General features: G+C 35.8%; 1 protein-coding gene across 1 annotated transcript; it reads right to left on the bottom strand.

Annotated features, from left to right (window-relative positions):
• Window positions 1-3,274: 3,274 nt before the first annotated feature.
• cngb1a (cyclic nucleotide gated channel subunit beta 1a) lies at window positions 3,275-52,398 on the bottom strand. Its single transcript, XM_053500762.1, is given in 36 exon segments — window positions 3,275-3,648; window positions 4,670-4,850; window positions 7,082-7,228; window positions 7,315-7,433; window positions 7,930-8,013; window positions 8,504-8,601; window positions 9,739-9,898; window positions 9,985-10,126; window positions 10,222-10,344; window positions 15,073-15,137; window positions 15,304-15,390; window positions 16,338-16,388; window positions 17,083-17,291; window positions 18,050-18,268; window positions 19,676-19,830; window positions 21,105-21,200; window positions 21,291-21,308; window positions 21,449-21,575; window positions 22,281-22,313; window positions 23,309-23,625; window positions 24,087-24,101; window positions 27,289-27,330; window positions 28,505-28,654; window positions 30,077-30,452; window positions 37,089-37,113; window positions 38,202-38,268; window positions 38,602-38,619; window positions 38,719-38,761; window positions 38,906-39,030; window positions 39,130-39,211; window positions 39,320-39,350; window positions 39,809-39,847; window positions 42,508-42,607; window positions 51,943-51,957; window positions 52,146-52,168; window positions 52,308-52,398. Coding segments are annotated over 29 exon segments (3,540 nt in total). The 5' UTR covers window positions 39,027-39,030; window positions 39,130-39,211; window positions 39,320-39,350; window positions 39,809-39,847; window positions 42,508-42,607; window positions 51,943-51,957; window positions 52,146-52,168; window positions 52,308-52,398; the 3' UTR covers window positions 3,275-3,396.
• Between the last annotated feature and the right edge of the window lie 19,691 nt (window positions 52,399-72,089).

The following is a 72,089-nucleotide window of genomic DNA, read 5'->3' on the forward strand; positions in this document are numbered from 1 at the left end:
GATAGATAGATAGATAGACTTTATTGATTCTGTCCGGGAAATTATTGTGTTACAGCAGCAGCAGGTTACAAAACAGTAGTAAGGGGGACATAATGTAATTGTAACTTACTGTATATAAATTATTACAGTACTGATGCTATATATAAAAACAACATGTAGTGGGTGGGACGGATTTTCCATGATTGACAGGAGTTTGTTCAGCGATCTGTTGTCCCTCACTGTCTCCGGACTGTCAAGTTTGTGTCCGGTTACATGTTCAGCTTTGTGGATGATTTTATTTACCCCTGCATCCCTGGTACTGATGCTGATCCTGCAGCAGACCACAGCACTATAAAGGGCACTGGCCACAACAGACTGATAAAACATTTTTAGCATTTCCCTGCTGCATAAATTAAAGGATCTGAGCTTCCTTAGGAAATAAAGTCTGCTGAACCCCTTCTCATTTTAGACACCTTTATGACTTGACGTCAGTGCAAGCGCTCTGAAGGTTGAGGCCAGCAGAGATGGCCTTCTTAGGTACTGGTACACCACTTCTTTGTGCTGTAAGAGGAGCAGTCTACAGCAGCTTATTATTATTATTATTATTATTATTATTATTAATGGTGAATGCTCCATTCTACTTAACGTAGAAGTGGGAATAAAGAACTTGAAATTACTTTCAAGCGACAAAAAAGTTCAGCTGATTTTATGCAACTTCCATTCAAATTCTGGCTGAGAATCTTTAACATGTGATAAGTGTTATGTATTTAAGTGAATTGACAGTGTTATAAAGTTTACAAACATAGCATCTGTATACTTATTGATCCTAAACAACCACCTACTGTATACAGTATATACAGCGCTTTTTTTTTTTTTAAGTAGTGCTAATTTGTTTTTCCTGTTGATGCTATAAACAGCCATGATGGTTTCTATCTTGCTGGACTCAGGGTTGAGGATCCCACCAAAAGTTTACAAGTAGTACTTCCTAGTTTTGTTTGGTTTAGGAATTTTCCTAGTCGAAACTCAGAAATTCTGAGTCATAAGTATGCAGCATTAGCCGTTAAAATAAAAGGCTCAGTAAAGACAGCTTGTTATCTCATCATTTATGCTGAAATGTTATTAACATAGTAGTTTCATGCGCAAGGGCTAAAGGGGCTCACAGAGAACAATCTGTAGATTGTGACAATGTTAAATAGGGAGCAAAAGCCACAAATCATCTGTAAGAGTATCTGACGAATCTGTACTATACAGAAATTCTGAAATCTTTTAATTTACTTTAGCATATATGATTTATCTGGACCAGGCGGCAAGTCATGGCTGTATCATGGCTGATTCTGCACTCTGTCCTCAATTATGCTGGGATATGCATATTCATTGTGCAGTAATGCATATGGGACAAATAAAGGCTGAACTTAAAGTTTTCTAATTTTCTTGTGGAGATTGTTACAGCAATCCTAGCCCGAGGTTAGGGCTCAGCATAATAGTTTTGTCGTCATGGCACCAATAACAGCCGGCAGCATGCTCACAGCATGCTCAGAATATACAGCGTCACCTTAAGCAATGCTTATGAATTTTCCATGCCACAGCATGATGAAAAATCCCAACGTTTCAGAATGAATCGCCAGTCAGCTTCAATCTTTTAGTCCACTTGGATCAGCTGGTGAAATTCTTTGTGTTTTCTTCCCGCTTAAGGGCTTATGTGAGGCACCACAGCAGTCCCCATGGGATCACAAGTAATCCTCTCCCCTGCTGGGTCTTAGTGCTTATCACTTACTAGTATAATCAACATCCGTGCACGAGTGTACTGTTTACTATAACACTGTGACCACATGTGCGTGTAAAACATATTTTATTTTGTGTTTGTAAGCGCGTGTGTACAGCGTGCATGTATTGTTTTAAAAATGTTTTTTTTCTTTCCCTCTCTGTATCAGCCTAAATTTCACTTTACCTTTGAAGAGAATCGCGACAGAGAGAATTGTTGGTGTAAGGAAAGGACCACGATGTCAAATTACGTGCGCGCACACACACGCACACACACACACACACACACACACACTCTCGCCTTTACAAAACCCCTCATACCCCCCATCCTCTCGGCTTCGCACACACATACAGACGCACGCTCTCTGCCTTACACAGAAACTCTGCTCTGTCGCGATTCTTTTCAAAGATTAAGTGGCAGTTCATTTTTTATTTTTTTTACTTTACTGCAGTGATTTCGTTATTATGCACTCACGCGAGTGTGAGTAGCGATGTTCCTTGCTAATTTTTCCCAATAAAACAGTCTCTCCGTTAATGTGTGTGTGATGTTGGGATGTCTGGATTTATTTTTACTTTTTAAAAGGTTAATTGCAGGTTAATTTGTTTTATTTTTACTTTATATTTTGTAATAATTATTTTTATGTATTTATTTTTTGGGGCGGAAAAACGAATAATTTGAGTTTCTATTATTTCTTACAGGATAATTAAATTTGGTTTACAAGTGTTTTGGAATACGAGCCCACTTCCGGAACGAATTATGCTCATAATCTGCGGTTCCTCTGTAGTTACAACAACAACCTGTAATTCTAACAAATTAATTTTTAAGACCTTTGTTTAAATGTTGAAAGTTGGGGCTGTTCAGGTTTTTAAGTTGAAACAGTGTGATTACATGTGCACTAGCTTGGAACGCATTTTGGAATCTTTCTGACACTTATGTTGTGTAAGTTGCTTTAAAGTTAAAGTTGCTTTGGTTTAAGCGTTGGTTGCATTTGACTGCTCTTAAACAGTGGCATTTTTTCCCACTAGGCTTGAATGTAATTTCTAAATGGGAATGTACTGTACATTGCTTGTACTGTAGGTTATAAGCAGGTTTAATAACATTTTCCTAACAACTCCAAACGATTGATCGTGAACAGAAATTAGATCCAGACATTTGAATTTTAAGTTTCAGATCCCCTGATTTATGATAGAACTAAGAATGGTGCCTAGCTAACAAACACTATCCTTTCTGTAACCTTTCCGTCTTTGCTAAACTGACATACCTACCATAAATACACTAATAAAATGACACCAATGCAGAAACCATGACATCTGTGTTACTTTGCTGCACATAAAGGTAGGACTTTAATGGTAGACAGCATGAACATGGCAGTTTAAAAGTAGGCAGCACTCCTAAAATCAGAGCAGAGTGTTTTATAGATATCAGATTGTGAAACACACTCACATACACACTTGCACCTCCTTCCTTTAAACTTATCTAATTTTAAATTCAGCCATGACTTTAAAATAAAAAAGCATCACTAAATATAATAAAATAGCAAAAACCACTTTGGTTTGTCTTCAGTTAAAATAATTCTCCATAATAGTAAAAGCATGATTGTTGCATGTTTTTTTCCCCAGCCTTGTTTGATAACTCCTCATCCTTTCTTACAACTTCTATTCTTCTTTCTGCCCCTCCTGCTTGCTTTCCCCAGCTGATCCATCATCTTCCTCCGCCATTTCAACGCTGAGAATCTCCTCTCCATGATGGCGTGGAGTCATGCGGATGATCACTGTGCTGTCAGTAGTCTGTGCCACCATGTCATCCTCGTCTTGTGTAACTGTGCGCTGGATGGGTGAGCGATGGTGAACGGGTGAGGGAGGGGGTACAGGTATGGCTGCGGTGGACGCTGATGTGCTGCCGGAAGGCTGGGAGATGGAGACATGACGAGACAAATTTAAAGTTATAAGAAACATTACTTATCACTTAAGATTTCAAATGAAAAGTAGTAAATATAAAGTAAAACTCTAGAAGTGGCAAACATTGTCTGGAATGCTCCTGTACACATATATACTAGAGCCAGGCATATCTACACTACTACACTAGTGTACACTTACGTCTACTGTACACTTACATGTTTATGTTTAAATTCTGGACCATTGCACAAAGACACTTTAATAAAGCACCTTAATAAGACACTTTTTATGCATATTTGCACACCATATTTCTTCCACCAATTTTCGAAAAAAATTTAAATGCTCTATTGTACAGTATATTTCTATTTCTATTTTTATATCTATTTTAAGTACAGTATACTTCGATTTTTATCCTAGTTAAATTGAATTTTTCGAGCTTTATATTTAGGATTGTTTAAAAAATTGTGATGTTGGGGGCTTGGGGCAATATTTTCCATACTAGCCAAATTTACCCTATTGGTCAGGAGATTTGGTCGAAATTATTGCTAATTTTTTAAAGTTGTTTGAATTTTATTTAAGCAACTTACAATTTTTTTTAAACAATATTGGCCGAATCTACCAACCAAGAGGATAAAATTGCCGTTATCACCAATTAATTATGGTTTTATAACCATAGGAAACACATTAATACTACTAATATTCTTACAAAACTGGCTGTTACAGGAATAAATTCTATTACAAGAACCTATGAAAATAGCCAAAAATACCCCAATTCTCCTAAATAGCAATTATGGAGAGGTTGGAAGAAAATGAGCAGATTGGTCTAAACTGACAAGAAGGGTACCGTAACCTAAAAAACTACTCTGTACAAATAAATTGAGCAGAAAACCATCTCTTCTTCTATGTGACAAAACTTGAGGTAGATGGACTACAACAAGAGTTTCACCCCAAAATTCAGGAACTGAAATCTGATGTAACAATGGACACATGTTGCCCTTTTAAATATTTATATAAAGAAAAAAAAGGTATGCACCTCTAGTGTGGCTCCAGTATCTTTGTAGGTCTCTTTCAATTTGGCAAATGTTTCTCCTTTGCCCACCACCAGGGCGGCCTTAAATAGTTTGGGAGTCTCTGGACGTCTTGGAATCACCTGACCAGAATCCTTACCCAGGCCCTTCTCTTCTGGAGGCTTCTTATCCTTCGTTAGCATCTTCCTGAGTAACATAAGCACACAAATGAGCTCGGTGAAATAAGACATGATGATCAGTTTATGAGAACACATGGCAATACAGAGGATACTTTACTGTATATACTTCAAAACAACTAATGCATGTAGGAAAAGACTTGGCATGTTAATGATTTGAGCATTAAGGCTTGTTAGAGCAGTAAATATTGCTGTGGGCCTTCCGGATATCCATAGACCTGAGGTTCACATTTGAATGAATAAATAGCTATAAAGTAAAATGACATTAGTGAACAGACACTAATCCATGGGTGAGCAGTAAAGAGGTATTATGAGACCCACCTCTGCCTAATCATAATTAAACCTTTATTAACATCATCATCATAAACTGTACACCATTTTGGTTCAGGACACCTTTTTAACTCGTACAAGCAGATCTATGCTGTAAGTGAGTCACACAGACTAGACATAATTGGAGTACTGTGAGTGGAAATAAGAATCCAGTCAGCTTTTGGAACAAAGAAAAGTCTGATGGCATTTGGCCTCTGTATACCACCACATTACATTTAAAATGAAACAAGTTAAGACTTTTAGCTTTAATTCAAGGGGCTTGACAAAAGTGTGCCATTAACCATTAAGGAATTACAGCCGTTTTCATACACACACAAACACACACACAAACTCTCAACATGAGGCATCAATACAAGAGAAGAAGGCCATCATTGAGTTGGGAAAAAGGACCATTAATAAGAAAGCAAAAACATTTGGAATGGCCAATAAAACAGTTTGGATGTAGAAATTAACTGGCAAGTTCAGCAACAGCAAATGGCCTGGAAGACTACGGAAGACAACTAGAATGGTTGACCATAGAATCCTGTCCATGGTGAAGAAGAACCCTTTCACAACATCTAGCCAAGTCAAATACACTCTTGAGTTGGGCATGTCTATAGTCAAGAGACAGCTTTATAAATGTAAATACAGAGGCTTCACAACCATGTGTAGCTAAAGGGAAACTTACAGTTGATTAGTCATATGGAGTAATAAGGGAACAGGCCACACCTGGCCATGCAACTGCTTGTCAGCCATTTATAATCCAAAGAAAAATGGGTGTGTATGTGTATTTAAACAGCTGTAATTCCTGACGTGTTAATTCTATACTTTTTTCAAACCTCTTGAATGAAAGCTGAAAGTCTTGACTTTGCTCACTCACATCTTGAGTGCTTTACTTTAAATTCAGTGGCGGGTGTAAAAATCCCCCCCCCCACACACAGTCTGAAGGCCAGATATAAACCCCCAATCTTTAATGTGGGGGTGACAGTGCTAAGCCTCATAATCCTAAACAGATATGTTAGAAAAACTTTAAGGACCTAGAAACCATTAGTTACCAGCTGCTATTGGGAAAATGTCCTCAGTTCCCCAAAGGTACTTTAAAAGTGTTTACGGTTTAAAAAGCAATAAAGAAGTCATTCCATTTATATTTCTTTGGATGCCGTATAATTTGTTAGTACTGTTTAGAGAGCATCAGATCTACACCGATCAGCCATAACATTGTCACCACTGAAAGGTGAAGTGAGTAACATTTATCACCAACTATATTCTGTACACCAGCAAACTGGTGAAAGAATCATGTGTACCCAAGTCTCACCCGAGTCTTTGTAAATGAAAGGCTAGCCTTTGGTCCACAATCAAGTGGTGAAGGTGTAATAACTTCCACTGCTTGATTGTATACCTTAAACATAATATAGCTGAAGATGAATTTTATGCTTGCATTTATAAATAAAAGTCAAAAGACCTATCCATCCATTATCTATACTGGTTATCATTTACTGTATCTGTCTCAAGCCCTGAATTCCAGGGAACTTGGAGCACAACTCAGGGTACACACTGAATGGGGTGCCAACCCATTGCAGGGCACAAGTACACATACACTCATATATCACATGCAAGTTTTAAATGCCAGTCTATCTACAAAGCATGCCTTTGGACTTTGGAAATCACAGTACCCAGAGGAAACACCCCAAACATGAAGAGAATGTGCAAACTCCAGTCCAACAGGCTCAAGGAGACATTTGAACCCCTAACCTTGGAGATGTGAAGCAATAATGCTAACCAATAATCCATCATTCCGCATGTCAAATGACATTATGTATCTAAATTTGAAGTGCAAGTTATAATACATGCCCAAACCAAAAGTGTCCTTATACTAAGTTGACTTTAATTTACAGTATGTGTGTATAAGAATAAGAGCCCTTGTCCTCTCACTTGGCTTTCTTGCGCAGTATTTTCTGCGACTCTGGGTAATGCACCATGATCTCAGAGAGGTCTTTTTTATCCAGGATGAAGAGATTAGCGAAGCCGTGCGCCACCACATTAGCTGTTCGCCTGTTCCCTCCACCTACAGCCAGCAAGCTGATGGAGAAATGCATTTATCTGGTTATACACAAAAGTAATAGCCAGAAATGATGGTAACTCAAAATACAATTTAGTACACTCACCTGATTTCCCCAAACACAGATCCGGCCCTCAAAGTCACAAACACTGTTTTACCATCAGGGCCTCCAACCACTTGTACCTCTCCAGCTTTGATGATGTACATCTCTCTGCCAATCTCACCCTGAAACAGAGAGAGCAGATTTACTTACTTTAGCTTGTATATAATAAAAAAATACACTTGGCCATTTTGTTTCCAACATGTCACTTGCTTGATATTAATTTCTAACTGTTGTAATATCACATTCACAATCATGTGGTTACAGTAAATATATGCCAGAATTACAGCCATACTAGTATTTGCTATAGTATTGTAATCTTGTAATGCATGGAAGCATGGAATTTGGAAACACCAAATCTGTCAAAATCTGCATGTCTTTGGACTGTAGAATGAAATTGGAGCACCCGCAGGAAATACATCAAGCATGGGAAAATTATTTATAGTAGTTTCCTCGAAAAACTATGTCTAGTTTAAAAAAGTGTATCAACAGTATGCAAACATGTAATGTTTGTCACGGAGCTGATACCACTGTCAATTGATCAACACCTTCTGGCCAATCAGATTTGACAATTCAACAATGCTGCTGAATAAAATTTAAAAAATGTGCATCATCTCTAACCTTCTTACAGACATAGTCTCCTGGGAGGTAGACCACAGACTTTAGTCTCTTCAACATGTCAAATATCATCTGTCTGTCACAACCCTGAGAATGAAAGCCAGGCACATAGGGCGATAAGATGGCAAGAATTCATTGCATAACAGTGCAGAAAAACGAACATCACAGCTTGGTACATACAGTAGCTTAAATATAGTCAAGCACATGTAATATTTCTTACCATAAACCAAATATAACACTGTTACACCTGTTTCTAGACTTTTAACTAAATTTAAGTCTGCAAAATAGTCTTATTTTATATTTTTGGCACTAATTTTATGCATTTATTTCTATAGTAGTAAAATACCCTATTAAAAGAAGAAGAACATTCAAAGCTTGAAAATAGTGATCTTGTATTTGCTGTAATATAAACTTTCAAATGAAAATACAATATACATTTGCCTACATTCATGATATTTTTTCAGTGAGTGCTTAATAACTTTTTATTACAATCTTTGTGTCTATCATTTACAGAAAATAAACTGTATATCTATTCCATGGTCTACTGTAGGTGAGTGTCTGTTTTCAAGTTACTCACTTGGAATAGGGCCACTTTGCTGACAATGGAGTAGTTCACATCCACTGCGATGTCTAGACGCATCTTATCAGGCAGCTGTATGAGCAGCTCCTGTTCATCTATTTGTAAGGACAAATTCCCAACTTTGACTATAGAAAAACGCAACTTCTCCAAGTTTCCACTTACACCAAATTTAATTAGCAAAGACATGCTCGATGGTTGAATATTAGTGTAGTTTGACAGTGGTGTTATGGTTGTAGCAAGTGTGTGTCTAATTCTTAAACTGTGTTGTATTGTTAATTACTCTCAATTATATTACAGCGCTATTTGGCCCGGGTTTGGCCCGAGCTTGGGACCGGCACTGCATCCAGTGGCTGGGGGGTTTGGGCACTGGCTGGGAATCGAATATGTGACACTATGTGCAATTTGAAAATGCAATTCAGCCTAGAGTGCATATCTTGGACTGTGGGAGGAAACAAGAAACCCACAAACACATAGAACATGCACACACAGACTGGAAGCAAGATTCGAGGTTCATTTGTAAATATAAACTATTTAGGAATTTTCTGAAACTAGTTAAGTACATATTGCATTGTCCAACTAAATGCACTTTTGAGATGAGTGTGTGATTTGCGCATTTTCTAGCTAGTAGCTGCGTTAGTAACATTCTATCTCTAGTACAATGTGTACCAAGATTATGAATACTGTAAAGTAGCAAAATAATTATCATGAATTGATTACATTTTCTTTTAATTAATGAGTGTGCTGTAATGATACATTCATGTTGCATTTGTATACGCTGAATAAATGTCAAGTAAATTTCAATTTCATTTCAAACATTTGAGTAAAAAATTATCCACACTCTTTCTGCAGAGTTGATTTTAGTTAACTATTAAAATAATATTGCTGATTTTCGATAGACTTTGTCTATTTGTCAACAAGCTTTTGTATTACTTTTGTTTGCAGATATCTAAACACTTCTGTTTGCGCTCTTCTGTGAGTTAATTTGGCAGCAGGTGTCCCTCAGATAAAAATAAATTAATCACTGCACGCTGCTCTTCTTTGGGGCAAATCACAAGTAAGGGATCCATTGTTGCATGCACTGCAGTTAGAAAAGAACTGATGTAACATGTCAGACCTGTGCAGCAGTAACCTGCGAGATGGTAGCGCTACAGTAATAACACCAACGGAATGTTTTATATAACTAGAGTGCGGATAACTCTTGACTCACCCTCATATATTCAATTTGCTCTTACCCAGCATGCCTTGCGATTGCCACGTATAGTCATACCAGGTCTTGACTCTGTTCTGAACCTCACGTGGGATCTTATAAACGGTCATGTACTTTACCGTGCTGTCCACACACGACCTGTAGTATGCCGGACCTGCAGTAGCTGCTCCTACAACATCTCTCATCTAAAAAAAAAAAATAAAACACACTATTTCAGACAATTTATGTCTGAAATCCCTCTGTAGCATTGCAACTCTTTTCTTTTACCCACCTGACCGATCATAATCGAAAAAGCAAACACTCCCACAAAGTAATTGACCAGCTGAAAGACGATTTCGAAGACCGTCGTGGGATCTGGGAGACCTCCGATTGTGATCAGAGTTTTTACAGCAAAGTAGTAGCAGCGGATATAACTACATCATAAAAACACACACATACAGTATGTTTTTGTGTATTTGGGTATCTAGATACCCCCAACAGACTTTGAAGTGTATGGTGGAGGGGTCACCTGTTGCCTCTGCCATCATATACCCATTTAGTGGAGCCAAGGCCTTCGTAATCAGAACCCCAGTAGAACAGACAGGCGTTGCAGTGCAGCGAGTAGAGCAAGTATGCGCTGGTCCGGATCACTCTGAGAGCAAGACATGAGTGGAAGAGAACACTATTTGTAGTTGTACATGAACATATTTGAGTGAATTGCCGATAATTAAATATGCAGTTGGTTCCAAAACTCAGACAACAACTGCTTTTATTCTGCATCTGAATATTTGAAAAATGGAAATGGTCCAAAGAGGATCATGGTTCAAAGGTTTTGCACAATTCCCCTCTGCTGTTCACTTTGGACCATATCCATTATAATTTGATTTGGGTACATGCTTCAGTAGAAGAGATTAGGCATGAGGAAAATATGACTGAATGTGCAAATCAGTTTACATGATCATTATCACAAATGTGTTGACGTTTCCTACAATCAGCCCAGACATTAACACAACCACTGCATAAATTAAATAACATTGATTATCAATTATATACCAGTAAACTGGTGACAGGATCATTGGAACTAAAGGCTCCTTTATGCCTGTGGGTTCCAAAGGCTGGTCTGTCCAGCCTGATTTATCCTATGGAAAATTTTTAAAGCTTGATACTATACTACAGTATACAATACTATGAAGATGTTTCTTTTTTTGTCTATTAAAACCATTAAAACTCAAGCAGCACCAATACGTGCCAGAAAGTGTGCCAGCATACTGTAGGTCAATAATAATAGAAAAAAAAGTGCTTACTGTATATAAACTATACTAAACTATATAAAAACTTGTATATTTGTACTTTTGGATATGTCAGGTAGAACAAAAGTTATACATTTTTTTTATTATAAAAGAAATAGAAACCATCGAAAACTACCATAAAAACATGTGATTGTGTGTATTTGTGCAATTTGTGTCCCAGTTTTTAATTTTTTGCTCAGTCATGTCTGGGTAGTCGGTTGAAATGACCATAAATTCAGTTAATCTTATTGCCTCTTTTGTGATGATCAAAAGGATGTCACTCTATACTGCATGATCCTAAGTCCTATATAGGTTTATTAGGTTTTTTAAAAAAATGGCTAAAATTAGACAAAAATTAGTTGGTGTAATTTACAGATGTTTGTAATGGGTAACCCCTTCTACATTTCAAATGATGGTGATGTGTGTATGTGTGTGTGTGTGTGTGTGTGTGTGTGCGTTTATTTTTCTTTTACCCTGAATTGTAATCACATTTTTTTTTTTTTTGCTACACTTGGACATAATCCGCACATGTAAGTACAACTCATAAATGACATAACTGATTTAACTGTATTTGCCATTATATTATCGTTTTTTACAAGCTGTTTATCCACATTTGTGTTTTGATTGCAGAAATCATGAACCACATTATCAGCTTTGTTGATATTGAAGAAGTGGAGGTTGTGCCTGCAATCTGGTTGAAGAAAGGTGTGTGTTTATGGCACACTCACACTCTTGTGAAACAGCAGACCGATCTTCAGTCAGAGGCTGAGCCTGACACCATAAAGCCACCATAATGTAAATTAAAGTAAGATTGTGTGTATATTATGTAATTCTTTAACACAGATGTGTTTGACAGGCCCTTGTATGACTGTGCTGCTGATTAACAAGTTATGATGCACATTTCTTTGAATGGAAAAAGGAAATATTTCGCTGAATAGTATTTTCTATCTATTTTCAATTTCTTGCCTTCTCTAAAGACGTAACATAAAGGCGCCTACTGGATGATTATAGCACTGATGATGAGACTACCACACCACTATCCAAATGGATTTGTTCAGCTTCTAATAATTTACAACTGAGTCCGAGACAAATACTGTACAAAACCCCCTGCCTTTAATGCACCAAAAGTCCGCGGGTGTGGCACAGATTGCAGAAACCTCTAGACCATCTTTGTTGGAGATAGGTCCTGCCTCTGAGTGGCATGAAAAAACTTCTGGGTCATCATTACACCAAACGATTGACATGCCTGAACCAACTCTGCCACGTCACCAGATGTCCCAGCGGGCATGGCAAGCAAGAAGTTCCGCCAGAGCATCACAAGACATCACAGATCACCACATTAAATTTACATGGCAACAGGACACAACTTTGCTATCTCCCGAGCAGGCAGCACAGTTTCCATGGCATCATGAAACCCCCAGACCTCAGAGAAAAAGCCTCTCAAGATATGACCCATTCATAACATGTAAGATTTGTTCTTCCTGTGTTGAATGTTTCCGCGCTTCTCCATGACATAATAACTCAACAAGAAATTCTTATGGAGCAGCAGAGGGACATTATAAAAGATGCTGCAAGATCTCAAAGGGAGATTTGTTCACCACGGTGCGAGATAACTCCATAGCACATTGTGTGGGAGCAGACGTGCATGGGAGCAGGCCTAGCAGAGAAATTTGGTAAGGTAAACAACCTGCAGCAGAAGAACACAGGACGATGTTCCATCATGAAGGAAAACAGAAGATTCTTGTATTAATTAGTGATTAAACAAATAGCAAAGACAAGCCCACGCACGAGGCCTTAAAACAACCACTGCTGTAGAAACAATGTGAAAGATGTGTGCATGCCTAAAATAGGTTGTGGCTTAGACCAACTTAAGGTCTCTCATTAGTAGAATGAATACTTAGAGGTGTTCAAAGGCACATGGATAAATATTTTCTTTGCTGAATCAATAGCTCAACCTTTATACGTTTGAATGCATAAATGTAAAGGAACCTATTCCTTGCAACAAAAACATAGTATACTGTATGTAATTTGAACTTTATGTTTTGACTGATGACGTTCACATTGAAAACCTACAACAGATTTTTTCTATGCACTCAGTACTTGGTTTGGGCCCCTTTTTCAGCCTCAATGTGGTGTGGTATGGAAGCCTGCTGAGGTATTATGGAAGACCAGGATGCTTCAATAGTGGCCATCAGCTCTTCTGCATTGTTCGGTCTCATGTCTCTCATCTTTCTCTTGGCAATGCCCCATAAAGTCTCTATGGGGTTCAGGTCAGGCGAGTTTGCTGGCCAGTCAAGTCAGCATCCTCATAAAGCTCGGAGGGAAGCATGAAAAGCTCCAAAATCCCCTGGTAGACAGCTGCATTGACCCTGAACTTAATTAAGCACAGTGGACCAACATCAGCAGATGACATGTCTCCTCAAATCAACACAGACTGTAGAAACTTCACACTAGACTTCAAGCATCTTGCAGTGTGTACATCTCCATTCTTCCCCCAGACTCTGGGTCCTTTGTTTCCAAATGAAATGCAAAAGTTGCTCTCATCAGAAAAGAGGACTTTGGACCACTGAGCAACAGACCAGTTCTTTTTTCTTTAGCCCAGGTACAGTAAGAAGTTTTTGACGTTGTTTGTTGTTCAGGAGCGACTTACGAGGAATACGACATTTCAAGCCCGTGTAAACTCCTTGTGAAAGACTCCAACACTTTTGAATGGCTTTTTCCTGACAATCCAGACTGCAGTCATCCCTGCTGCTTGTGCACCTTTTTCTTCCACACTTTTCCCTTTTAAAGAACTTTCTATAAATGTGCTTTGATATACTGTAGCACTTTGGGAACATCCAACTTCTTTTGCGATTATTGTCAATGATGGTTTTGTGCACAATTGTCAGGTCAGCAGTCTTACCCATGATTATGCTTCCCACTGAACCAGACTGAGAGACCATTTAAAGGCACAGGAACCCTTTACAGGTGTTATGGTTTAATTAGCTGATTAGAGTGGGACACTTTAAGCCTAGAATATTGAACCTTTTTACAATATTCTAATTTTCTGAGATTGTGGATTTGGGCTTTTCATGAGCTATAATCCATAATCATCTCAATTATGACAAATCACAGCTTGAACTATGTTGCTTGCATGTAATAAGTCTATCACATATACGTTTCAACTTTTAATTTGCATTACTGAAGTCAATGAACTTTTGCACCATATTCTAATTTTTCTATGCTATGTTTAGTTGTCTGAAGGACAAAAGGAGAGAAATGCTATGCAAAATTTTAAAAGCTTGATACTATGTGGCTGAGCTTCTTGTTTTTAATTTTTTTTTTTGTCTATTAACTGAAACTTTAGAGACATAAAGACAAAAGCAAATTTGTGTGTAATCATTCATTTTCAAGGTCACACAGCAGTCTTGTGAATATCGTAGATACTATTGTGTGTGTGTGTGTGTGTATAAATACAGTACATACAGATTTTGCTTATCCAGAATTCCTACTTGTCTTGTTTTGCGACTGAATTTTTTTTTTTACCACATCCCACAGAAATACCAATGTAGCACAAACTGCTGAAAAAAAATTTAATGCTGGCCCTGATAGAAAGTTATCAGAAGACCCACTGCGGCACATCCTGTCATGTATGTGGCTTAGCAGACAAAAAGTCCAAGATTGTTTATCCAGCTTTTAAATTTCCCAGATAACATCTGACCAAGCATCCATAGGATGCACTGGACAAACAAGTCACACACTAAACACAGAGGCACTCTTGGGTGTTGGGTGTTGAGACACACAAAACCCAAAGGGTCTGCTCGGAACGTCCCGAACATAAATGTTTTCTCCCCTTGAAACATGGCTTTCAGTAGTGTTGCAAAATTAGCCCAATATACTGTATTAGCTAATTATCTTGATCAATAGCAATAAAAAAAGATGATACCGGTTGTGCTTGTGTGTGTGTGTGTGTGTGTTAGATTTACAAACACATTATTATTACACTTAGAGAAGATTAAATATGTACTTTTTTTAATGGAATGTTAAGGAGGAATGAAATGCATTTAAACTGATTACTGTATATTATCAAATGTTGTGTACGCTAGGCTTACCTGTAAATGTAGGCTTTTTTCATCACTGCTTCCAGACGATCATTAAATTCAAAGAATGCCATGTACTAACAGAAAGAATGAGAGGTAATAATAATAATAATAATAGTATTAATAATTATTATTTTGTCTGTACTGCAAATGGAGAAGTATATTTCTTAAACAAATGTCTGTAATTAAATGTGTATTTAAGAGGCTACACATTTAGCCTCTTAGATACACATTTAGTTTTACCTTTAAAAGACGTGGGAATCGCAGGACAGATTTAACACCTGTGAAATAGTAAAGAACGTCCAGGGGCAATAGACTGATCATGTCCATCTGAAACATCGAGATATCAGTCAAGTGCTGGAAAAGCAAATGTAGTTATGTGGAAATCCCATGTATAATCTACTAATATGTTAAATTCGGCAATGTAATATGTAAATCATTTGGCAATTTATATATATATATATATATATATATATATATATATATATATATATATATGTACTTGACTACCTAAAGTTTGCCCGTTTACTTTTAGCACTGAAGCTACTGTACATTTTTTCGCATTTTCCATTTATATACATCTATATAATTATATGCTTCCTTCAATTAAACTGTTAAGCATTTTAATCTTATTTGAAAATAGTGTCATTCAAAATCATTTAAAATATTTTTAGACAAATGCGTCATTCCAGACCACTGTGCAAGCAAAGTGTGTTTATCTGCAGGCTATAAATGATTACATTTTTGCTGACATTTAAGGACTGAAAAGGTGTTGCACTTAAAAAAATTGCTGTGCAATGCTGCGTATAAGTGTAATTTATTTAGTCTGTATTAAAGAAGGCTGAATGATGTCTATAATAAAGCAGGGTACTTATACAGCTGATGAAGGGCTTTTATTCAAAACAACCTGTTTATCTAGAAACTATGTGTGCTTTGCTTAACATTTACTACACAAGGTCATAAGAGCATGTGGTGACACAGACTTCAAGTACTTGTTTATTACATTATCCTGATAATTCTAGTACAATTTAAAGAGGCTAATCTCAGACACCAAATATGTTTTGGTCAGTCCACTGTAATTATTGTAAGAGGTAATTTTGTACAGCTAATTTATTATTATTGTAAAAATCATTTCTTTAAAGGCTATTCATTCCTTTTTTCCTTTATTCGGTTGGCTGCACACAGACTGTATGAGATTTGAACCCCCAGTGTTGGAGGTGGAAGGTGAAGGTGCTAACCACTAAGCAACAATACCATGTACTCAGCACAGTACTCACCTTAAAACGTTCTGTTTTCATATAATGTTCTCTCATATCCTTTTTATCACACTGAAACACAAACATTAAGAGACATATATTGCCAAACACTATACCCATCTGTTTAAAAATGATAGTGAACTATTATACTGTAAAATATTTTACATGTTCCTTTTTTGCATGTATTGCCTGCATATATACCGATCAGCCATAACATCGACACCACCACCAGGTGAACTTAATAGCACTGATTATCAATTATATACCAGTAAACTGCTGACAGGATTATGGGCACCCACACACCTCTATACCTGTGGGGACCAAATGCAAGCCTGTCTGGTCTGATCCCACAGAAAAGCCAATGTATATTGCTGAAAAAAGTCAATGGTGGCCAAAACAGAAACATATCAGGACAACCAGTGCACCACATCTTGCCATGTATGAGGCTAAGCAGGCAAAATTTTTTATATTGTTGATCCGGCCTCCAAATTCCCCAGATCTCAATCGATTCTAGCATCCAGGGGGACTCCACACCAAAACCCATAGCACCAAAAGGATCTGCCGCAAACATCCTGGTGTCAGACGCTATAGAACAACCCCAGAGGTCTTGTAAAGTAATACCCAACGGGGCCAGTACTGCCCAGGTGGCACAAGGCAAACCTACACAAAACCATGCTTAATGTTTTGCGTTGTAGTGTTATGGCTGATTGGTGTAAGTACACTGTTGAAATCTAATGCATGTATTTATCCATCTCGCTCCACACACCACTATATCTCCCCCACGGACAAACTGTAGCCTGGGCTGAAAGACCACAATGTCCAGGATGTAGATAGTATCACATAAGTAGTCTGCTAGCAGCCAGAGATGGATGTTTTCTGGTGTTTGATACGGGAACGCCCAGCGCACCGGGATAAGCCACACGTTATAGTTCCATGCACACATCACAAAAAACAGCCACACCACATAGATCAGATCTGTCCAGAGGAAAAACAGACAAAGTTGTGATGAGCATTACAGCAGCTACTGTATTGCACCTACTCTATAACTTCTGTATTTTCTTTTATATTTAATAGGATAATAATATTTTTATTTATTTAATGAATAGTATAAGCACTTTCATTTTATATTATACAGTATTTTTAGTAATTTACAGTATAATCACATATATTTAAATAATTGATAAAATGTGAAAAAAAAAGATTTGTGTAAAAAATTACAAAAAAATTACAAAAAAAGAATTAACAAGTTTTTTTTCTGCAAAATTTCCCCTTTTTCTAAAACATTTAAATAAACATTCTTCTAAGAATAATGTCACAGTTCTTAGAAAAAAGTCAGAATTCTGGAGAAAAAAAAAGTCAGAACTCAAACATACTGTATTTTTATGAAGGCCTTCATCCTCTTACGTAGTTAAATAACTTTATTTTAATCACAAAATTTATATGTAAAAATGATTTGTGCTAAAAATTCCTTGTTAAAATATATATGTGTTAATAAATTCACATAAGAAGTGACACAAGTGACAATGTTAAGTGCCTTAAAACCATGTGCAAATTTCACATGAAAATCACTGTGTAAATTTTCTGTAATGGTACAATGTGGTTTTGTTATCGCATTTTCTTCTTTCTATTATCTATTTCAGCTTTATAAGTCACCTTTGTAGTAAGTGGAAGTTGCCTGTCAAACTGTATATCCAATTTTATTATGGGGTAAGGGGTAGTAAGGAGTGTTTTACCAGTGAAAGGATCGATGCTTGAAGGGAAACGATACTCCACGATGGCTCTCAGCCAGTCTGGCATTGGAGGCACCTTGGGTACTTTGATTTGGTAGCCCATAAACTCCAGGAACTCCTCCTCTTCGATCTCATCGGCAGCAGGAACATCTTTCTGCTCCTCTTGTGGAGGAGGCGGTGGAGGTGGAGGGGGTGAAGGAGCAGCGGCCTTTTTCGTAGGTGCTACACATACAGACAAGGAAAATGAAATGTCATCTCAACTTTGAAAGTTTGCATTTACACCGGGAAAATTAAAGAGAAAAAATTGTGGAGGTCATTATGGTAGGACAGTTTAAGTCAATTCACTAGTCAATTTGAGCCAATTTTGGAGAATGTGATTACAGAGCAGTTTTAAGATTATAAGATGCCCCAGAAAGCAAAAACTGTGAGAGTGTTTTCTCCATGGCAGATCTTATAATGAAGATCATTGAAAAATGATAAACCTGCAATTTTGCTACGAAAATGAATATTTTCTGTTTTCCTTTTCATTTCCTTTATACAACTACTGTATTTGTTACTGTCCCATAGGTTTCATCTTCTCTTCTGGATGCTCATTTAGATGAGCATCATAGCAGAGAGTTGACCTTAAATATTCTGACATGCCAGAACTTTGTTGTCAATGCAATAGCATTAAATCAGTGGACGTTTTTAAGAAAGATTCAACTTGCAACAAAATAATTATTTTAAAACAATAAGGGCTAAAAAACATACTGTGTAATGTGGGCTTTAAAAGAAAAAGATGTCCCTTTAACTTGGTATTGTGGGACTATGGTATCCATTAGCAGTGTTGGGGGATGTTACTTTTTAAAGTAACTAATTACATTACAAAATTTCTGTCAGTAAAAAGTTATCGGTTACATTACAGAATTACTTTCTGATAAAAGTAACTAGTTTGAGTACTTTTCCCCTGCAGAAAATAAAAACTCCTATGTGATTCCCCATGCATGTTGTTTTAGACAAGACCTTTATAATTATTCTACCATCATCACTCAGCGAAGTTTGGCCCATAATACCCCTATCTCACCTACGCGGTTTCGCGCGGTGGCCATAACATGTTTAATTTTTCTGCCGGTCCTTGCCGATGCTTGCCGACCTTGTAGGACTTTGCGGAACGTCAGCAGAACGTCGGCGGGCAATCGCGGTGGCTCACATTAACGGAATGACACTTTTTTTTTGTGTTGGATTACATTTTTAAAAATATAACTAAATAACAGAGTACTTAAATGGTGGACCTAACACGTTAGATTACTCCTTACGTCAAAAAAGTAACCCATACTTTGTAACGCGATACACCCAACACTGTGCATTAGTTAGTGGGATTTTAACTTACAACTAAATAATTAGTTAAAAAGCAATTAGGGCTAAAACAACATGCTGTGTAAAGTGGGCTTTAAAAGAAAAAAAAAGTCCCTTTAACTTGGTATTGTGGAACTATGGTATCCATTACTCTAGTTGTAGTTCCAGATAGATGTTAAATCTACAGTAGGTCAATGTGCATTAAAGCTCTTCTGGGAGTCTGTGATGTCCTAGAAGCATATTAAATCATCATGTTATTTTTCTTTGTTACCCATTACAATTGCATCTACTTACTAGCAGAGGGACTGTCCTCTTCAGACTCATCTGGGTCAATCAGCCTTTCTTTAGTTCGTTCTGTTCGTTCCTTAAAAAACTTAATCAGGTCCTGCAGACGTTCATTAAGTATGACACTTTTCTGACTGGCCGAAGAGAGAGGACGCTCAGCATCACTGCCACAAATATGGGAGCAAAGGTATAAGTCAACAACAAATTGTTCAACATTTTAAATTCCCTGCTTCCCCGTCTTTTAGTGATCTATGCCTGGTTTTTATTCCCAAGTGTGGTAAGGATATTTTAATAGCATTCTCACCCATTAAGGTTTAAAATCTATTTTGAATGGTCTGATCTCCCTATTAAAAGTATCTCTATAAACAAAAATATTGTAATGGTAAGCAACAATTTTAACAATCTAGCCAACTTTGCATCCATTTACCATGGCTGGCATCTAATCATTAACTAATCAATCATCAGTGCCTTAAATATAGTTTTGAACACTAAATCTCCCAAAGTTTTCCTACATGCTTAATGTCTGTCTTCTTAAATTTTTTAATTTTATGTTTTTTGTTCACATCATCCTACAATCTATCCATCCTCATTAAATATGGCTATCACATGTAATCAGGGCTTTAGTGGTTACAAAAACATGGGTGAATTATGATCTATACTGTAGTATGTGATCATGGTATGCTGGACCACAACATACCAGTAAAAAAGTACTAGGAATTTTTTTTGGAAAAAATATGAACCAAAGCTAAAATATATTGTTAAACAACAATATGAAAAAAAATAAGTCCATAAAATGTATAAATTGCCATAAAAACTATAAAACAATGAAAGAAAGTATGGAAGATTTTTTTTTAACATATTCACAACACAGTTTTATTATAAATTTGTTTTTCACTTTGCGCTCAATGTCTTTTGCCAACATCGGCAAAAAAAGCTGGTCAAACTTTAACTGATCAATAGACTGACACAAGATGATGTGAGTGGTGACAGTAGAGAGCTGGGGTAATGTAAATGCTGACTAAGCAACTCAATATACAATACACTACAGTTTGTTTTGCCCAAACTGTATAAATATTCTGACTGTATCCTGAGGGAACACTAGTCAAAGGTGGTTCATTATATTTGAGAAATTTAGGAAGTGTGTAAACGCTATTTACATGCATTTAGCCTGCACTACAGCCTTGCGTATAATAGAAAACCTTAACCAGAGAGATAACAATTAAACAATAAAGCTAAAACTGCCATCCTTATAGGGGGCGATGATTTACTTTTACTACTATGTCATTATTAAGAGTTTAACTAAGTATAACCATGTGCTGTATTATTGTATTATATAATCATTACTGTATTAGATTCTCTTAATTGTAAACTTGTTCATTGTACTATTTCTTTAACAAGACTATTCCAGAGACTGTAGACCTGAAGACCAGTCACTCACTCTTCCTCCACAGTGAGGAGGCCACCCTGGGGGGTCTGATCTTGATGTTTCTCCATTTCACCTTCTTTACTTTGGTTGTCTGCCTGTGAAGCCCTCCTGAAATAAAGATGAACAAGCATAAAAAAATAGAAAAGAACCAACTTGGACAAATTTTCAACTGTTTAATAGTGTAAATTCAGGACTCACTCTACATGGACTGCTTTGCTGCAGCATTTTAAAAAGTAAGGGCAAACAGAGAACATGTTTTATTGGATTTTTTTTTAATAAAGGTTTTAGCACAATTCCAAACACCACACTATTCCAAAGCTATTTCAGTATAGGAGAGCTTTTAATGTGGGGCTCACCTGTGGGTGGCCAGTACAGTAATGGGTACAGTTAGGGTGACACTATTCAACTCCTGAGGTTCAACAATTTGTGGTACAGTAGAAATGGATCCATCTTCGACTTCTTCTACATTCACATGAGGACATTCTGAGATTGCATCAAAGAAAATTTCAGAAAGTAGTGCTCTGTGGCACTTTGTATCACTGTGGTCAAAAGTACTGTAGGATCTAGGATCTGAATAAATATTGACAATCTTGGCCATTTATGTACAACTAACTGGAAGAGGAACACAAGTCACCAGTTAATTCACCTGAGTGATTGCTTCAGGGCTGGTTGATCAAAGGAAAAAGGGAATTGCTGAGGTTGTAGGTTGTATGGATTTTGGGATATGTTCTGGGCTGTTTGTGGGTGTGTTTGTGTTTTGCTACTTAGGAAACCTTTTTGAGGCTTAAGCCTGTTGCTTAAGCCTCAAAAAGGTTTCCTTTTTTCATTACAGGAGCTTCTGACAGGTTTTGAGGCAGATGAAATTTTGTGAAGGTAAATTGGATTTCCTTTAGCAGCTACAGAGGATTTGAGAAGGAAAGGACAACATCTGGGATTTTGCTGCAGAACAGTTGCTGGATGTCACTACAAATGTGATTCTAGCAGGGTAATTTTTATGATATGTTTTTATTATAAATCATAGTTAGATAGAAAAAAATGATTGATTATAGTTAAAAAAAAACCCAGAAAATATCTGACAGATTATTTTAAATTGTAATACAGACATTTGACTCTTAAGGGCTTATTGCATATTTACACCTTACTGTACATATGTACATACTTTGTGTACACTTCATGATCCATACTGACCATCACGTTCCTCTTTAAGTGTCTCATCCTCCTGTAGGGAAAGGAGAATATTAGTTCCTTAGTCAAAAATGCAAACCCTGAAAAAGCAAGCCTCTAGGAAACCCATCCCTAATTGCAACAAAAAAACCCATACAGAAAATCCATAAATTCATAACCAGAATGATGACCCTACTTGTAGTTTCAGTGCTAGCTGCAGTCAAAGTCATTGTACCAGATGTGTAGAAGGACGTAATATTGTGGTCTCAGTCAACCTATACTGTGATCCTAATATAAGATCATGACCAATGAATAGTCCTTTAATACAGTATGTAAAGTGTAAGAAATGAGGTTCTACTGCAGGATTGCAGGGATTTAACAATTCAGGATAACCTGAGGACGTATCCATAGCTCCTCTTAATAGAGACAAGCCAGTAGAGATGCCCTGGGCATTTTATAAGAATCTGTACCAGGAATGCCTCAATAGATGGAATGTGGCAGACAGTCTTTTTAGATAGAGGAGCTAAGATCTGTGATTTGGGTGTATACAGTAAGTCTGGATTGACCTTTCAAGCCTGTTCCCACCACTTGGAATTGCATGTTAGCAATCAATGAAATAGAACTTATTGGGGCAAGGGTAGCCTAGTGGTTAAGACGTTGGTACAATGATCAGAGGGTCATGGGTTTGAACCCAATCACATTTTGTCCCATGTGGTGGGAAGCGAAAAAGCCCCAAAATCATTGAACATGCAATGAACTCTTAACAGTCCCACTTTGCAACTGCAAAAAAAAAAAAAAACAATACCTAGTTTCAACAGTGGAATAGAAGTAATAAGTAAAGCAGTAAATAGCTATCCCCACAATACCAATTCCTAAAATAGCAAACCCTGCTTGCAATTCCTATTTGCAATTTTATGCTACCAATTAATATTTTGCAGCATAGTAGTCCCAAAAATGAGACTCCTTCTTTGCAATTTCAGGATAGAAATCTTTAGTTGCGGTCAAATGGCAATCTCTCAAGACGGATGATGCTCGAATTTGTTTAATTATATGTATAACAGCTGGAAGAAAGGGAGCTGAAACACGTCTTGCAAGCTTAGAGGTTACAACTGGAGACACTACAGGTTAGCGTCTAAACAGATGTAACAATACAGGTGAATGGTCTTTTGCTCTTACTTGATCTTCTCTATCAGGTTGTAGTTGGACAACTGCCTCCAGTGGTGGGGCATCTCCTGCCTCACGTTGACTTGCAGGAGTGGATTCCTTTGGAGTAAGTGGCTCTGGTGCCTCCTCCTTTTGTAAGATTTGCTCTGTAATCTCAGTTATATGTGTTTCAAGCTCCTCAACAGGACACACATCCACCAGACAGCTGTACATTAGGATTTATAAGAGAGGGTGTATGATAAGAGCAACATGATCCCAAAATCCCTAAAGTGCAGACACATGTCTTAAGTGAGATCATGAGTGAATTATGACAGCTTGTTTAAATGGACTTTCACTAAATGTTTTATGTGCTTTTCTACAAGGACAAAACTGCATAGGTGGATAACCGTGACACTAAATTATTTAAGAAATAGCTGGGAAAGACAGTTTGAAAGATAAATTTTTTTAATTAAGCTAGCCGGCAATTTTAGTCAAATTATTTGGTATCATTTGTGTCATGTTGCTCATATCTATCTACAGTATCTAGCTCTTGTGTTTGGTACCCTTTTTATTTCCAATATCGATTTATAAAGTACCTTGGTAAAGAATTTAGTTATATGTGCAAATTTGAATGGTGTAAACCCTTAAAGCTCATTTATGAACATGCATGATGTGGGGGACACATACCTCTTAATGTCTGCTCTGTTTTCAATGGAAAAGGTTTGCAGTAAAAGTAGTAGCACAAGAAAAAAATTATTTCAAACACAAACAATTTATTCCAAGCTAGAATCCTTAAAGCAAGCTGTCTGACCTCGACTTAGCCTTTTTTTTTATTTTATTTTTTTATTTATTTGATCAGGGACAATGCACAAACAACATTAGTCTAAATATAAGAAGAGATGTCATGTGCCAGGTTATAGCAATATATTTGACCATAAATACTAGCTGAGCAGGAAACATTAATTAGGAAGGCATGAGTCAGATAAACATGTGGTTAAGTAAAGGAGGATGAAGCTAGTAGTTAACTGAGAATGACTGAGATCATTTCTCAGAAATAACATTCTGAGCAAAAGACAAGAATAGATGGACATTTTAGGAAAAACTGTACTCATTGTCCAAGATGAAGGCTAACTGCACTATATTCTTCTATGGAACAGCTGCATGCTATAGGCCAAAGGTTAGGAAGCTAACTTTTAAGTTTTAAACATTATTACCCTATGCATGTTTTTATTTTTTTAAATAATTTCAAATCTCAGTTAATACGAAGTGCATTCAAGTCAAACAGGACTTGAAAAATCAGTTTTTATTTACAAGAAATTTTATACATGTACCAGTTTAACTTAAATGCCTATTGTAGTTTTTAGGATGAAGGAAAATGTTCACAAAAACGTTTTAAAGAGTCCAAGCTTGGAACAAGTTTTTGTAGGTGATTAATTGGCTGGTTGTCAAAAATAGTTTAAAAGCCACTCATACACACTCTTATATTCCATGTAATTACTCAGCCAACTTTTAGCTAGCCATTATGTTATCAGCAACATCAATAGCTAACTATGGCTAGTCCGCACTGCACCATGACTGAAATGAGTAATGTTTTGTTTTGTTTCATAATCAATATAAATTAAAAAAAAGGTTTTGTCAGTACATTGGTCAGAACTCACTCTTTCAACAATATCTTAACAATATATACATTAAAGGACGCAAAACTAGTCTCAAAAGATTTTCTGTCTATATGTATGTACTGTACTGTGTGTACAGTCATATTTTCCCAAAGCATTGTGCAAAACTGTCTGGTGAAAATTTAATGACAACTTTTTCTGTACTTAGATACTGTACAGTATATAACTGATGTTTATCCTGCACCATTAGTGAAATAAAAATGTTGATGTTATGAACAGTTATCTGGCATATTTAATAATCAACTTTAAATAAATTAGTAAGCTAATAAGCTATGTACTTGCCCATTACCTGCACCAATATATATTAATTAGAAAAGCTAAACTGAATATTATTACTGGGACTCTTTAACTACAAACTCTTTTCCCGTCAACCGATGGGTAGTTACACTATTGTAATTTATTTCAAATCCATCTTTGGCCAGAATTTTTTTTTTTTACTGTTAAATTGATTAAGGACCATTTAAAAGGTTATTTTCAAATACTGTTACTGTCTGTTATCTCATAACAAATTTTTAGATTTGCTTTATATGTTTTTGCCTAAATTAGGCAACATATTTTGACCTTCTGAAATATTAGAAATATTACCTTTTCCCCTAACCATCCTTTGTAAAACATTATTTGCTCCCAAACACTGTAAATTTCAGGCGCTATTTTATATAAAGTGTCAAAATCCTTTAAATACATGAAAAAACATGCAGGGAAGTTATAAGCAGTAGAGCATGTAGCATGGGCCATGCACAAGCAGTCAAGTTCAAGCACCCAATCTTCAGCACAATCAAAATCAAAATTTATATATATGAGGGGTACATGAGCCACAATGTTATTGAGCATGAGCCATTCGTGTTTTCTATATAGATTTGAACTACAGGAAGTATTGCCATATAAGAACTGAGAAAGATCTCAAGGAAACATTTAAGCAAATAAGCAATATCACATGAGAGAAAGTGCTGTTGTACTGAATGTCAGTACGGCTGTGATGCGGTCATAGCACTAACTCTGGGGTTGAATCCCAATTAAACGGAAAGCTAATGTAGTGTGGTGTACAATCTTGTCCTACACACAAAGTACTGCCTATGATTAGGTGTTGGAGAGCGATTTGAGATTCAGCCTTGTGTTAGAAGCTAGTTAGCTTTGTAGTTCTAAATAAAAAAAAAACATGGATGGTTCAAATGTGATTTGTAATGATGTGGAAGCAATTATTAGGGACACAAAGTGTTGTTTAGGATGACGTAACATTATCTAAAGTTTTTTTTTGCTTTTGTGTGTTACATAGCGCGGTATGGAGAGATGTTTTAACGCAGGGTTTCTGGTGGGGGCGGGGGGGTGAATGAAACAGAAGGTTTCAGGAGGTTGTGAGAGTGCTTGAGATACGCACGGGAAGAGGCATGGATTTGGAGATGGCGTGGATTTTTTAGAGAGAGTTTTTGTTTGTGCTTCGCACTATTGACTTAAACTGAGCATGCACGCTGGACTGATGCGTCTCTCTCTCTCTTTCTTTCTTTCTTTTTTTCTTCTTTGGCTCTGATACCTTACCTGTGCTACCTAAATGATCGCACGAACTGCCAAATTTGGCAGCCAGATGTGGCGCGCTCACTCTGATTCTGATCACTCTGATTCTGATCACTCTGATTCTTATCTGCCTCGGATCTGCCCCTCGCGTCATTACACTGTGCCTTTTTTGCCCTCTAAAATAAAACCACAGAATTTAATGTGGGGGTACTAACTTTTGAACATGACTGTATGAGTCAGTCCTGTTTAGTCCTGAAATAATGAATAAAGTATTTTGTAGATCACTACCATATTTTACCAGTGCTCTTGTAGTTTTAAGATGGAAAAAAAAAAAAAAAAAGAAGTTTAATAAAAATTCTAGTCCATTGTGTATAGGTATTCATGATACACACTGTAACTTTGGGTGCTACTTTTTTGTCCTTTTTTGTTGCAAAATCTTACTCAGCATTTTTACTCTCCCTGCTGTCTTCCTCACTCTCTTCACGCAGCGGCTGTAACCTGTAGGCCAATGCACAAAAAACAAACAACTCCTCAGCGTCCAAAAAGTCACCAGACAAAGAGAACCGAGAACAGACAAGAGGAGAGTAGAGACACAACAAACATTGATTATGCAACAAAGAGAAAACTTTCAGTCTGCACCAATGTGCAAAGGGTGGAGTGTGGAGGGAAAGAAGCAAAGGAGGACAGGGAGTGATGGAACTTACTCTGGGTCATCTTCATTTTCTTCTTCCTGGATGTTGGAGAGGCTTAAAAAAAAGAAAGTCTGGTGAAGGCTGAGGACTGTGTGGATAAGTTTGGTGTAGAGGAGCAAAGTTACAAAAGTCTAAACAATTTGTCACTGTACTGTTCTTGAGTTTTATTATTTTTTTCAATTAAAACTTTTTTTTTTTTTACACCAAAACATAGAACTTCATAGTAATCACTGTCATCTCTCTGTTATTACGTCTGCTTTTGTTGTCATTTTTGAAAAGGTCAGTTGCTTGAAATACAAAATGTGTATTTTAATTTAGCTTATTATTAGTGTATTTTGATATTACTGTATCACTATTATATCCTTATCATATTAGTACTTAGTAAAATTGTGATATTTGAGATATTTGGAATATAGCTGTTGTTAGTTAGCCTTAGCTAATGTTTTCCCATGTTCAAGTCAAACCAGGACTTTTGCTCATGAAGAGTAACAAAATGCAGTTATGAGAGTAAGTGGCTTAGGTGATTGAGTGTGTGTACAGTTCCCACATCTCTTCTACAAGTTAGCTAACGATTTTCAATGATCAAGCATTCTACCCAGTGAATGTTCCCAGGAAAGACTACAGTGGGCTCTGAGCCACCTCAGCTGGGCTTGTCATTCAGAGACATAATAAACAAAAGGTTTTAAATGTTTTACTGCAGCCAAGAGTCTCATCACCACACTGTGGTTAAAGCCTTCTATAAATTCTATAAATCGGTTTTATGCCTTCATTCCCAAGAAATCTCATCCTGGTTTTACTAGTAAGATTAGTGCATGATTTGAAGCAGATTTTCTTGTTGAATGTGAATCTTTCTCCTACTTCCTTACTTTAAGGAAAGGCAAGGGTTGAGTGAAGAAGTTAAAGCTGTACTTTATGTTTCACCAGAGGAGATACTGTAATTTGATTAAATAAGTATTTGCACTGTTACTTGAGTAACAATTTTGGGTAGTTTCATTATCTTTCTGTGTATAAAGAACATTAGCTAAGGGACCCCTAAAGCTATAAAGTATGTTTTTATCACAATTGTAGATATTAGACTACAGTCTCAGCTACAGAATCTGATTTGATCATGAGTGTCATTATGTTGCATTATGGTGGCTTTGTTATATTGGGCATTGTAAATGGTTAGAATTGGCTAGTCTTTTGTATTTTGTGTATGTGTGAGTGAATATGTGTATGTGTGACTTACAGCTCTCCATTCTCTGCTTCAGACAGACGTTCTGTCTCTTTGACTCTGATTCCAGTGTGTTCCTCCTCCAGTTGTCTCACTGCCAGTTCAGCAGCCTGGCGCGCCAACTCCTCCGCCATCCTCGCCGCCTCCAGACGCACACGCTCCAGCCTGCATGTTTATTAATTCATTCATCCATTTAGACAGCTACTGTACAGGACCATACCATACCATACTATACTATACTATACTATACTATACTATACTATACTATACTATACTACTGTATATTATACTATATTATACTATACTATACCATACTATACTATACTACTGTACTGTATACTATACCATACTATACTATACTATACTATACTATACTATACTATACTATACTACTGTATATTATACTATACTATACTATACTATGCCATACTATACTATACTACTGTACTGTATACTATACTATACTATACTATACCATACTATACTATACTATACTATACTATACTATACTATACTATACTATACTATACTATACTACTGTATACTATACTATACTATACTATACTATACTATACTATACTATATAATAATAATTATATAGTCATAAAGTATATAATAATATAATAATTCTTTCCCATGATAGAGAGTGAACAGCCAGCATTAATTTAATAAGAAAGAAAAAGGAAATCAGGTGTTAGCAGACATTTGTACTACAGTACCAATGATTTACTGGAACTAAGGAGAAGCCCTTTGTGTTTTTTCTATTTGCTCTGGCATTACACTTTTACAAAGGTGTAAAGCACTCTTATTTATTTATTTATTTATTTATTTATTTATATAAATTCTTCTTGTCAGGTAATGTCTTGAAATGTTTTATACACACAAATCACACACCCTAGTATTTTGTTTGACTGCCTGCCATGCTTATGGTGCACAATGTGGTTACCAATTAATGAGTGAAAATGATTTCTCACACTTCCACAACCACTTTTTGACAACTGGAGTCATATACTGTAATATGCCCTTGCCATTAGTGAAGAAATATTACATTGATGTAATGTCCTGGCCGTTCAGATCATCAGCTTACTTAATTTTATTATTGCCACATAGCGTTGCTCAACCTAGACCTGACCAACTGAGGCAACCCCAGATAATAACGCTGCCTCCAGAGGCGTGTACAGTGGGCGCTCTGCGTAATGGGTGCATCACTTCATGTTTTTCCCTGTTTATTCTGAATCATCACTCTGGAATATGGCCAATCTTGGAATAACTTTCCCCAAGTGTTTAAGTCATCTGATTACATCATTTATGATTTACTCTGTAAAGTTGGTCATTTGGCACTATCATTACATGGTTAATTGGACGGTAATGTTTATGTAATTGATGCAGGCTTATAACTTGTCCCTAAAAATGGTAATTTAAAAGAAAAATTATTCATCTTTTTTTCATTAGACAGTTCTCAGAAATACAAACATAGACTCCGCTATCTCAGTGGGAATAAATATTGTGTATAGTGTTTATACATATACAGTAAATAGAAAAAAATGGTTTATGTCATAACATTGAATCTAGAGATATGACCCTCACCTCTTTTTCATGGAGACCAAGGCAGCTTCTTCAGCCTCACGTCTAATTTTCTCTATTAAAGGAGTCCAGCGATCTGTTTGTATTTCAGCATCCTCCTGCTGTGTGACTAAGACATTACATGTGGTATGCACTTGTTGGACATCCAGCAGAGGGCAAATCTGATTCTCCATCTGATGTTCGGGTTGTTTCTCCAGCTCAGCACTGAGCAGACAAACCTGCTCCACCTGCTGCTGCTCCCAGTCTGATTCTACCTCCTCCAGCACCATGTCCTTCTCCAGTACCAGGTTCACCTCCGGCACCAAGTTCCCCTCTTGCACCACGTTTTCCTCTGGGAACAGATTGTCCTCCTGCATAAAGTCTTCCTGCAGGATGCAGACTGAAACAACCGGGTAAGAAATCATAAAAGAAAAGGATGATATCTATTAGTGGATACAAATGGATTATTATGCACTTTAAGAGACAGCAGTGACCTGGTCAATTCTTCCAAAGACTATGTTTGTGTTTTGTTGTAGTTTCGTTTGATTTGGACTTCATTTTCCATAAGGCACTTCGGTCAGGTGACAAGAGCACGCACCTGAACCGTGGTGACTCATTAGATTAATTCGTTTTTTGGGGGGGGCACCTGTAAGGGTTAACCCCTAGAGGGCGCTATAAGTCTGAAGAGAACAAGATCTACAGCCTCTGGGTTAGGAGGCCAGGCTTTGAAGATTGGGGGGGGGGGCGGGGGGGGGCGGAGTTGTCTGCTTGTCCTGGACCTCTGTTGGCGCTCCGGATGAACGTTTTTAGGGTGGGGGGGTATAAGGGTTAACCCCTAGAGGGCGCTATAAGTCTGAAGACTATGTTTGTGTTTTGTTGTAGTTTCATTTGATTTGGACTTTATTTCCGATAAGGCACTCAATGAGGTGACATTAGTTTAATTAGTTAGATTATAAATAGCCTGTTTTAGCCTGTTAGTATTGCGTCTAGCATTTGTTATAGTTATTGTTATTATGGTTGTTTTCTTTAAAAAAAGAAGGTCATATTAAAGCCAACATTAAATAAAGAACTTCTTGAACGCTCATCTCCGCTTGCTTTATCATTATGTGGAAAGCTGGACAACAGTTTCATGTGTAATTGTTTTCTAAATGTTTCACACAATGTTATTTGTATTTTTTTTTATTTCCTATTGCTGAAACTAGCAGGTCCAAACTTCTTCTAGTAAGACGTTATCCCTGTGTCCAGCATTACAGGTGTTTTAACTATTTTTAATTGCACTAACTCTTAGCCACTAGCATGGGTAAGAGTAGGCCCGCAATACAGGAAAAAGGGGAGAGCCTGCCAAAACTCACAATCGAAAAGAGTCACAGAAGCGCCTTCAACAAAAACAAATCTGATAACATTTTATCTTTGCTGTTATTCAGAATGGCCTGTAAACTGCTTATGTTGTTAACTTGAGCTACAAAGCTAATTACATTCTAATGCAAAACTGAATCCCAAATCCCTCTCTAACCCCTGATCAAGGGCACTACTTGATGTGAAGAATAAGGGATTGTACAGCCTACACAGCAGACTAGCTTTACATTTTAGGCATTTAACCCTGGAAACCTGGTAGTTGATATTCTGAACATATAAAGAGAAACAACATGTACAGGACTATCCACCATAGTTTATTCTACTCCCCCTTTGGCTACATTGTACTGGTAGGGTTTTAATAATACTTTTACCCCTGTTAATTACACTAACTATTGGTAACTAACTGTTGGTACCAGTAGAGGTTAGTTACTTCCACCAGTTGTGGAGAGATATGTGTTGGGAAAGCAAAATAACTAGGTAAATAAACAAGCAAATCATAATCTGTTAATAATAAATTTCATTTGTGGAACTATTTTATAAAAGCAATATCACACTTGAGGTTGTGCCCTTGTGCTGAATATCCGCATGGCTGTGTTATCTTCATTACTTGAGCTTTGCCCTTATGCCTGTGACCGCATCAGTACAACACTTCCTCTTGTGTGAGTAAGTATTGCTTAATTATCAGTTATTTTATAGAAATTCCTTCACAAGTGCCTCTATTATTTCTCTCTTGATAGTAATAATTGGACAAAGCAGCTCGTCATTTTACTAGGAAAGTAGAAAGCACAAAGACATTGGATACCTCCTACCAAAAATGTAAAACGAATGTCCTGCCAAAGAAAACATTATATAACAAACATTACTGTGCTACTTATTATAGAACTTTATTATTATGATAACTAATATTATTATTATTATTATTATTATTATTATTATTATTATTAATATTAATAATGCTATGTATATATAACTAGCATTACCAGTCGTTGATAGGAAAAGAGTTTGAAAGAGTTAAAAGGTTAAAGCTAAAAATAAACTGATCAGCTTTATTGTAATCTGTGTTATTATTTCAGGTTGAAGCCCACGTACGTGTCTGCCTGTCTTTCTGTATGGGAGAACTCTCTGCCTAACTTATTCCCACACAATGTTTTCCTTTTTGTAAGGTTGAGTATCTTATACCTTGTTCAAAGTAAGTTGTACTTCTGTTTTTGTTAGCCAAATACACTCCCTGTTCAGTAATCAGAGAGTTAATCACAGATGAGAAATTGAAAAAGTAGGTCACATTAAAGTTTTGTCATAAACATTACTCCAGCGCATCAAAATGTACTTTTTACCACTTCAGCACTGTTCTTTCAGCAGTAAAAATATTAAGTAATTCCAGTAAAAATATTCATTTTAGATTTTCTAATTAATATCTATAATTGGCACAGGTGTTTGTTTACATTGATCACGTAGCTTATTAGTGGCTTATTTAAAAAAATTAAACCTGGCACATAAGCGTTCATAAGGTTGCTTTTATTCAACATTTTGATTTTAGTAGTAGACTGCTGTAGATACAGTATGATCTCAGTATGATACAGAACGTGTTTTATCTTATAGTGGCGCTCCAGATTACTGCTTTGTTCTAACACCACGCAGATTAACTTCAGGCAAATACAGAAGGACTGGTAAAGTTTCATTAAATTCTGTCCAGCCAGTGTTGCGTGATGGTGTGACAAAAATGATCTGGACATACAGATAGATAGACATACATACAGAATTTTTTTTCTGAGGCTGGCTTCAGGTCCTCTAGTGTACGAAACATAAAAATATAATTGAAAGAGCAAGTTCCGACCAATGTACAGACAAAACCATTCTTTTATTTATATTTTGTAATTTGCTGCTCCGTGACTGTAAGATTAAAAAATTAACCAACACCTTCTGACAAATTAGTTTAAAGAATTCAGTAAGCAGTTTAACTGAATATTCTTTAAATCAGAAGGTAATGAGTTATTAAATAACTTCTTTAAATCCCCCCTTGGAATACTTTGACAATACTCGGATTGTTTGGTTTTCTACAAGGCTCTGCATAGTAATCTTACACCGAGCAGAACATTTTAGCATGAAAAATAATTTATTAAGAAGCAGCATCTCAAACACAACCAACAGCTGCTGCAGCAGCAACACCCCCACCACCACCACCACCACCACCACCAAAAAAAGCTTTTTAACTAAGAATTCAGCTTTGCACAGATCTGTTATTAGTAATTTAGCTCTTTAACCATGATAATGTCAGGGCTATTGTGTGAGATCACAAACTAAGCTCATTTGCAATGCATTACAACTTTTATGTTAAAATTTAAAAAATGACACTCCTTGACAAATCTACACAGTTAAATAATTAGCTGTCAAAAATGGGTTGATTTATAAAGAGAGCACAAATGGGCAAAACACATTATTATTAGTGCAAATTATATATTTTTTATGTTATACATATACTTAATACAGAAAATGTGTGTGCAAAAAAACTACTTCTTAAGTTTATGCAACATGGAAGTGACTGATCTTGTTTCACAAAAAAATTCAATTTGCTTACTTGCTAACAGCTGTTTTGGATAGATGATTTTATACTGTATGTGGCCAAATTTTTTTTCAGCTATAAACAATAATAATTTAAATTGCAAATAATTATTTTTTTTATGAGTATTGATAATAAAATTGGTGTAGGCTTCTAAAAGCACATGACTTGTAAATATTGTTGCTTATATGTAAGTGTCTGGTTTTTGGTAAAAGCTTAAAAAGCAAAAAAATCTGTAGTGTCTGTAACTATTCCAAATTCATGTTGCAATATCTTAACAATTTAGCATTTTAGAATAATACACTTTTCAGGATTATATCTTTTTATGTCAAATCTAAATTGCCCAACTGAATGACAATTAGGATCATTGAAAGATTTGAGTAAAAAAAAAGTTACAGACATAAAAGGGCATAAAATTGTATTAGCCAAATAAATTTCTTTTGTATCTCATAAAAAATATACTTTTTTATGCATACTTAAAAAAATGAAGCATGGGTGAGGAAATAGGAAGCAATAAGTATTATGAAAAATTTCATGATGTTTTTTAAAATTTAAATGTTTTTATCTTGGTGTTTTTAATGGTGTTTTTATCTTGATTGATAATCTTGATTTTAAGGTCTTGAGCAGTTCTACTCTATAAGCATTTTACTGCATATCGTACTGTGTATGGCTGTGTATGTGACAATTAAAATTTGAATTTGATTTAATTTGTTAATCAATCCTATCTGAAAATTATTTTTTTCACCTAAAGGTGAGACACTTTCTTTTTTTTTTAGCACTAATACCACTTTTTGTTCAAAAGTAAATACTAATTTTTTTTTTTTCTGAGACTAAATGAAAATGATTATGGCTAACTTTTTATAGCATAATACATAGCAAGTGCAGTACAATATTAACCCAGCTGTAAAAAAATGTCTGGAAAAAAAATTTCTCAAGTTGACCATGCTTCTGGAGTAGCGGAAAACAAAAGCCTGGAAGAACTAATAAATTATGGCATAGCTTCAAAAGAATGGCTTACAAGTTTGGTAAGCTTGACTAATTCAAAAACATTGTAATAAGCAGTCAGCTTGTATTTCTACAGAGTCCTGCAGTGTGTATCTGTTTGCTTCCACTGAACTGATTTTTCTCTTTGTCACTGGGCATAAATCCCTCTCCCAGTCTTCTTCTCCTTATGTTTAGGGGGCTCTCATGGCCTTCTCCCCTGAAACAGAAGGAGAAGAGGAGCTAAATTACAATCTGTCTCAAATACTGAAACCTCATCAGGCCAAATACACAGAGAGAAAACCTTCCAGTCCCAATTCACTGACACCAGTGTAACGACCATTGAATTTAAATAAAGTTAAAAAAAAGCTAAATTAATTGCATTAAATGCATTATTATTATTATTATTATTATTAAGATTATTGTTATTATTAATGATGATAATACTGATGATAATAATAATAATAATAATAATAATAATAATAATAATAATAATAATAATATTTATGATAAGATCACACACACACACACACACACACACACACACACACATATATATATATATATATATTAAAATCACAATTTTTTCTAAGCTAAATAAATGTAGATGAAAGTTCTGAAAATGTTATACAGTATGTGATCATATAACTTTGGAATATAAACTATAACTTTTATCATAACCTATAATACTTTTACTAAGATACTCTATATCTTGTGCCTTTTTCTTTATGAGTATTAATACTAAAATTGGTGTAGGCTTCTAAAGGCATATGACCTGTAAAAATTGTTGCTTAAATGAAAGCATCCGATTTTTGGTAAAAGCTTAAAAAGCAGAAGATCTGTAGTGTCTGTAACCATGCCAAATTCATATCTTGAGCCTTAGGTACCAGTTTGTGTAAGCTTTAATACAATTTGTGTTGCGAAACGTAATTCACTCGAATTATGGGTGTTGGAATTAATTAGCCTATCTTCGAGTGGTTAATTTTGGCTTTGCCCAACACACCTGCATGAATGTTTAACCACAAGGATATGCTTCAGACTTTTATAAACATAAGCAATCTGTAGAAAACAAATGGAGAAACTCTTAATTATGAAGAGGACTTGTGGCTTGCTCTTTTCCTAATAGAACACAAATAAAAAAAAGAAAAAAAAAGTTAAATACAAACTACCAGTATCTTACATAAACGTTTCTTTAAAACCTCCTTGTACAATAGTTACTTAAAGTTCATACTGTAATTTTGACAGGTCGAGCAGTGTTCCAAAAGTTCCCGTTATTTCCTATAACTGCACTGGGATGTTTCATAGTGTGAATAAATTTTACCTGTCTGTGTTCACCAAATAGAATGCCACTTTTTTGCTTCAATCAATTCCAACAATAATGTTAAAATAATTGGGCATGACAAATAAAACTTTCCAGGACTTTTGACTTAAAATATAAATGCTCTTTAGGTGAAGATAAAAAGGAAGAAAGGACAACACTATTGTCAGTAGCTTGCCAGCATGCTATGAAGTCAGTGTGGTTTCTTCAGGATCTATTCTGTTAGCAGAGTATCATAAACAGAATAAATATATATTTTTTTGTTTATTGCACAATTATTGTATATAACGGCAATATTGAACTTATAATTGTCTGATTAACTGCAACTTGCTCTCGTGTAGTTATCTAAACTCTGTACTGTGCAATATTGCTTAAATGTTTAGTTTAAACAAGGCTTTAAACAAAGATTGTGCATAATTAGTTGATTTTAATAACACATTAGTAAAAAAATTGGTGTTTAACATCAGCATGACATGTCATAATACATAATTATTTTATATTTGAAAGCCATTTATTCCTTATTTACCACCTTGCAAAACAATTCCTAATTGTAACAAAAACTCTTTTATGTTTACTACAGTATCTAATCCAGTAATCAGACATACAGTACAGAACAGGTAAACTTTTCACCATTTGTAGTCTTGTCTCATGCATGTATTTTAACACCTTTTTCTGCAAATTATATGCAAATATTATTAAGGATTAGCAATAAATACATGTTGCCCTCATGTTTTCCAGCTTCATGTCTACATTTGGTGTGTAAAAATATTGTATATGTGGAGAAATATTGTACTGAGGGGAAAAAAAGGACAATATAGACTTACTGCTTTGAACTGTATCTGACGTATCCTGGAAAAAAGACAATAACCCATTAGATGAATGTAGACTTAGAATTTTAGCATACAGTAATAACAACCAATTTCAATAACTGAAACTCAAAATTATACGTTTTAGGCTGTTCGATTATCCTAGGTTAGCCCTCACATTTCACATTCATTTTATTCATTATTTATCCACCATGCACACATTTTGCTTTCACAAGATTTATTGGCTTTGCCTTCAGAAAAGTAATAGTCAGTTACATCACTTTGCAAAGATGGACTTCGTATAGTAATGGCCGGATGAGACCTTCAGGAAAAACTGACTGTGATAATTCAATTATTGGATAATAACTCTCTCACTTAACTGAGTAGCCACAGGGGTAATACGCTGATAGTGCATTTCTTAGCTGCTAGTTTTGTGTTCAGAACTGCACTGATAGATGTATAAAGTGACACGGGCAAGAATGTAATATTCTAAATGAACTGGCATAATGGTATTTTCAGATTGGGATTTGGGGAGTTTGGAGGCTGGGTCGGAAGCCTTGGGCTCAATGCTTGCTGGGCTTTGTGTGCACTAAATGTTCTGGTGTCTATCTTTTGTGGCTAGCATTGACTCTTTTTCTCATCATGGGCATAAGTAAGCCTTGGGTACCCATAATCCTGTCACAAGTGGTGATCAACGTTGTTCACTTCACATGATGGTGGTGTTAATAATATGGCTGATTGGTGTGTATTTCCCCAGTTCTAAGTCAATTTCAGTTCCAGGTCGTAATGCTACACAATTTGGCAAATTTCAAGGTGTGGATACTTATGCAGGCCCGATATCTCAATATAAGATATGCCAGTGCTTACTCTGTGTTTCAAAGGATTGAGATGTGCTGGTTTTGGCTGAATCTTGCAGCCTCATGTCTCACTGAATTTATTGATACCGATTCATTCATTCATTCATTGATTTATTCATCTATTCTTACTTCATGACTTTTTACAATTTTGCGAATTTGAGACAGTTTACTATCTGCTAGAAAAGTATCTTTAGACTTGAAGTTACCTTAAAACGTATACCTAAGCATTTGATTGAATGCTGATACAGATGACAAAGCATATTCCTTATCTTACCTCTTTTGGTTTTGAAACGGGCTGTGGCATAATGCGACCGAGACCCTCCACAATCCAGCCAACCATGCTTGAAAAGGAAAGAAAATCATATTACTTCATGGGTAGACCTGAGCTTGCATTCTCAGCATCTTTTATCTGCCGAGTACAAGTCTATAGTAAACTAAGCCAATGTTCTTATCATGCCACAACAAGAACACTAAAGCAGAAGCAACTGTAGAAATTAGCTTTATGCAACTCAGGAGCATTTCCTGAAAAAAGATGAAAAACTGCTCCACTCATTCAGTTCAGCAGTGGAGCATTAGAGTTTTATTTTCTTTGTACCCAGCAGCTTCAATTTATTATGCACTAAAATAGTTCAGGGTCCTGGAAGAACAGGAACAGTACACAGTAATCAACTTACTTGGATTCCTCTACCACACTGGTTGCCATGGAAACAAGCAAATACACAGTTGATTCTAATATTGGAGGCTGCATTGTATAGAAACCTGACGATCAGTAAATGTAAAAATGGACCTACTTTGTGTCCTTGGTTGCTTCCTCAGCTGCTGGGGGTTCAGGTGCTACACATAATAAAAAATATATAAAATCTTTAAAATGCCATTTACAGTATATACAGTAAAAGCTACCCGTCCGGCCATTTTCAGGAACAGATGAAATAAGCTTTAAATAATAAAAGTATCCAGATGTTAGAGAACATGTTCTACCCTTTGGAGACTGAGGTGCCATATCTGTAGCAGGTTCCTTTTTATCTGAAGTTTCTGGAGTAAGTGGAGAGTGTCCTGGCTGTGGAACCACCTTTTCAAAACTTTGCTTGATCCACTCCATTACCCTGAGAAGACAAATGAATATGAAACACAGTGTCTAAGAAAAAAAGACAAACTGAAACAAACAAACACATACACACACAAAAAAAAAACAAATAGAGTACTTGGGTGTCAATGACGTGTCTTCTTCTGGTTCTGCAACAGGGACCACCTCCACCACAGGGACTTGAGGTTGAGGCTCAGGCTCTAAATTAATACAATATGTAAGCATAGCATATAGATATATTTTTTAATTTAACCAATCTGTATTTCTGTAAACAAAATGTGAAGTCCTCTTATATGTTATACACTTACCTACTTTAACTACTTTAACCTCTTTAATCTCCTGCACATGTGTAAGAAAAGCAAATCATTCACAAAGCACTAAGAAATAGCTCTTTTTTATGACTTTTATATTTTATTTACATACTATAACATGTACAACATACTATAACACACCTACAGTTTATGCCATCTATGTCTTCTGCACTTATCCGTGAAGCACATAAATTTACTGTAGACATTTACATATCTCAAGTTTAATAAATAGTACACAGTTTTTTTTGTCACTTGGATACAGTACTGATTTTGTAAAATGATAATTTCCAGATCTGCTCAGAATAAGGGGGAAAGGAGGGTAAGTACTTAGATAAATGTTTATGTAATGTCACATTTAGCAATTATGTTTAACGTTTACTTTAAGGATTTAGATATAATATTAATGTTTAATATCTTTATTTGCATATATATAGAAGCAGTGCACTGCGGATTTTATCATGTAGCAGGTTCGGGTGATTTACTTACAGTTTGCTCCACCTTTACCTCTGGCACTATTTTTGGAACCTGAACAAAAAAGTCATTAAAAACTCAAAATCTCATCAAAAGTTAAAAAAAAAGTTAGTAGCATATTATTATTTACTTGGTGACAGTTGAATAGGTGATGATATTAATATGAACTATAGTCATCCTTTTTATACCCTACATAATATTTAATATTCTTTACATTGCAAAAAGAGCATGTTGTTATTTAAGCAATATCACATACTTGGTATCAGCATGGCTGTGATGCGGTCATAGGCACAATGATTGCTTTTATACAACAGTTTCACCGAGACGATTACTCACAATCTCACAGCATGAGAGAGAAAATAACCATTGTTTTCACGTGATTCGATGGCAGACTAAGCATTTATGTACAGTACTATAGTGTATCAAGACAACGCTCGTTTATCGAGTTAAAATGTATTTTTTAAAAATTGCTCGTCTTCTAAAACACTTGTTTGTGTAATTAACAATTATTGGAACACCCATGACGATACATATGATACATAAAGTGATGCTACCATTGCTGTTACCACCAGTGCTGTTACCATCTATTATCACTACTCATGGAATGCCTCTCATTCAATCAGATTTCTCGGTTGGAACTAACAGTTGTATAAAAGAAAATGTATAATTAAAAAAAAAAACAGCATATCCTGACTTGTTTTATTTCTTCTACACAACAAAAAATTTAAAAGTTTTTAATATGGTAATAAATGACAGGTTGTGCTAGGGCTGTTTGATTATGGAAAAAATCATAATCACGATTATTTTGGTCATGATTGAAATCACGATTATTTTACACGATTACTCATTGACTTTGGAAATATGTTGCATTTATTGAACAGAATAGTGATTTCTCCTTAAAACAGATTAAGATAGATAAAACAGATTAAGGCAAACAAGATCAACAATGTAGTGCACTTCCACAATCTTTTAAAAACAAGTAATAAATAAAATATAAATATTAAATAAAATAATAAATAAATTATAAATAATAAATGATTATTAATGGTGTCGAAATGGCAAAGCATGACGCTTGTCCAGAATATTTATCATTTTCGTGAATCCTTCATTCTTAACCGTGCTAATAGGACACGTGTCTTTGGCTAAAAAGTAAGCAACGGCCTCTGTTATTTTTTTGTGCCTTTCTGAGCTGAATGGATACGGAGTTGCACTAAAGAGCGTGTCTTTAATGGATGATTGTGTTGCGGAGGATGTTGTGGGGGTTGTTCGTCGTTCTTTCTGTTTCTTTATTAGTTGGTCATACTGTACAGTATGTCAGTCTGTGTTTAAATTTTAAATGGTTAAAAAGATTTGTGGTGTTACCAACCAGTGCCGACCCAACCGCGTAGCAAATCTTGCACCTAATATGTTTTTGATCCACGTTCGCTTCTTTGAATCCAAACTGTTCCCAAACAACAGAATTGCTTCTACCTCTTTTGTTGACCAAAGACTTCTGTGGCTGCTCTTTTTCTGCCATCTTCACTCGCGCTAATTTTTAAATGCGATCAGATACCACATACGCAACTTCTTCGCTGACAGTATAGAGTGAGAGTGTTCGTGCTACTGGGGGGCCGAAAGTGCAGATGCACGCACGCGTCAGAACGCAGGTCCAAATACCTTTAAAAAAAAGTGAATAAGAATTTTTTTCCATTACACTATTTTTGTGATCGTTGAGATCCGAAATTGAAATTAGATTAATTGCACAGCCCTAGGTTGTGCTTGTTTTTAAAAAAAAGAAAGAGTGTGTGTGTCTGTAAAGGCAAAAGTAGGAGGGGTCTGTGTGTGTGTCAAGGTGTCATGAAGCAAACGCACACAGACACAAAGAGCAGGCTGAGCCTTGAACAGAGAGAGAAAATGGATTTTTACCCTCTCTAATGAGAGCTTTTCCTTTACACGTGCGCTGTACACACACGCATACAGACACAAAATAAAATATGTTTTACACACACACACACACACACACATGTGGTCACAGTGTTATAGTAAACAATGTGTGCACGGATGTTGATTATACCTGTAAGAGACGCGCACAAAGACCCAGCAGGGAAGACGATAACTCACAATTCCGCAGTGCAAGAGAATTGGCTCAGTTGTGATCATGTGACGCTCGGCGTCAAAACAAGAAGGGCATGCGTGATACATGATAATCGGTACTCGTAAACCAAGACTTTCCAAGTAAAAATTTATTAAAAATCTCTTTTAAAGTTAATAAGCCAAAAAAAAAAGCTTATCTTTTTATGGAGAAATCACAAGATAGAAACCTTTGTGACCGTTACAGAATGCAAACAGTAGAGCATCTTTCCATGAATGTAAATTCTTATTTTCTAAGTTCATCTTATAGAAATCGTAAGCATATCACTGATATGTTTTTAAAATTTTGTTTTTATTAGCCTTAGATTAGACAGCATAATTACCTGTTATTACAGAAATAAATACGTTAAAATAAACAGATTCATGTAAACCGGTGATTTGTACTGTACATGATCTACTGCCAGAACCACTGTTACAGAATCCGATCAGTCAGATTCTTTGTGTGTAAGCCAAGGCTATAATATACTGTAATAAATACTACAATATTGGGTTGCCTGGTTAATATACAATTGATTTTGCACAGTACTGCATGCGACATATCATATTATAATATTAAAACTGCTATTGCGTGTGTGTCAGCATACCTCAGTAACCTCCTGGGATTCTGTCTGCTGTTTGTGCTTGTCATCAGGTTGGGGAACCACTTTGCCTAATCCCTGCACAATCCAGTTTATCACTCCTGTCCTAAGAGAGGGGAAAAATCACTCTGTAAACTTGCTGGGCCTGAAAGCAACATATGGAGCAAAGCTGAGCGCACTCTGTGCAGACAAGCAGGATGTATGGAAATGTGTAACTCTAGAGGAGTACGGCGTTCATATAAAGTTGCAACCAGTGGTGGAAAGTCTCCATTTCTTTCCATATAGTCTCCATATCTCACACTGTTGTATACTGTTATATAAGGTTACAATATATATAGTTACAATAGATTTACAGTTTAAACTGTGCAATAGTATCCTAGTGCAACTCATTGCAAAAGATTACCTTTGTGCAATTTGTTGGACTAGTGCAGTTTATTCGAAAGTGCAACTATTGTATTGTTTTTTTTTCTATTGTATGTATACACTGTACTGTCCCTATTTTCCATTTGCACAATTTTTTCTATGCTGCTGTATCAAAGAAATGTTCCCACTGTGGGACAAATAAAGGTATATCTTAAAAACTATTGAGATGATGTACTTAATTAGAGCACAAGTACAGAATCTTACTCAGTTAAAAGTATGAAGGCAGTAATCAACTGCAAGATTTTTAAGATTCAAGATTCAAAGAACTTTATTAATCCCAGAGGGAAATTGCGTAAAAAGTGTAAAAAAAAAAAAAAAAAAGATGTATATTTTATCATAATCTGGTAAGAGTGAAACAACTTTTACATTTACATTTAAGCTTGACTATACAGAGTAGTATACAATGTAGACAAAATTATAAAAACTATGTAGACAAAAGCAAATGTAGCTTTGCTAGCTATGTAGCTAGCAAATGTTAAGTTTAAATTAACAAGAAGAATAAAATACAGTATAACTGGCTAGCTAGTTTAACAAACTAAGAAGCGAACCCTTACGCGAAGAAAAGATAATTCTCTATATATTAACTGTCAAAATATTAAGTGATTCAGTGTTTTAGTGATTTAGAGATTTAAATATATTTACAAAATATGGAATAATAAATTGTATTAATATATTGCAATATATACATAAGGAATTGCCACTTTTCAAATATATTTGAAATTTATTCAAATATACAGTGAAGTCAATGAGTATTTGATCACCCTGTGATTTCGCAAGTTCTCTTACTTAGAAATCATGAAGGGGTTGACAATTTTCAGCATAGGTGCATTTCCTCCGTGAAAGACAGAATCTAAAAAGAAAAATCCAGAAATCACACTGAATGATTTTATTAACAAATAAGTCAAATAAGTATTTGATCACTTGCTTATCAGCCAGATTTCTGACCCTCAAAGACCTTTTATTTTGCTTTTAAATAGTCCGGCTACACTCTGCTCATGATTCTAAATTAGTAGCACCTGTTTGAGGTCGTTAGCTGTCATAAAGACACCTGTGCACCCCACAATCAGCCAAAGTCTAAGTAGATACATGGGGTATCAATGATGCTAAGAATGGTGAAGAATTAGCCAAAGAACTACACGTGAGGAGATGGTCAATGCCGTGAAGAGAGCTGGGACCATCGTTTCCAAGGCTACTATCAGTAATACATTAAGACGTCATGGTTTAAAATCTTGCATCACACGGAAGCTTCCCCTGCTTAAGTCAGCCCATGTCCAGGCCCGTCTGAAGCTTGCCAGGGACCATCTGGATGATCCAGAGGAGCCATGGGAGAAAGTCCTGTGGTCAGATGAGACCAAAGTAGAACTTTTTGGTCTTAACTCCATTCGCTGTGTTTGGAGGAAGAAGAATGATAAGTATCATCCCAATAATACCATACCCACAGTGAAGCATGGGGCTGGAAGCATCACGTTCTGGGGGTGTTTTTCTGCACAGGGGACAGGACGACTGCACTGTATTAAGGAGAGGATGAACGGGGCAATGTATTGTGACATATTGGGGGAAAGCCTCCTTCCCTCAGTCAGAGCATTAAAGATGGGTCATGGCTGGGTCTTCCAACATGACAATGACCCAAAGCACACAGCCAGGAAAACCAAGGAGTGGCTCTGTAAGAAGCATATGGACTATTTAAAAGCAAAATAACAGGTCTTTGCGGGTCAGAAATCTGGCTGATAAGCAAGTAATCAAATACTTATTTGACACAGTAATTCACAAATTAATTGTTAACAAATCATACAAAGTGATTTCCAGATTTTTCATTTTAGATTTTGTCTATCACTGTGAAAATGCACCTATGCTGAAAATTGTAGATCCCTCCATGATTTCTAAGTAAGAGAACTTGCAAAATCACAGGGTGAACAAATACTTATTGACCTCACTGTATTTAACAATATACTTCATAATATATTAAATTTGATTAAATGTACCTATTTCTTTTTATTTTTACAATTATTCTTATGGCTCATTTGCTTATGCAAATGAACCATTTACAAGACCATAATGAGATTAAAGCCAGATATAAATGAGATGCATGAAACAACAATGAGAAATATAGTTTTATTGAACATATGAAAAATCCTCAATTAACAGCATACAGTGATGAGCCACATTAAACACCACCTGAGACCAGTCAGTGTCCATACTGACCTCTGTCCACCACAACATTAAAACCAGCAAGTTAATTATATAAAAAATATTACAGGTTACTATTACCACTAATTTTTAAATTGAGCCCACGCATAAAAATAAATACATAAATGAGAAACTTAAATGTAAAAAATTCAATATAATGGAACCTTGGATTACGAACAGTTTGTTTAGGTAGCGGGCTTGTATTCCAAAACACTCGTAAACCAAATCGAAATTTCAGAAATAACAGAAACTCAAATTATCCGTTCCACAGCCCCCCAAAAAAATAAAAATAAAAATAATTAACACAAAATATAAAGTAAAAATAAAACAAATTAACCTGCACTTTACCTTACAAACAGATAAGTGTTTCCATTTGTGCATGCAGGCGCTGTGTATGTGTGTGTGTGTGTATATCTAAAGTAAGCTCCCCTCTCCCCCTTCTCGTCTTATAAAGTAACCCTTCCTCCATCTTTTTTCACACACATGCGCGCACTCAATGGTAACACTGTTTTATTGGAAAAATGAACAAAAAATCTCTCTAATGACACTCGATTGAGTGACACACTAACGGAATCACTGCTGTAAAGTCAAAATAAAACTAATTAACCTGCACTTTACTTTTAAAAAGAATCGCGACAGAGCAGTGTTTCTGTGTAGAGCAAAGGAAAAATAGTGTGTGTGTGTGTGTCTGTGAAGGCAAAAGTAGGAGGGGTCCGTGCGTGTGTGTGGCATGGTGTCCAATGACGCGCTCGCACACAGACACAAAGAGCAGGCTGAGCCTTAAGCAGAAAGAGAAAATGGATTTTTAACCTTTCCAATGAGACTTTTGCTTTACATGCACACGTCTTGTACACACATGCATATAGACACAAAATAAAATATGTTTTACGCGCACACATGTGGTCACAGTGTAATAGTAAACAGTACAGGCATGCACGGATGTTGATTATACTATTAAGAGACGCACACTAAGAACCAGCAGGGGAGTCAATTACCCAGAATTCCGCAGCACAAGAGCCAGCAAAACAGTTGTGATCACGTGATGCTCGGTGTCAAAACAAAATCGCATCCATGATACATAATACTCGGTACTTTTAAACCAAGATTTGTTTGTTTTCCAAGTCAAAATGTATTAAAATACTTTGGTCGTCAACCATTATGCATTGTGGGGAGTTTTCAATGTGTTCACCCTGTTGGGGAAGGGTGTTTGGGTTAGTGGCTTCGGCCATGTTGTGTGAGTTAAGTGTGTGTGTGACCTGTTTAATGTGCTCTGGGATATGCTAAGGCTGAATTGGGTCTAAGTTCTTGTGTGAATGTGTTGCTCATGCTACTGTATACAGTGCTGTGTAAAATAAAGTACTTCCAGCCATTGCATTGGGCAGCAATTAAGCTCACTCGTCTCTTCAACATCCTTTCTGGTGGTAAAATGCTATAGTATTTTAGTTCTTTATTGGTAATGACATTTATACAGAATGTAAAGTAAGTTTGGCATTTGCCAGTTTAATTTTAATAAATTTAATATTATTTAATAAATAAGTTTAAATAATGTTTCAATAAAACAATTTAATATATTTATACATTTTATTTAATAAATTTATATATTTTACAATATATTGCCATATTTTTTTTTTCCGTAAAAAAAAACTCAACTAGGGCTAATACGATTCCTCAAGTAACTCGAATAATTCAATTACAAAAAATGATCGAGGCAAAATCTTCTGCCTTGAAGCTTCTTTTAATTAATTTTAAAAGCTATCGTTATGTTTTTGTGCAATTATTTGTTTGCCATGACACAGTGCGCTTCTGGATGCAAGCCGCCACTAACCACCAACGATGAAGAAGAAGCGCTTACGTTACCCACAAAGCGTAAGGAGAAGCAAACGGTATTGATTTGATGGAGCGTTCTGTTGCGGGCTGCAAAATGGAAGGGAGCGATAAAAATATCAGCTAACCAAGAGAAGAATAAAGTAGCAAGAGAAAACGACAGAAATTGTCAGTAAAGCCTCATGTTATGCCTGAGACTCACGTTATACTTGAAACTTTTAGTTCTGAAAGTTAAGTTGCACAACGTAGTGTTTTTGTATAATTAGTTATTTTAATGTGTGCGTTATGCGCTAAAATGCCCCCTGCCACGGATTGCCTCCCCACATAATATCTAACAGTGTGCCTTAGTTGTTTCGATACTTAAAGGAATTTAAAACACCTTTGTTTTAGTTTTTGCATCAGAGAAAAGTCTTTAAAATAAACATGTATTGCACTGTAATGCACTTAATTCATCTCAGTCAACTTTAAGGTATTCCTTGTATTGAGAATGATGACAATGTTTATTTTTTTCATAAAATGCTGTATGCATTTAAAAAAAAAAGTTGATTTTTCTAAAAAGAAAACCAATTAATTTTTGTTTCTCTTATATATTTTACATTGCTGTTTAATTAAGCGAAAGAAAATTTTATCCGATTACTCAATTAATCGATTAAACTTTTGGTATAGTACTCGATTAGTTCGATCAATAGCTACAGCCCTAAACTCAGTTCATTTACAAAAAATTAATTAGTTAGCTACAGTACAGTAGTTCACCAAGCTAATTTACAAACTTTAACATGCTAACCAATTTAATTGATCCTCAACATCCTGTACTTCTTTACATTTGGTGGACAAATTTAAATTAGACATGTCATTCTGTATGAAATGGAAATGTCAAAAAAAAGGAACAGAAAAAACCTCTGAAATTATTGTAACTGTGTTAAAGTGTTAAAAACTGTCCAATACATTATTACAACCTACAATGGTAGTGCTGAACTGTCAACTTTGTAAAAGAAATGTGCTTGGAAAAAAACATTATAAATTACTGTGATCTTAGATCACTTAAACACTCTTGTACCGTTGCATAATTTTGTCCTGTACCATTGCGAATATTTTAGTAATATTCTTTAGTGAAATTCGAGTAATTCTACCAAAAGTTTAATTGATTAATCAAGTAATCAGATAAAATTTACTTTTGCTTAATTAAACAGCAATGTAAAATATTTTTTCCATCATAAAAAAATCATCTGTGGTTGCTTCACTTTGTCAGGGCTAGAATCGGCAACATTATGTGGCAATAAAATTCATTCAGTTGTATACTTAAAGGTAAAGCCCCCCCGATAGCATGGCATATTCGAGGATACACTGGCAAGAATCATCAGGGTTAATTTGCAAAAGATTGGCCCTGGGAGCAAGAGGATAATTTTTACATATAAATTAAACCTCTGAAAGGCTTTGGGGTGCTGACAAAGACTTTATGGAGGGGTTAGTTAGTGAGAATAAACAAACACTGTAAATGCAGCTTTTTTTCCCCTCAGACCTGTTCACTTTCTCATGCACTGGTATACACTTGTACAAAATATCCTGATAAAATCCATATTTGTTTAGAACACGTTATCTATTCATAGCCTTAGAGTTGATATAAGTTTAAAGCCTGGACTGGAGGGTGTAGCGTAATACCATTCACACCAAGTTCAATATGAATTTTTTTAAGCCTTACAGTGAGTGCTACATCATAACAGTTTGAGAGTGTTGATCTTTTTAGGGAATTCAGGAATGCTACTTTAAAATATGTGTGAAGAACCAATTTTTAGTGTAAATAGAGCTTTTAGGCAGTTTCAGTTTAAATGGCTCGGCATACGCTTTTTTAAGGGGCCAAAGGATTCATAAGCTACTCTCTACAATTGACATTTGATAAATGTTCTCTGCTTCCATTGCATTAGCTACTTTTGGAAATTGGGGTTTGTATGCCTTCAGGCGCAGCCTATTATGTTGTGGTATTTGTTAGTGGTTGGTACTTTTTTATCTGGATTTGAAAAGAAGAGAGAAAAATGTGTATGATTTTCTTTTCTATGCTCACCAGTTGTGCTGTTGTACCCAGCTCTCACTTTTCCTAAAAGTGAAACAGACTGAAAGTCTGCCTTTAAATTGTCAATAAATGCTACCATGCTCTAGAACTGCAACTCTCTCCAGCCTAGCACTCTTTGGTGTGTGGCTAAAGTGGCTATTACCCTAGACATGGTGATACCCTTGAAATTTCAAGAGCAAGTGAAGTTCACTACAGGGTAACACCGTGTTAGCATTTCTGGTTAATATATCTCTATGCTGACACGGTATGTTTTTGCCCTGAGGTGTGTGTGTGGGTGTAAGCAGGTCAGTAAAATATATGTTATTTAATAAAATACAGTTTGCTGAAAATATCGAATTGTGCAAACACAGCACCATTTCCTAGAACATTAATCTAATATATAATAACATGCTCACCAAGATATTAGTACTGTACCTTGGATGCTGTTACACACCTTTATGATAATATGTTTTAAGGAACCTCAGGGGTGGATTAGGAACCTGACATTCAGCCAGTGATCCTGGGTTTTTCGAAAATCATAATCAATAATTTGACTGTGTAAACTTCAAGGGTGGGAAATATTACTTAAGTAAAAATATAGACAAGACATCAAAATTTTACTGAGAGAGTAAAATTTTACTCAAAATACAGAAAGTGCTACTTTGAAATGTTGAAAGTAAATACCAAAATAATAAACTAAAAAATAATCAGATGTCAAGATAAATAAAAAGTCATCACGCGAATTATAATGTTCAGCATTGTATCATTTATCCAAAACTGCTTAAATTAACTTTTTAACTTGACTTGGAAATATATATTTTTTGTCCTGTAAGTTGTAGTTGACCAATAAATTAATTAAAAACTAAAACATCCTTTCAAGAACCAAGTTAGAATCTGACATACTGGTGAGAGACCAAAAATTACTAAAGGTAAAAATATTTAAAAGGAAGTTTTTGCTAATTTGCTTAAATCAACTAGGGTTATGTAACTATTACATTACAGTAAAAAAAATTTAATTTACCAGATTTTCTTTGCTTATATATATATATATAGAGAGAGAGAGAGAGTGAGAGAGAGAGAGAGAATATAAAAAAATATAAGAATTTGAATTAGCAAGCAAAATCTGGTAAATTATAATAATTTTATTATGTTTTGTAATACGTATATACAATAGGGCAGCACAGTGGCTTACTGGTTAGCACCTTGCACTTCCAAGGGCAAGGTTCAATTCCCACCTCAAATCCTCAAATGGCCCACAGAGTGTGAATGAGTGTGTGAATGAGTGTGTTAGGGTCTGTTTATGTGTGTGCCCTGCGTTGGATTGGAATCCTGTCCAGGGTTTACTCAAGTTTTCTGGGATAGGCTTCAGGCCCCCTGCAAGCCTGTATACAGCGGTATAGATGATGAGTGAGAATAGTTATATGAACCTAGTTTTCTTGAGAAAATCAGCAAAACTAACCTTAAATTTTTTTTTTCAAATTTGAAGTCATTTATGTCTACCAGAGACAAATGTCTACTCATTTTATACAAATCCAGCAAATTGCAACATTTTAAAGACTTAAATCCTTAAGTTCAACACGTCTTGTGGATATCCATCCTTATTTACACATTTTACACCTTTATTTCGACAGCTGTTGTGTTAATTAAATGAGATGATTATCAAAGATGATAATTTTGTTTTAAATTTAAGTCTAGTTGCCAATATGTTGGTCTAGTTTTCGTAGATTAACTTGTTTGAATTTCATAAACTTTTTAAATGATTGAAAGCTTTAGAGTCTGTTTGATTAACACCAGTCAGCCATGACATCAGCACCACTGCCAGGTGAACTGAACAACAATGATCACTAACTGTACACCAACAAACTGATGACAGGATCACCCAATGATTACTCATGCCCATGCCCAGGAAAGACAATGCAGCAGAAATCGATGATAAATGTCAATGCTTACTATGAGAAAAAACACAGAAGCATCTAGAGCACCAGAGTGCGCTGTGCACAGGCCCGGCTGGCAGAGACACCAAGACTGCTGATCCAGCCCCTAAATTCCCTAGATACCTTCTGTATTGGATCAAGCAGCCATGAACAAACAAGTCTGATTTACTTAGGCCCCACTCTGAAACAGCACCCAAGGATCTGCTGCTAATGTTTTGGTGCCACAGGAGATACCAAGAGAGACCAATGCCCAGACGGGCCAGTGCCACACTGGTGGCACAAGGTAAATAACAAATCTATGTGATTTTAATGTTAATAGTTTCCATTTTATGTCTGATTGGTGTACATCGTGTACAGTCATTGTCTGAATAAAGGTCTAAATAGACATGTAAATGTAATTTACAAAAAATATATAATTTCATATTATATCTTGTAAAACAGCTGGACTATGATGAATCCATGCATTTTATTTTTATTTTTTATGTTGCCTCCTAACTGTTTTTTACTAGAATTGTACAGCTTGTGCTGACTCTACTTGTCCTGCGCTATTCTGTTTGGATTGGATTGTAATCAATAAAATAAATCAAATAAACCTCTTTGTAAAGGGCATTTTCAAGGAATGATACATAGGGGGAAAAAATCTAATTTACAGTTGTTTTGTAAATAATCACTTTAACATAAAGCACATGATTCCTTCTGGAAAAATATTAAAATTTTCATGTATGCAGGCCTGTTTCATTGTTTTATAAGAGAAAGTCACATATGAGACAAATGTAAGGTGACTATAATGCCGGTTGATAGTCACAAGCCTTTTAACTGGTGTACTGTATCATCCTTATCTCTCCAGTATGCTCCACACTTACTACACATTTTATACAAATTGCTGAACACATATGAGGTAAGGGTTAGATATCCAATAATAAAAATAATAATATTAATAATAATAATAATAATAACCTATAACCATTCCTTTTGCACAATAAACAACTGATAAGTAAGTATAGGTGTTGAATCAGATTTACTCACTCTTCATTTGCGTTGCTGCAATCCATGATGAAAAATAAAGGAAACATATATTATATTTACAAGTTATTATAAATAATATCAAATGAGTAAACAGATAATCAAATACCATACCTAACACACACACACACCCACACACACACACACACACACACACACACACACTGACACAATTTTATTGATTTAATCCACAAATTCAGTCTTACCTATTGATGTTAACCTCCTGTTGCTTAGAATTGTAAGAGAATTGTAAGAGTGAGAGAGAGAGAGAGAGAGAAAATGGTTGCATTATAAGCAGTAAGCGACAAATTTGTAGTTGAATAATTAATTTATATCAAGCACATGAGACTTCAAGTCTCATCACATACTTTGGCATCACTGTTTGCCCTGTCTGTTTTAGGCTGGGGAAGGGCACCTGTTAAACCCTGGGAGATCCAGGTCAATACACCACCCTGAGTACTGCAGACAGAGGGAGAGAGAAAGAAAAAGGGTGAGAGGGAGAATTGGTGAGGTAGGGTGAATGGGGGTAAATCAGCCACACTCAGAAGAAGTGGTGCACCCACCCACACACACACACACACACACACACACACACACACACACACACACACACACGCACACACATGCACACACACACACACACATACGCACAATCACACACACCTGTTCTCTTCCGAGACTTCATCTTCTTTTGACTTAAGAGAATTGGCTTTTATTCGGCATAATGAAAAAGAGTAAAAACACAGCATGAAGTGATTAGAAAACATTATTAAAATATCTAATTCTATTAAAATTTAATTAATTTAATAATAGTAAAACTCTCTCTGCCTACATATGGGTCAATACAGGTAGCCCAGACTTAAGAACAAGTTCTGTTCCGGAAGCAAAAGTCTGGACACACCTAATTTTATGTTTGAAACATGGAAGCACGTTTGAAAGTCTGATTTTCTCTTACAGTAAGTTTAGCAAAGTCTTGAAAACAAGACTTTGTCACTAAAACAAAAAAACATGAATCAGAAGGTGTATGCAAATTGGTACTGTATGTCAGTAAATAAAAAGTTATGCCCACTTTTGCATTACTTTTGGATTACAGCTTTCATGTATGTTCAATTAACCTCATTTCTGTGTAATGATTTATATGCAGTATAATGATTAATAGTCAGCTGTCATTAGTGTAATTACCCACCTTTTTTCACCTCTTGGTCTTTAACTGATGCTTTTTGTTCCTAAACAAGAAAAAGTGATATGGCTCAGTACAATTCAAAACCCTGAGGTACATTTCTCCTTCTTTTTACAGGAAAGAGATTTAGCATTTGATATTTCATCAATAATTTTATGATGTGTAAAGACATTTTGGTTCCCAAATGCTCAGAGCCTTTGGTAAAGGACTTTCTTAGATACAGTAACCGGTGTATTTACCAGTGCACAACTGCTTCCAATTGATCAGTTAACCAAAGTAAAACAATAAACCAGTTGACGTTATTGCCAAAGAGTTCATGATGCACCTGGAATTCTATCAGAAAAAAAAGTTTAGTGCTTTACTGTTTCCCGAGATGACACCTTTGCTAATTATGGATTTAATAATAATTAACCTACAGTATTAAAAAAAAACTCTCATATTAAAGAAAAAACTTTCTATTTAATATTGTTATCAGTAACCATGCTGGTTCTGTCTGGGATCTGCTATAAACCCTTGGTACTCCCTTTCACTTTGTACTGTAGCATTTGATGGGAAAGGACAATGCAAAAAGTGTTTAGCACTTCACACTTTATTTGTTCTTCAAATATATTGCATGCCAAGCATCTTCGCTGTAACCTTTACTGTCAAGCAATCTTTACTGTAATACAAATGTTTGAACACATCAGACAGTTAAATAGACATAAAAGTTGTGACCTCTGGAAATTATATTAGAGGACAGGATAAAATCAAGCATCTACAATCATGCAGCGCTGCTACACACCATCAGGGACCAAGCAGTGGGTTTTGCCAGTTGCAATGTGGGAATCCATGAAACAGCCTTGTTTGTCCTGAACATCCTACTCATACTTGATCGAATTGAGATCTATAGAATTTAGAGGTCAAGTCAACACCTTGAAGTATTTTCCTGTTCTCCAAACCGTACCAATTTCTACAGTGTGTCAGTGTGCATTATCCTGCTAAAAGGCCGGATAACAGAATACAATTGCCATGTAAATGGGGTGTACTTGGTCAGCTGCAATGTTAAGGTAGATGGTACTTGTCAAAGTAACATCTACATAAATGGCACGACCTACGGTTTACTAGCAAAACATTGCCCAGCGCATTAGACCGCCTCCACCAGCTTGCCTACTTGCCATAGTGCATCCAAGAGTCATCCCCAGGTAAGCTACACAAATGTGTCCAGCGTTGCACATGATGTAAAAAAGTGATTTGTTAAAACCGTCTTTAAATGTGACCAGCTCAGGTGCCAATGTCTTCTCAAACTGCTTAGACTGCTTAAAGTGACCAGTTCCCCATTGGCAAAACTATAGGCACTATAGCTAATTTTCCTCCCATGGGCACTCTTAGAGGCTGCACAAGAAAATTTGGGGGTAGATTCACAAGGAGTGGACTGCAGCTGGAATCAGTGCTTATAGAAATAACACATGGACATATCCAGGACATGCACTACAACTATCGCATTCCTATTGTTAAGCCACTCTTAAACCAGAGACTAGACAGAGACAAGTTGCTTGAGGTCCAGTTTTAAGTTTGCTCAGTCAGTGGTAGTTTGGCTAGTGGTAGTTGGCCCATTGTGCTTGATCAGGTCCAAGTTCAGCGCAGAGATCTACCAGAAAGTTTTGGAGCAATTCATGCTTCTTTCTGCTGACTAGATTTACGGAGATTCCGATTTTATTTTCCAGCAGGATTTGGCAACTTCTCACACGGAGATCTGTTACTACATAGCAAGCTGTGATGTGCTGCTTGTTCTGACATCCTTCCCACATAGCCATAATTTACTTTTCCAGCAATTTGCGCTACAGTAAGTAGTTCTTTTGTAGGATTGGACCAGAGAGGATAGCTTTCACTCTCTACACACTAATTAGCCTCCTGCTCTCATGTCCACCATTCTGGTTTACCAGAAGAATAACTTCCTTGGCCTCTTTTGGTAGGTTCTAACCGTTGCATACTAAAAACTCTCCACAAGTCCTTTTTTATGTAGCTGCTCTTTCCCAATGAACTAGCAGTCACAACTTTAAAAAGCAAAATTGGCAATGCTCTCCCTCCCTTTTTGCTCCTGTATGCAAAAGGGCACTTTTCTCAAAGGCTGGTACACTGCAATGTGAATATGCAGCAGATCAAAAACGCTGTCAAGGAAGCACATTTTATCCTTTCTGGGTGGTAACTGACTTCTGATATAAGAGAGCAGGCTGGTGGGTAGGAGCAGGAGGATGAGAAAACTAGAGAATAAAAAGAAAAGAAAGCCCCCAAATACACCATCTCCTAGGTACTGTAGATAATATTTGGGTACTGTTAAACCATTTTTATTTTTGTACTGCCTGGGTAGATTTTTCTTAAATCTTGCATAGTTAGGGAGCACAGGAACATGACATTACAGTACTGTATGTGTTCAAAATCCTCATCCAATTATCACATCACATTAGCCCTTTAGAAAAAGACAAACACACACTTACTGATGTTTGGAATGCATTGTCCTTGCCTTCCTCTTCTAGCTTTGCAGGCTTCTCTGGGGGTTGAGGAACAACTTTCACCACCCAACTAAACATCACGCAGCTCACAACACGTCTACAAATAAGAACAACACACACATACTGACACACTTTGTTTCTAGACAGATTTACTCAGTAAATAAGACCTGAATTCTAACAGTTCTCAAACGCCTAGGGGTGATATTTTGGGCTACTACACTTACATTACTAGATGGATGTGCAGGTATGCTTTTTTTTTTTTTTTTTACAGATAATATTAATCACAGGCAACCTATCCTTGGCTTGTCATTGAAGCAGTTAGCACCAGGGGAATAAAGTCACCAAGTTCAAGCTAAAATAATGACTAATGTTAATGATTTAGCACTTACAAGGTAATATCAGTGCAAATTATCTACACAAAATACTACATACTGTACTTGCGGAACTCTTAAAAAACCCAAAAGATGTTTTGGGTGGCTAAATTATATCAAAGTGAAAATTATACTCAAAAAGTAATAAAATCAGGTTTTGTCCAAGGTTCTATCCCCTAATGAGCCAACTAAGCGTAATGCGCGCGGGTGGGGGGGTATGTGGTGTAGGGGTTGGCTAAAGAAAAAACTTTAACATCTTGACATTTATTTGAGATGGTGTCAATGTTTTTTTTCTTCACAAATGTACATACAGTAGCAGAAAATTACAATATTTCACCTCATCCTGGGCTTCCACATAGTGAAAGCCATGAGCTACCACTCATTCCTTTATATTTAATAAAACTAAATTATGTAGATTAAATAAAAGTCATTGAAACAAATGTTTTACCGTGACAGGCTGCAAGATACAATTTCCCCTCTTATTTCTTCAAGCTACTCAGCATTCAGCATCACTAGTACACTATATACTATATTGCATCAAAAGTATACAGACTGATCATTTGTCATATTTTGCTTCTGTTTCTCACTGGTGTATGCTTTAAATTAAATGTTTTTTTTTTTTAATGCTTGAATGTTTCATAGGTAACTGTGTGGCTTAACTAACAAAACTTCAAGCCATGACCCTCTGAAACTGGTCAGGTTCAGGACTATTCCCCAATAATGCATTAAAAAAAAACAATAAGTAAGTCTGGCTTTTTTTGAAGAAAAATATGAAGAAAGGAGGGGTGCTCAGAACTTTTTCACAGTACCGTATATAAGTATACATAATTGTGTAATTGTCCATCAGTGGTAGACATAAAATGAGCAAATTAGCTGCATAAGCCTTCATCTCTGTGATATGGATAAAACCTCATCAACAGTTTATGATCAGGTTGAGAAGGTAAACATGAGCAGACCTATAGTCATCCCTGTTTCTACAGCTATTACTTAAAAGTCTATGCCAAGCGATGTGTGGGTATAAAAGGGGCTCAAATTTGACCCGAAACCATAATTTCTATGCTCACACAGATCATTTTAGCCTTGAACTGTAGCCTTGGAGTGTAGCCTTAGTTACAGGACAGTAGCGGCTGTGTGTGTGTGTGTGTGTGTGTGTGTCAGCAGCTGTCAGTGTTAATAAAAGATAAATGAATCTGATTCTAATCCTCCTTGGCCCAAGCAGCTGCATAAAGGAAAATAAAGACCGGAGTATTGCATTGCAAAAGTAAAAGAGTGGATCTGCCTTTCAGACATTCTCTATTTCATCCAAGGCAGGATTATTGGCATGCATTTGCTGCAATTTTGGATGAGGAATACAATTGCTATTATTCAACATACCCACGGTGAACAATGCAAAGTAATGATGAAAACAGAAACAACAGCAACTGTGGCAGCTAAAATTCCATTCAGATATGAATATTCAAATAGAAACCAATTAATCTGAAATACTTTATTAAAAGGCAATACATTTTTACTAGGATATTGGCAAGATTAGGATTGGTGGCATCTGTATATTTATATAATCTGGCTGTATCAATGCAAGTAAATTTGAGTGCATTTGTGCCTATTAATTGTTTGAGTGAAGCTGACAAATTAAGCAAATTATAATTTAAATAAAATATAAATTCATTCATGTGCCGAATCCAGAGCCTGTACTGAAAATACTGGATGTCCTAGCCAAGAGTATACTGCTTGGTTGGAACCCCAGCCTACTGAAGTAAAATAAAAATATGATAAAAAATTGTTGTATAATTGTATAAATCAGGATGCTGTTTAAATTTAACTTTAAAAGTCATCTCATAAAGTTTTGTCCTAGCTGGCTAAACTGTTAAACCTAAACTGTTACACTCAATCATTATTTAGTTTATATGGAACTTGGTGTCTATACTTCCTGTTGTAGTATAGCAACAGTGTTCTTATGACTTTAACCTCTTAAATAACAAGTCTATTAAAATTATATTTCTACTGAATCAAGAAAAATCCTTCATATAAGACACCTAAATGCGTATAAGGTTTCGGAAGCAAAAGCACTGATTTAGTTGTAGAAATGTATCACAAATAATGATTTATATCATCAACCTACGAAGTTTACTTTACCTTAAAACTGGATAAAGACTTTTGTTAGCTGTTCAGGTGTGTGCAGTCATCCCAAAGATTGTAGACATAGCAGGAGCGCAGGTACTTGGGGAAATGGGAATGAGAATGGGATTAGCCATACTGAAGTTAAGATAATGGGATTAACTATGATTAAGGTCCTTTAGGAAAGGGTAAAAGGAGAATGAATGTAGAGCTGAATGTAGATGTCTGAACCTGATTGCACACACACAAGTTTTCATACACAACCCGGCACTGAAGAGACAAAAGCTACAGTTCTAAAAAAAACATTCACAGTGTAGAGATAAGAAACAATTAGTTAAACACGATTGAATTGCTTTTATTCAAAGCAATTTACAAGTGAAGAGAATCCACTTAAGCTGAGAAGCTGAGGGTTTAGCACTATAGTGTGCCTTTTTGAAAATCCTGGAATTTAAAATCACAGTTCACTCTTTTGGACATACACCGAGTAAGTAGTGTTTAAATGATGTACTGATTAAAAACAGATGAGAAAATCAGAAAAAAAATATTTACTTAAGTAAAAGTGCAATCATTTGACTTAATTTCCTGGTTGAAATACAATTTTTAGTATGCTAAGTATAAAAGTGAATATACAGGAAAAGAAAAAACAGTTAGCTACTGTAAGGCTAACATGCAATTTCTATACTGTATGTCTAATCTCTGTCTGTCACAATACAAACTGTATGTGACAACAGATAAAGCACAGAATAGTCACATTTCCTAATGTTAGGAATCAATGCTTTGAAGCAATCTGCTGCTGAAAAGTCCCATTAAGATAGAGAAATGTATTACGCAGGAAGTAGATTTGTCTTTCACTAATGTTATAGTGAAAATAACATGTGACCTAGGTATAGCCATATAAATTGTCAACAGAGTCATATATACTGTAGAGTGTGAATTGAGTAATACATATACAGTAGTCAATTGAGTGTCCAGAGTGGACACTAATGTTGCTGAGATATTTATGAAGGTTTGCATGTAGCACAATGTCACTGCAATCATGCAAACCTATTTCAAGTGGGTATTTTACGTTTCATAGATTATATTTTATATGAAGCAGTTCTTCAATGTCTGCAATTTGTCTAATTAGCTACAGTATGTGCTGTTGGTTAATTGTTGCTGTAAATAATGTCTGTATAGCTGAATAAACTAAAGTTGCCATCTTAAACCTGGATCCAATATCTTGGTATCACTTTATGACCTGTGTAGGAGGAATTGTGCAAATTTGGAACTGTGGTTTGAAAGTAATTTCGAGTACTGATGAAGTTCCAAGTTGATTTAATTTTTTTTAAAACAGTTGGTACAGGGTGTCATGTTTCACATAAGTGACAGTGTCTCTTATAGAGATTAAAATGTATGATGTAACCTGAATTACATGACTAATATCAATAATGTCAGAAGGAACGGGGATGGATCATCCCACACACACATGGCACAGGAAATCAGCACACCAACTTTTTAGAAAAATCTTTCTAAACTTAAAATGTAAAAGTTGTGTATTATAAGACTATACTTGTAATGTGGTGTAAACTTGAGTGGTTAATACTCTTGCCCTCTAATTTACAAGGTTGGGGTTTAAATTTCACCTGTGTATGTGGAGATACATTTTTTTCCCAGTGCTTGTTGGGTATACCCTGGCTATCGCACAGTTTATAGATGTGGATTATATGATGATTGGCTTTTCAAAATTACCTGTAGGATATGAATAATTGTGTTTGCATGTACCCTGAATTCCCTGTGATAATGTAGGCTCTAGTCCTCCGGGCAACCCTACACAGGATAAGTGGTATTGAAAATCAATAAATGTCTTATGGAACCTGTACTGCTATCATTTGTTTGATAAGAACCTTTCTAATGTCTCATTTTTATACAGAGAAATCAGTTGATTGAGAGTGATTTTGGGGAGAAAATTGGCATGCTCCTGGAGATTTTCTGAAACTCCTGGGAATCTCTTCAAACTCCCTAAGCATTTCTTCAATCTTGCCTATCTAAGCAAAATGGTGAGGAGTTATAGGCATGATGAAAAACAAATCTAAACAGTTCTCTCTGCATTACCGGCACTCCTGGGCACTCTGTTGTAAGTTGGTTACTTGGTTCTCACCCAATTATGGATGCAGAAGTGATGGCGAGATGAGAAATAACTGAGGAGATTGAAGAAAATTCCTACAAGTTATGCAAGAACAAGTTTTTTACTTAGTGGAAGTTCTGGTGAGATTGAGAAGAATAAGTAGAACACTGGCAAATGATCTATGTAATCCGGGAGAGAGTTGGCGAGATCGAGGAGAGTGTTGGCGAGAACTCCCTCTCCCACTCTCGCCAAGCTCTTATTGTAGTTGTGGGCCTCTCATCAAGCACTCCTCACCTCTCCTTGTTTCCATTTTCGCTCTCACATTTGTACAGCCACAAGATTTTCACCGTCTCACTGCAGACTCTCCGAGAACTCCTTGTTTTTGTTAAAGCTTTCCTCGCTGAATGACCATTTTATTACCAAAAAGGAAAATAATTAAACATTTTTATAATTAAACCCTTTGGAGAGAATTTTATTTAGCATTTTGGAAAGGAGTCGCCAGAGAGCTCCAGCACTGTGTAACAGTCAGAAGTAAAGCTGTAACTCAGATTTTTTTTTTTTTTTTTTTTGCTGTGGTGCAAGATTTTTTCTTTACAGTACATATGAATCTGTAAGAAAGGGATTTATCCTATATGCTCCAGAGGACTATGGTTCTGCAAATACAGCATGCACACACACACACACACACACGCACGCACACACACACACACACACACAATCGCATTAACTGATAAAGGTGCTGTAATCCTTGCAGGTATAAGCCCGTGAAATGAGGAGAAGGATGAGGGGAAGGTTGATAAGGATGTCACATGACTATAAAAACAAGCACACCATTTTGATAATTGGAACATTTATTTTCACATTTTGGTTTTGCTCACACTGCTTTAACTGATAAGCGTATATATTCTGTGATTAACATAAAGACAACCGCAACAAATTATTAATGAACATCTTTTTGATGTAAATGAAAATGTACAACAGCAATAACAAGAATAACAACAAGTTTATAAATCCTTAATTTTGTAATTAAATTAAAAGTATGTTTCACTCATTCTGGTTACTTTTAAAATGTAAATATCTTAAACAGAAATATTTTGGGGAATTTTAAGGGAACTTTCAGCTTAATTACCAAATTGAGAAGTAAAAACTTTTTATTTATTTGTTATAAATGACTCCTGCTAGCCCACCGGCAGTACCCACACTTTGGGAAACACTGACTTAAAGGTAAGACAAGCTGATGTTAACTAACTATTAGCACAAGGTAACTTAGTAATAAAAGCTAAATCAAATTTAAATTTTGCACAAAAACCTTCTGCAATATAATGGTAAGTGTAGAATTAGTTGTTGCTGTTTTTACCTTTTTCAAACTATGGCTTTTTAAATTTTATTTTGTTTTTATTATTTTCCAAACCTTTTTCCAAATCTTATGTTACTGATTTATTTTTAAATAGATTCAATCTATTATTTCCCTTAAAATTCTACTATAAATACTCTATAATGACACCATGGAAAAAGTTTGTTTGAAATTGTTGCAAATTTATTTAATTTTCGAGTAAATTTAGTTGATTGGACATGATTTGGAAAGGGGCACACCTTTCTTTATAAGGTCACACAGTTAACAATGCATGACAGAGCACAAAACAAGCCACAAATTCCAAGGAATTAGCTCTAGACCTCCAAGACGGGATTGATGGAGCTTGAGAGGTTCTGTAAACAAGACGGGGAGAACTGCAAAAAATAGGTGTGCCAAGCTTGTAGCATCATACTCAAAATGACTTGAAGCTGTAATTGGTGCCAAAGATTTCAAACAAACATTTTTCACATGTATGTCATTATGGAGTATTGTTTGCAGAATTTTGAGGCATGAATTGAATCCATTTTGGAATAAGGCTGTAAAAAAAACATAACAAAAAAGTGAAGGGCTGTAAATACTTTCCAGATGTACGCTGTATGCTGTTCTTCATCTGAGGTTGTATTTGCCTAATACAAAAATTTACAAATTCCCTTCACTGGTACTAAGATGCCCAACCCTGTCCTAGCATGACAATGCGTCCATCATGAAGAACTGCTGTGCCAAGTTGGAGTGGAGGAACTCAGGTGGTTTGAACAAAAACCTGACCTCAGTCCCACTGAATAAGTTTAGACTAGACTGGAATGCTGATTGCACCAAGGATTGACCAACTTTCTGATTGAGAAAATGTTGAATAGGTTCCCTAATGTTTTAGTGAATGATTCTGTAACACTTTCACTTGCTTATCGACCTACAGAACTGTCTCTTAAGTCACCATTAAAATCATCAGTATGATTTTAAATGCAAATGGAATTTTCTTTTTGCTATCAGTCAACAATCAAAGCAACCAGAATAAATATTTGGGGTCAGCTTTAAGCTACACCTAAGCAACTTTAATATCACAAATACGAATAAGATAATGAATGAATGAATTAAATTCAGTTACTGTTTTTAGATGTGGACAGTAATTTACCTTAAGAGTTGTGCTGAAACTGCTAATTCTGTATTGCTATCAAGAATATGCATCTGCTTTCAATTCAGTACAGCATGCAGACAATGAACATTTATTACTATGTTTTAGGTTGGATACACAGTAAGGGGAGCATCAGGAGAAAAATGAAGCATTGCATTTCCTAGAGAGAAAGAAAGAGGAGGTTTAGTTGGAATAGATGAAAGTTTCAGCACAAGCAGATAGCATTTTACAAAGGAAAAAAAATGTATGTAATACGATCTGGGTAATTTCAGAGTAATTGACAGATGGTCTAATTCAGATTCATTGCTGTAGTTTTATGTCACTCCCAAAAGACAAAGTGAAAAACGGGTTGCATATGGTAGCATCAAATCGAATACAGCTCAGAGAAGCCCTAGAGGAAGGCTTTGTGGTCTGGCAGCTGGTGGAGAAATCAGTGGGTTTTCCAGGATCTGAGAGCCACTGGACTCTAAAAAAGTGGAAGCAGCCATCTCCTCGAATCATCACTCCTTTGTGTCCCCTGGACAACTTTATCCTTTGTTGCACTGAGAAGTGTTGCCTAATTAAAACTCTCTCATTTAATAGAATGACTCACAGACCATAGAAAAGCAGAGAATAAATTGCAGGGGGCTCTTACCAGAAACCACAGAGGGTATAGTGTTTATTAAAGTTACTCAAAATGTCATTTAAAATGTTTGAAATAAAGCAGGTCTGCTATTCAGTGCCAGCATCAAAACACAACATTGCCTTTAATAAACCACTGGGACCATATTGCGAAAGCAAAACAATAGAATTCTTTTTGAAAGGTTTAAAAAGAAAGCTTAATTACTTTTTAATTAAGACTCTTCAGTGTCATCACCCCTTACAAAAGTCTTTAACGTAAATATGGCTTTAATCACAGTGTAAAACAGCTGAAATCTCTTCTTATTAACGGCCCTATTTTGAAAAAGAAATTACATAAATTGCCTATTTATCTACTGCATCTTGCAATAGATAAATGAAAAAAAAAATCCACTCTAAAAGTTTCTACTTTCCCAGGAAAAAAAATCTTGAAATAAAGAATCTCTAATCATGTTCATTTCACTAATGTGAAAAGCAATTAGTCTCACTAATGAACAAATTTTGTAGGATATAATGGGCTTTTAATGAAACATGCTTCTCTCTCTCTCTCTCTCTCTCTCTCTCTCTCTCTCTCTCTCTTTTAAGAAGTGATACTGGAAACAAAGGTGATAATGAAAAAAACTCTCTATCTCTCAATAATAAACCTGGCAGGTTTGATTAGATGCCTGTTTCTGGGCACAATTGGGTTTAACATGCTTGTTAAAAATAAACATTTTAAAAACGTTTCACACAGACATAAAACAGCAAGATTGTGACTACTGATGGGATGTGAAACCCTAAAAACCTGAATGATCTCTCAGAATATGTACATTTAGCCCAAAGTGAAAAGATATGACATTCAAAAGTCTTTAAAATATGATGCATTGCAATGTATTGTTAGGCAACATTCACATTCATGAATTTCATTTCACCTTGGCATAAAGTGAGATTGCCTCATAAATGTATCTTTTAAAGAAGGGATATGAAATTGAGTTTAGGCATGGGCCAAAATATTACCAACACAGACACAGTGGAGTCTATTTTTTATGTTTATGATTACAGGTATACTGTATTACTGTATGTAACCCACCTGTGCAAAAAACTAAACAAAAGTAAAATTAAATTCAATTACATGAGTGATTAATATAATTGATGCAGTAAGTAGCTTCTCTTTTCTTAAACAACCGTGACAGATACATTTATGCAGTCATGGCGATTATGTTTTTTTATCATGTTTCAGAAAGGTCAAATTATTTGGATCAAAATCAAGCAAAGAAAACAACTATTGCTGAAACTATAAAAATTTAGTTATAACTGTCTAATCCATGATTAAAATCTAGAAGTTTTAAACCACTAGAAACCTAGAATATTTGATAAAATGAAAATAAAAAAACAAAAAATCACATGTACATTTAATAGTAAAGATCTTGATGGATTGGGAATAAACAGCTGTGTACTGTAGCCTTTAAAAAAGCATCACCTCATATAATATATAAAGTGATGCATCTATCATGGCTCGTGCCTACTGTACATGGCTGTGGGAGCATCATGACTGTTGTGGATGTGGTTGCTTTAGTTGGTCAGCTCTAGGCTCAGTAACGTTATGTGCCCAAAAATGAAGTCACCTAAATACCTAAATATACTAAATGACCAGGGCCCGGTTTTCCGAAAGCTAAGTAGTTCTTAAGTTATGGCGCGATTCCCCCAAAAAGTTCGTACTCTAAATATATCTTAGGTAAGTCACAAGTTCGTAAGGTTGGTCTGGACTGACCTTAAGTCACTCTTAGCGTTGTTTCAGCTCAAGACGCTAGTCGCCGCCACTGTGCAGCAATCTTTATAAATTAGCGGTGTATGCAAGCACATTATGGCACATTAACAAAGTCATAATAATGATGGAATATACTGTAGGCCTGTTTAAGAATTTATTTTATTTGATATCAGAACTAATAGAGTGACTTTTAATTCGCCTATTTTATAATGTGACTAATGCATTAAAATTGGCAATTACTTTTAATGTTGAACAGGTGGCAAACAATTTGGCAGCGATACAGCGTGTTGTTGTGCTAAGACGGCACCGTCTGCGGAGCTGTGTGGTTCATGTACATTTTTTCTTTAAGCAAAACTTCAGTCCTTTTCATATTTTGCCTGAGGTGATATTTGATTTAGTTAAATGAGAAAATAAACTTGGGAATTTCAAACCCCGCATCTATTCATTTTTCTGAGTGATTGTAATGCTTTAAACCTCTACTCTGTCATCTCATCGTATTTATTCCATGAGTGCGCTATACAACCCCAACAAATGCTTTACATTGTTTCTGAAGCTGGCGAAGAGTGTTGTCAGCTGTTTGTCAATCAACTATGATTGTATATACCCGGTTCATTTTACTGCCACTACAGGCTACATGAAAATATTAGTGACAGTTTGGTGATTTAATTTATATATTTGTCTATTATCCCATGCTATTGATCAGTTAACCCATGTCGAAATAAACATTATTGGAAGAATTTTGTGCAATGTTTAATTTGCTTGGAAAGTGCTGTCTTTTTTAATGCTGTCATGCAAAATAAGTGAAAAATCGATTTCGAGCAATTAATGTCAGCTAATTTAGTACCTTCACTGTAGACTGCGCCTTGTAACGTCGGACGTAAGAGGCAGCGACTTAAGAAGACTTCTGAGGGACAGTTTGTAAAACACACATTTAGAAAAGTAATCAACTTACGTAAGATACGTATATCTTAAGAGTCTTCTTATTGGGAAATTGGGAAACCGGGCCCAGGTTTTTCCATTTACTTCTTCCTTGATGGCATCGGCATATTCCAAGATGACAAGTATAGGATTTATCGAGCTTGAATTGTGAAAGAGTGGTTCAGGAAGCATGAGGGTTTATTTTCACAAATAGATTGGCCACCACAGAGTCCAGACCTTTACCTCATTGAGAATCTTTGGGATGTGCTGGAGAAAAGTTCATGCAGTCATTAATAAAAGATCTTAGAGAGAAACTAATGTGACTATGAACAGGAATAAATGTTTTGACATTGTATAAGCTTCTCTAAACCATGCCATGGCGAATGTGTCCTGTAATTAAAGCAAAAGACGCAACAAAATATTAGTGTGTGACTTTTTTTGGCTGGACAGTGTATTTTGTTGTATACTTGAGGAGTAAAATATAGTATTAGATGCTGATATTAAAATGCAATACATACATACTGTACGTACAAACAGTACATACATACATACAGTACATACATACATACATACAAAGTAGGAAACTGCACTGAAAGCATGTTTGAATAGAAAGAAAATCACAGTGGTAAATAGTTGCTATCATTTATCATCATCATTTTGATTTTAATTGTTAATAGAAAAGCTTAAGCCCTATTCGCACAGGATCAGTATTACCTGTTGACCTCTAGTCATTTGTAATTATTAAGGAGGTTGTCTGTGATCTTAATCCCGTGCGACTCGGCCATGTCTGTAGCCTAATATGTAAAGTAAAAATTTCTCCGCAAATGACCTACCATACAGTATTTCGTCGAAAACCGTCGTTGTACTGTTTTTTTTAAGGGTTTTGTTTCCTGTGCGACTTTTTATCTATCTAACTGGAGGCTGTGTTGAAGTGCTTTGAAAGAGGGTCATTTCTAAATTACATGAGGTGCCCAGATACTTATCCCGTTCATTTACTGTAGGACTTTAGACTTTTTTTTTAAGTTCTTAAAAGGCACAACCTCTTCACTATAGCTACATTTACGCTGTCAGTTAAATGTCACCCAATTCTATTATATTCATATGTAAAACATATTGGATATGTTCTATGTCTATGTAAACAGGAAAAAAACGCATGCATTCCGATATTTCGAGATCAGTTTCGGGCCTCCTTCATATGTGGAAAAAAATCAGATATAAATTAGTGCTAATGTGATTGTCGTGTAAACGGACAGATCAGATTTCCTGAGTCATTGTGTTCTGTATGTCATTAAAACTAGGACTTCTTTGCGGTTAAATGACGTAATGTTATTCTCTGGTGGAAGCGCGTGTGGAATGATAACATCGCAGATGACATGGAAGAGAAATCCCCCCCCCCCACCCCCCTGCCTTGTGTTGCTTATTTAGGCTAAATAAAATCAACAGGCTAAGAAATCAGTATTTGGTGAATGAAGCTTATGCACAGGCTGCAATTATAGCATTTTTTCCTCCTCCTCCATTTCAAAACCATGGTGACGTTTCGCGTAACTTTGCATATATCGCAGGGCTAGCATCAAGCATATTTCGCCGTCGTCCATCTTGACTAGTGTGTAGCGCAAGAACCTCCCTTTAAGTATTCGCGATGTTTCAGATGGTATGTCAAGTGTAAAAACTTGAATCGGATATGGGTCATAGTTGAAAGAACGTGTAAACAGATGGTCAAAAAAATCATAAAATGTAAATGGGGCTTAAGTAAACTGATGCAGTAATGCTGCCAAAGCAGCATCAGTATAACGGCACTTCCCCAGGAATACAGAATTAAAAGTGGCAAAACAGGAAGACAGAGATGTCATTACCAAAATAGTTCTTAGATTAAAAAAAAAAAAAAGAGCCAATTTAAGCCTGGGGCAGTTGACAGTATATTTCCTTTCACAGCTCTATTAGCTTGTGTGAAAGGGCAAAACTGTGAGCATTGGGTAAATATTTTTCTTTAACTTAACTAAACCTATTATATAAAATAAGATAAGATTTAAAACTTAGCTTTGTCAGGTAGTTTTAAGGTTTTATCCTAGTTTAGTTTATTGTCTAATAAGGTTAATGTGTTTACCTATGTATGAATGATATACTGTATGTTTTTTGTACATGTATATATAAACTAAGTAAATACAACTGAGTTATCTTGCAACAAAGGAAAAGGCAAAAAAAAAAAGAAGAACGGACAGTACTGATAATATAAATTATTGGCTACATTTGCGCTTGTACAATATGAATCATGCAGGATGTTGTGGTGCTTTATAGTATATCACTTATGTTAGATTTAATGAATGTTATTTGTATTTTTTGTAAAAACCATTGTTGCTATTGTTTTTTTTTTTGTTTTTTTTTGGCTGCTCGGATATGGGGCTACCACAGTCTGTCATCTGAGCCACATATTTTATTGGCACAGGTTTTTATACTGGATATCCCAACTGTCCCATTTCATCCCCGATCCTCTGCAATTCTGAGAGTTGGGCTTTGCCTGGGAAGCAAACCCAGAATCTATATTTAACATCTATAGAATCTATATTTAACAGTTTGACAGCATAATTTGCTAAATGCTTTTTTTTTTTGGACAAATAATTCTGCCAAATTTCTTTTAATATGAAAACCCCTACATATCCTTATTTCAGAAGCTTTAAGCTTTTGCTTGGAATGGGCGCATTACAGTATATAGCAAAAAACGAAGTGTCCTAAAAAACAAGTCACATTGTTTACTTCTTGTTATCATGTGATTAGTTTTAAAACTGCCAGCTGAGAAAATAGTGACAGCTATGAGTGCATTAAATGTGTTAAGTAGAAGTTTGGAGAATGGTGAACTTCCATTGCAGTTACCCCAGCTTTCAGGAACTACATGTACTGTATGTACCATTTAACCAGTGAGAAACTGGTACAACTATTTGTATTGCCATCTTCATACAGTACAGTAAGTCCTCTGATGACTCTGTGGTTGTTGGATATATTCAATGAGGTGACACCTCAGAGTACCTGTCAGTGGTGGAGAGCTTCATTATCTGGTGTAAATCTAATCACCTTCAACATCAAGAAAACAATGGAACTAGTAGTTGACTTAAAAAAAATCAAGGACCCCCATCATTGCTTAAGGTGAGAGGTTTACATTTACATTTAAATTTAGGCATTTGGCAGACGCTCTTATCCAGAGCGACTTACAAAAAGTGCTTTAATGTTTACATAATTGGATACATACTTACACTGGGTTAACTAGGTTAATAACTAAGGTTGTTTTTCGGAGTACAAATACCTGGGAGTCCAATTAGATAATAAACCAGATTGAGCAATAAACACAAGCTGTAACATTTTAAATACCATGCGGATGTTCTATGACTCCATGGTGACTAATGTAAAGGTTTATGAGGTGGTCTATGGGGTTGGGGCGTAGCATGAAGGTGGTGGACAAAAAATAGACTGGACATATCAATTAGGAGGGCTGGCTCTGTCCTAAGCACTAAGCTGGACCCTGTTCATGTTGTGGCTGAAAGGAGAATACTGTCTAAACTCCACTCAATCCTGCACAATCCTTCTCACAAACTACACAGTGTGCTGGCCAATCAAAGGAGTACATTCAGCCAGAGACTCATCACAGCCAAGTGTTCTACAGAGCGCCACAGGAGATCCTCTCTTTTAGTGGCCATTAAAGTGTACAGTACCACTCTTTGGGATTGATGAACTCTGTTTTAACTTACAGTTTGATGATGCACAAAAAGATGTTATATGTCACGTCTGTACTAATGATGAATGACTGAGGTAAAACAGAATCTGTTAGAGGAGAAGGATGACAATGCTGTAAACTAAAGTTTTGTATTGTTTTAAATGTTTCTCATGATCTTTCGACAACCTCTGTAATTAAAAAGTTTTTGTGCAAGCAAAGTCAACATTTTTTAACCTTGTTCCAATTTGCTGCCAGTGACTCACTATAAAACATAATACCTTATTTTATTAAAACTTTACAAACATATTATTGATACTAGACTGCATATTTAAGGAACCACCAACACAACTACAGGCTGATTTATCCTTTGTGACAAAACTGCTGAGATGGGGTTATAGCATTTTGCAAAATCACACAAAACTCGCAATGACAACCGAAACTATTTCAATATAATGTTTTGCCATTTCTGCCACACCCTTCTTACTTAAATAATTACTGAAGAATACTTATTGTTTTTTAAAAATGGAGTTCTTAAAGTGCTGTCAAGCTGTTTTTTTATTTAAATATTGAAAAATATTAATTATGCCATATACTGTACAGTAGAACATTGTGCACTGCTCATATGCTGCACATCTCTTGTTTCTAATTCAACAGGACTACTGTACCTTGCACTTAAAAACGTGGACAAAAACACGAACAATAACACTGCTGCTGACACACACATCACTTAATTCTATACTGTACCTTATGTTCTACTTATATTGGTGCTGTCATATCTACAGGTCATATCTTCCAATATTGCACATTCCGCACATTCATATTTTACACATCCTGGTTAACCTAAACATTTAATTTATACATTTTAAGAACTATCTAATATCTTTCCAGCAACATATTCTCCAGATATTGTTCAAATAAGGTAACTGAATGCTAATGTTACTGACTCTCCAGCCAGTATATTTACTTTAAAATAAACACCCTCTACCCAACAAAGTCTAAATAAATCCAAGTACAACTCTCGTTTGTATAATCTATTAAATATTAAGAAAATTAGCTAAAACTGAGTTACAGTAAACACAAGCTAAAATCGATTAATCTTAATCAATTTCCTAAATGATAAAAACTAGTCATGTCCATTGCTTTGTAACTATGTGCATCACAGTTTGTTTTAAACATCAGGCACGTTGCTCAGCATAATAAAAGGAAATAATTTTTCTCTTTTTTAAGTTTGTTTACATTTGAGTGAATACATTTCACCAGGCTGATGTTATCGGCTGTCTTCTCTTTAAAAATGCCAAATATACTGTTCTGACCAACAACATTAATTCTAGGTCCTTATAGAACATTCCATGCTTGATGCTGATCGGACAATGACAATGACAATGACAAAAAAAAAAGGATTGTAGCTTTTCAGGCTGTTATCCAAATGTTATCCAAATTATCAGTTTTTTTTTTATTTGCTGTTGTATTTTGGGATTTGTTGTTGAGGTTTTTTTTTTTTTCTGGTATGTACTGTAGTGTATTACATTTTGGCTGTGAGTCAGGTCCACTAAAAACAGTCGCAAACTATTTTGTTAGACCACCTTCAGTTTTGATTAAGGCTTTGATTTAAACTTACGTACTGTATGTACATTTGTTTTTGTTCAAAGGTTCATTAATGTTTGGCCAAGATCTTTGATTGATGACAGGAGAATTAAAACACTCTGTGTCTTCTACAGGACCTCAAATACTTTCAGTGGGCTTAAGGTCAGGACTTTGACTGTTGTGGCAAATGTGTGAAACTGTGAAAATTATGTGTGAAAATGATTCCTCATGCTCCCAGAGGCTCAATTTGAAGCTTTCCATTCTCATCCTGAAATAGTTCTGTGCCATTAGGGAAGCCAAAAAAATGCACAGATAGATAACCTGGTCATTCAGTACATTCAGGTCGTCAGCTGACTTTAATTTATTGCCACATAACCTTGCTAAGTCTAGACCTGACGAACTGAAGTAACCCCAGATCATAACACTGCCTCCAGGGTCTTGTACAGTGGTCACTATGAATGATGGGTGCAATACTTCATGCAGTTCCCTTTTTACCCTGACACATCAATAATGCTGGAATAAGGGTCAATCTGGATTCAACAAACCAACAATCTTTTTTCCATTGCTTCAAAATCGGATCTTTATGTCTTTAGTGATTAGACCTTTATTATCTTTAGTATTAACTGGCACACTTTTTAAAAGTCTCAATAAGAAGTGGTTTTCTTATGGCAACACATCTGTTTAGTACCATATCTGTAGGTTCTTGTCACCTGTGTGTGTGTATGTGTGTGTGTACTGTAAATGCTCTTACTTTTACTATTACCATTTTTAATTTCTATTGTTAATTCTTATGATGCAACTTCACCAAGCATTTAAGTCATGATTGCTCATGTTTTTT

The sequence above is a fragment of the Clarias gariepinus genome, chromosome 7, assembly GCF_024256425.1.
Source record: "Clarias gariepinus isolate MV-2021 ecotype Netherlands chromosome 7, CGAR_prim_01v2, whole genome shotgun sequence".
In the NCBI taxonomy this organism is placed as follows: domain Eukaryota; kingdom Metazoa; phylum Chordata; class Actinopteri; order Siluriformes; family Clariidae; genus Clarias; species Clarias gariepinus.